The 72,089-nt window shown below is 42.5% G+C and overlaps 3 protein-coding genes, 1 long non-coding RNA gene and 1 pseudogene across 7 annotated transcripts; 1 reads left to right on the plus strand and 4 right to left on the minus strand.

The window, feature by feature from the left end:
• Window positions 1-2,306: 2,306 nt before the first annotated feature.
• On the minus strand, window positions 2,307-5,367 carry LOC308483180 (desmoglein-2-like; the record flags this gene model as incomplete). The annotated part of the gene is made up of 1 exon (XM_081016766.1): window positions 2,307-5,367. The coding sequence occupies exon 1, from the start codon at window positions 5,220-5,222 to the stop codon at window positions 2,307-2,309; it is 2,916 nt and encodes a 971-aa protein (XP_080872892.1). The 5' UTR covers window positions 5,223-5,367.
• Window positions 5,368-8,415: 3,048 nt separating this feature from the next.
• Window positions 8,416-11,757, minus strand: LOC308482953 (gap junction beta-4 protein-like; the record flags this gene model as incomplete). Its single annotated transcript, XM_081016478.1, has 2 exons — window positions 11,607-11,757; window positions 8,416-9,174 (listed from the first exon to the last, which is right to left on the minus strand). The coding sequence occupies exon 2, from the start codon at window positions 9,142-9,144 to the stop codon at window positions 8,416-8,418; it is 729 nt and encodes a 242-aa protein (XP_080872604.1). The 5' UTR covers window positions 9,145-9,174; window positions 11,607-11,757.
• Window positions 11,758-19,229: 7,472 nt separating this feature from the next.
• On the plus strand, window positions 19,230-20,904 carry LOC308483944. The gene is made up of 2 exons (XR_013989840.1): window positions 19,230-19,543; window positions 19,575-20,904. It is a non-coding gene; the product is annotated as an uncharacterized lncRNA (long non-coding RNA).
• Window positions 20,402-35,530, minus strand: LOC308483939 (gap junction beta-5 protein-like). Of its 2 annotated transcripts, XM_081018319.1 has the most exons (3): window positions 35,378-35,520; window positions 25,060-25,130; window positions 20,402-22,046 (listed from the first exon to the last, which is right to left on the minus strand). In XM_081018319.1, the coding sequence occupies exon 3, from the start codon at window positions 22,019-22,021 to the stop codon at window positions 21,185-21,187; it is 837 nt and encodes a 278-aa protein (XP_080874445.1). In that variant the 5' UTR covers window positions 22,022-22,046; window positions 25,060-25,130; window positions 35,378-35,520; the 3' UTR covers window positions 20,402-21,184. The 2 variants fall into 2 exon arrangements, with proteins under 2 accessions (XP_080874445.1, XP_080874444.1); XM_081018318.1 differs by lacking the exon at window positions 25,060-25,130 and having other exon boundaries at window positions 35,378-35,530.
• A 3,065-nt stretch (window positions 35,531-38,595) lies between these two features.
• LOC308483625 (gap junction beta-5 protein pseudogene) lies at window positions 38,596-47,619 on the minus strand (annotated as a pseudogene). Of its 2 annotated transcripts, none has more exons than XR_013991458.1 (2): window positions 47,484-47,619; window positions 38,596-41,163 (listed from the first exon to the last, which is right to left on the minus strand). The product of XR_013991458.1 is annotated as a gap junction beta-5 protein pseudogene (transcript). The 2 variants fall into 2 exon arrangements; XR_013991459.1 differs by lacking the exon at window positions 47,484-47,619 and adding an exon at window positions 44,318-44,461.
• Between the last annotated feature and the right edge of the window lie 24,470 nt (window positions 47,620-72,089).

The following is a 72,089-nucleotide window of genomic DNA, read 5'->3' on the forward strand; positions in this document are numbered from 1 at the left end:
CAGTGGTTTGACCCCTTTCCGTTTTAACAGTACAAATTCTACAAATACCTTCCGTATCTCCTCAAAATCGTTTCTGCTGCATATCCCCCATCTTACCTTAATGGCATATGTTAATTTATCATTAATAGCTATACTCCCACACCTCTTTATACCATTCTTCCATTTTATATTCATCTTGCCCCTTCCACTTCCTAGCTATAATAACTCGTGCAGCTGTCAATGAATTTGTGAGCGAGTCCTACATAGCCTGCAAACCTTCCACCCCATCGTAAATTGATAATAATGCTACCTCTGGACATTTTAGCTGTGACTCCTGCACTGCAGGGGACTGGGGTAGATGATCCTAGCGGTCCCTTCCAACTCTACAACTCTATGATTCTGACAACAGGGCCTCTGGCCTGTTCCGGAAGGGCTCTTGTTATGCTTTTTTGTTTCTACACTGTATCCTAGTTGCATTGCTGAAGCTTCCTGGTATCAGAATCTACTGTGGGTAGTTTTTGTTTTTCTGCTGTCTTTAAAGAAGATCCTCAAAATAATCCCTGAGTGCATTCCACCCCCCCTTCTTTTACATGCATGCGATTCTGCCAGAGATGTTTTTCCAGGTGGTTGCCAGCCACTTACTCATGATGAATGGATTAGGCATGTACCCCACCCCTGTTGTAAAGTTGTAACCTGGCACACGCATCGCATCCCTTGGTCTGCTCTAGGCTGACGTACGTGCATTTTGATCCTTTCCCTCCCTTCTGAAGGCGAAATGCTGAACATATTTTTCCCATCGCAAGGAAATGCATTTGGCAGGTTTTGTAATGTAATCATTTTGGGGGGCTGGGGGAAGAGAACGTCTCTAATAACCCTTCTTCCAATTTTCTGCATTGCAGTCTCTCAAAGGTGGGAATTGGCTGAAACTCTGCATTTAATCCCCAGAACAGGTTTGTCCAGGGCAGCTGGGAAAGAGCAAATGCAGCCAATTAGCTCTTTATGTAACCTGAGCACGTTTCAGTAATTCAGCCTGTCTTAACACGACTTAAATACACCAAAGCAATGAGCAGGCATTTCATTAAGAATACACTGGGCCATGGTGGTTTTCATAAGCCCCATCCATCTCGCTCTTGTCACGTCCAATCGGTTCATTAACTAAGAGATGAAATACAGGCAGGGAGAGGACAGCCACCAACACTTTAAAGAGCTGCCATCCCGATCCATAAAGTATTGGATTTCTGTTTGGCCAGGGGTGGCCTGGTCAATTCTTTGGACAAGGTGGACGTGGGTCTAATAGAGCAGGCTTGTACCATTCACTACCAACCTTACTGGCCCAGCCTTTCAGTGGATAAGGGAGAGCAGGGTGGGCTCCCTCTCTTTCAGGCACAGGAAGGAGGGCTGCAAATTCTAATGAGCGCCCACTTTGCAAAGAATGCACTGCAACTGCATGATGTGAAAGAAGGGCAAATTTGAGCTACTGCTGTCCCTGCTGCAAGGCCTTTTTCTACCTGGCCTAGGGGGTGGAGTCTAGACTCACCTTGAACATCTAAAGGATCCTTCTGAGAGGCTGGAGGGATATTGCTGGAACAACTCTTGGGTTGCAGCAACTGGCTAAAATGTTTTTAAATGTTTTAAACAGTTCTAATTTTGGTTCCTCTGTTTTGTTTTTGCCGGGTTGGTGTTGGTTAAATGTTTAGTTGGGACTGGCAGTTATTTTAATTTGGGTATAATTGGGTTTAATTTGGATATAATTTGGGTATAATCTTCTTCTTCTTCTTCTTCTTCTTCTTCTTCTTCTTCTTCTTCTTCTTCTTCTTCGTTTCTATTGATTCATTGATTTATTTGTTGTCTGTGTTTGGAAACTTATGTAGAGAAGTTTGCATTAGGCAAGAGAGGTTTGACCCATTGCTGTAAACCCGAGTGATCTCTCACAGCGGGTTGATGAAACCTAAGAACTCAGCATTTCAGTCAGTCAATACCACCACCACCACAACCAGCAGTGGCTCAGCTCAGCACTGCTGAACAAGCAAGTTGCTTAGGATCTCTCTCTGGGACCAGCGACAAGAAAGTTTATTGAACTGTACAGTGGTACCTTGGGTTACATACGCTTCAGGTTACATATGCTTCAGGTTACAGACTCTGCTAACCCAGAAATAGTGCTTCAGGTTAAGAACTTTGCTTCAGGATGAGAACAGAAATCGTGCTCCGGCGGCACAGCAGCAGCAGGAGGCCCCATTAGCTAAAGTGGTGCTTCAGGTTAAGAACAGTTTCAGGTTAAGAACGGACCTCCGGAACGAATTAAGTACTTAACCTGAGGTACCACTGTATTAAGGACTAGAACCTGGAGCAAGCACTCTCTCTGTCACTACCACATTCTCTTTAAACTGGGGGTCAAAGATTACTGGAGGGGGTATTGCCCCATAAGATGTTTCTGTCACGACAACATTGCTGCTGCTAACCAGAGGGCTGGGTATACGTCTAACTTGCTGCAAGCCAGGTGTAGATTCAAAGGTAGTCTCAGTTACTGTCTCGGCCACCATTTCTGAACCAAAGCCTTTTGTGGTGTCAGGTATTTGGTTGTCAGAGCCTGAAGTATAGGTGTGCTCTGCATTCTGCTGATGCAAGTATTGCACATCAGATTCACTTGCTGCAAGAGTAGGAGTTGGGTCTTTCAGGCCTTGAGAGGTGTGTAGTCCAGCTTCCATGCCAATGCGTTTGCCCATGCAGATCTCAGCCAGAGTCTTAAATTTATCTCCCAAGTCATCCAGGTAATGCTCATCAAAGTCGCCCTCAATGAAACTGCAGCAGCCAACAGAACCATGGGGAGAATCTCTTTCTTCCTCCTGAGAGTAAACGAGTAGGCAGTCTTTTGCGAGGTGCCCTTCATCCTCGTCAGCAAAAGCATCAGCTTTTTCAGTGAAGTAGCTCCTTAAGAATTCTTCATTCACGGCTCCAGCATGTTCCATGTATCTGCTATCCATTGTCAGGATTTTCTGTGCTGCCATGTCTCCCCCTCCTACTCCTCTTGCTCCTGCTATGGTTGAGCCCCCTCCAAAATCCATGCCTTCATGATGTGCATGAGACGTACGGGCCTCCTCCCAGCGCCTTTCGATGGTTGTGGTGTTACGCGGTCCAAATGCAGAAGAGCCAGAAACCACAGCGCCTCCTGCCACGCCTAAGCTTGACGATGCATTTCCATTTCCCATCCCTGAGGCCGAGTTGTTCACAGAAGTCATGTGGCTTAGGCTGACAGCAGCCTTGTCTTCAGGGGCTGCCCCTTCGTTGTTCCATATTCGCAACATTTCTTCGCTGTTATCGGGTATTGCCACAAAGCCTTTTGAGGCACCTGATCCACCAAAGCCACAGGCCAGCAGTAAGAGAGGCACCAACAGCAGCAGCAACAACGCCAGAATGATCAGAGCAATTGCTGCAGGTCCTAGAAAAACCGATGAGCCGACGATTGCTGCTCGGCAACCACCACCTTCTGCACATTCACAAACATCCAGTCTTAGAGTTTGATACTCGGGACAGCTAAGACCTTGGTTATCTTTCACCAGGAGTGGAACTTCATATGATCCAGGCTTCAGATTCTCTGGTATAAGCTGTACTCTAGATCCATCCACTCTGATTATCCTCCACTTGTCTGACACTCTTTCAGGCTCATCAACAATAGTGAAAGTGAAAGGGCCACGGTTTAGATAACCTCCTCGATTAGTAACAGAAACGTTAACAAACTTTGCATGAGTACAGACAGTTTGACGTGGAGTCACAATGGTCGGGCAGTAAAGAGTAGTATTCTGTACCTGAATAACAATGGTACCTGTAGCCGTTTTTGGAGGCTGGTCCTTACTTATAGCCAAAATTGTTGCAGTGTAAGTACCGTTGACAAGAAAAGATGAGTCATAGTCAATCACTCGGTTAAGTTTGATTTCAGCAGTCCTAGAGTCTACTGTAAACCAGTTCGCAACGTCCTGACCTTTAACATACCTAATGTTTTGTGCTATCTTTCCGGTATCTTCATCATAAGCTTCAAAGCGCCCAATAACCTGGTTCACTTTCATTGTTCTATTTGCTTGAATTGTAACTCTGTTGGGCTTAAATACAGGGCCTTCTATCACATTTTCCACCTTAATTTTAACTGGAATTGGTTTTGCTTGGAAGCCCTTAGCAATAATTGATTTGTGATACGCTGCTTTGTTAGAAACAACAATATTCAAGTCAATGTTCTGCAGTTCTTCATAATTAATTTCCTTAACCAGAATCAAAACTCCTTCATTGGTATGTGAATCTGTTTCTATACGGAAATAACCTCCTTCATTGCCAGACACAATGGTGAAGTTTGCCAGCCAGTTATCAGTGTACTGCTCATCGTCGTCAAAGGCCCTCAGTCGCATAATCTCCACATTAGCTGTATTTTCCAGGACGCTTCCATCATACATGCTTTTTTCAAGATAAGGGATATTGTCATTGACATCCAAAACCTTGATCTGTACCGTTGTCCGTTCACCAAGCCCTATTGCATCTCCATCTCGGTCTCTTGCTTCTACAATTAAGGAGTAGCTACTTTGCACCTCCCTGTCGAGTTGAAAATGTGAAGTCCGGACTTCGCCTGTCGATCTGATAACTTCAAATGCAGGCGGATTGCTAGGTTCTTGAGAAATAATCTTGAAAGCAATTTTGGAGTTGAGGTTGCCTGGCTCATCTGCATCGGTTGCTTCTATCTTTATCACAAGAACACCTACTTCAGATAATTCTTCAACAGAGCCCATAAAAACTGACTTTGAAAACTTTGGGTAGTTGTCATTTATGTCTTTAACTTTAATTCTCAAGTCTAATGGTTTTTCCATGTGATTACCGTACTGATCCATTGCATAACCTTTCAGATGGAACATTGGCGTTTGCTCCCGATCAACTATTCTTGTTATGTTCAGGTCTCCAGTTTTTCCATTAATCACAAACAAATTATATGGTGGTTCGGTGACTCCTGTGCCTGAAATAGTGTAAGTAATAACTATCCCGGGTTCACCTTCATGATCAGATCGTATTTTAGCAATTGGGTTCTTATTTTCACTCTCTTCGTTGAGGAGGGCAGGTGGGACAATCCATTCCCGCTTCTGTCTAATGTGACCATCCGAATGAAGGAGCTGCTTGTTTCTACCTCCAGGAATCTCTATGTGAAGTCCATTCCCAAATATGGCACAGCTCACGAGCAGCAAAATCCCAGGTCCGAGATGGCAAGCCATGGCGAGAGCCCTTTGCTGCTCCCCTCCGTCTCCGAATCCCAAAGCAGCAGAAGCAGCGGTCCGCCCGGAGAGGAAGAAGTCTCGGTGCCTTCTTCGCTGCGGGCGTCCAGCTATCCCTGCTCCTTCCCCCGGTGCTGGTGATAAGAAAATGTATTAAGGACTAAAGACAAGACTGGATTGCATTGCTTGTTGTTAAAGAACAATGTGCTACTTTGTATTTTCTAATGTTTATTTGTAAACTGTTTTAAGGCTGTTCTGCCGTTAAGCTGTGCAACTCTTTTTTTTTTTTTTTTTTTTTTTTGTAGTGGGGAGTGTTCATTTCTTCTCTGCACAAGGTCCAGATCAGGGATTCTTCTTGCAGCAACTCTTAACAGAAAGAGGTATAGCTTTTCCTTTCTTTACACCCCCTTCCTGTCCCCTCCCCCCACCAAATGGGGCAAAATATACTTCAGAAGCACAATTTGCCTCTCCTCTCTCATCACAGTTATTGGGGTTGCTCCCAACTCTTCAGACCTGCTTTCCAAGGGATTTTCCCCATATTTGCTTGTAATCAACTTTCCACATATCAACTCAGGCAATGTCCTCCACTGCTGGAGGCAGAAATGCTCCTGAGTACCAGTTGCTGGAAATCGCAGGAGGGGAGGTTGTCTTGTTCTTGGGTTTTCCACAGGCATCTGGTTGGCCAGTGTGGGAACAGGCTATAGGACCAGCAGAGCCACTGGTTGCTTCTTACACCAAGGAACCTGTAGTCTACCACCCAGTTCTGTCTAAACATGGGGATCTGCAAGGAAACCATCCAGACCAGCAAGGAATATTCTCAAGTGAAATGGCCTAGAGCAGATAAGGTGATAGTCTCTGACCCCCAGTCCACTTAAACTCACATACAAAGCTGTCTCTCACCTGACTTGAGTCTAACACCTTCAAGCACTAAACATCAACATCATCGTTTAGGATTCCCCGAATCCTTCGACTCCCCTCCACCCTTCCATGGTTACCATTATTAAGCTTCCCCCCCTCCAACTGCTTCACTTATTTTCTCCATTTTTTAAATTGTCCATTTACCATAGTTTTTTGAACATTACAAACATTACTCAAATTCTGCCAAAGTTTTTAGTTGTTCACGGTGTTCTCTTAAATACATTATAAATTTTCCCCATTCCTTCTTGAAATTCTTCTCTTCCTGGTTTCTGATTTTCCTGGTCAATTTTGCTATTTGGGTGTTGTTATGTACTGAGTTGAATAGGATCCAAACTGCAGCAGTCTGATTGGTCCTAGAACAATAGGATCCAAATTGCAGCAGTCTGATTGGTCCTAGAACAATAGGATTCAGAATGCAGCAGTCTGATTGGTCCTAGAACAATGCAGCAGTATGATTGGTTGGCAGGAACCACCCAATCATGCTCCAGATATAAGTGAATCCACAACCTGATTGGCTTACAGTAGAATTCCAGAATTAGCCAATCATGTGCAGCCCATTGTGTAAATAATGTATATAAAGCAGATACTTTGAGGGGACTTTCATTCATTCCTCCTCACCACTATGAGCTGAATAAAGAGCATGAAATCACTTTGTGACTCTGAGTATATTTCAGGTGTAGTCCATCATTTTCATCAGCCATTTGTCTCTGGTCGGGATTTTATCTTCTTTCTATCTCTGAGCCAGTAGTATCTGTGCTGCTGTCGTCGCATACATAAATAGTCATTTCTGCTCCTTCGGAATGCAAGCCAGTATTTTATGCTTGCCTTCTTTACCAGTTCATCTGAGCTTGGAGCTTTGTCTTTATAAATTTAAATCAGGGGTTGGGGAACCCTATTCAACCTGGTCACGTTACCTTCCAAGGACCACGTGACAATGGTGGGCAGAGCCAGAAGCAAAAAGAGGTGGAGTGGTGAATGAAAAGTTTGCTTTTGTACATAAAGCCAGCTTCTACCTAGGGTTGCCATATTTCAAGCAGTGGAAATCTGGACAGAAAAGTTGTTGGGCTTTTTTTGGCTTCACTACACACTCTTCCTCCCCATGTTTCTGTTCTCTTTTAATTACTTATCCCCATCTAAACCAGGGGTGTCATACTATGTGCTGTACACTTTCTTAGTTGTCTGATGGCAGCAATTTGTTTCCTCAACAGTCCAGTTACTTTATACATTTTTTCTCTGCTTCAACACGCTGATGGGTAGCCTGTAAAAATATTTGGGCAATGATCATGTTTCGAAATATCTTCCCAATACTTGCTGGGAGGCACATGCAGAGGCACATGCAAGAACTAATGTTTGTATTCATGATGACCATGTGAAATTTTACCACACTCTCACCGCACAAGCCAAGCTCTCCAAGGAAAAAAGATGGTTATGAAAATATGTGCAGACATCTGTCAATCATTAGCGACCACTTACACACTTTGAAGAATGATTTCAAAAGATTTGAAAACATCAAAATGTATCTTGCCTGATGTCGACTACAAAGAAGCCCACAAGGGAACCAGGAAAGAAATAAGCAGTTGATGGCAGCACACCAAGAGACAGATTTCACTATTTGCTTACTCTACTATAATTGATACACTTGTGGCTAATATGAAGAGGAGAGGTGAAGTACACTAAAAAGCATAAGCCTGATTTTCTTTTCTACATGATATCTGATGAGAAAAATCCCAAGGTTCCCAAAAGCTAGTTGACTCATACATACCCTGTTGACTTGAACAGGAATCTCTGTGGAGAACAAAGGCAGTTCCACTGTTCTACGTGTGCAAAGTTTAATGAAACAAGAAAAATGAAATTCAGTCACACTGAGCTTCATGAAAGGTGGAGTACAATGTGTATTTCCAAATGTAGATATCACCCGATGCATTTTTCTAACTTTGATTATTGCCAGCTGCTTGGCAAAATGCTCTTTTTCTGAGCTGAGAAGAATAAAAAACATCTGAGACAACAACATATGTATCAGGACGGACATGATTCATTTTCCCTGCTGTGTACAGAAGTGGACATACTTTGTGGAGTCAGCGTCTGTAAAATTTTCCAGAATTTTTGCAGTTAGAAAAATCTAGAAAGAAGCTGTCTTAGTTTTGAAAAATAAGACTTTATTTTGAAGTACGAGGGGGAGACCCCCGCACACCATAATATTTTCAGTGCTTAGAGCCTCTAAATGACTTAATCCAGCCGTGAGGATTCCCCACTCTTGATACAGATCCAATTAGTCTCATTGACTTGTTAATGGGAGTGGTTTTCCTGTGTTATTGAAATGTAATGTGAGCTTCTGTCTCAGGTTTGCTGATGCTGCAGGCTTCTTGCAACTCTTGCTTACAAGGTAGGCCATCTCACAGAGGTTGAGAATGACACATAGCATGGCAGTGGCTACCATGAAATAAGTGAAGAGCTTCTTCTCTGTAGGCCGAGCAATGAAACAGTCAACCACGTTGGGACAGGGAACCACAGCACACTTCACCACCCTTGGAAGATCAAAGTTGGGATATAGGCAGTGGAAGATGTAGAGGAAGGTGAGATCCACAGTTGCCTTGGCGAGGAGGCTGAGTAGGTAGGTCCACCACAGGCCTCCACACTTCTTCCCAGGGTTGGGGTACTGTGGATGGAAGCGTTCTCTTGCCCCTTCCAGGCACTTCTGCTCCTTGGTTTCCTGATAGGCCACATGCATGAGAACGAAAAGAGAAGGGCATGTCACCAGGATAAGCTGGAAGGCCCAGAAACGTATGTGAGAGATGGGAAAGGACTGGTTATAGCAGACATTGGTGCAGCCAGGCTGACGTGTGTTGCACATGAAGTCCTGCTGGTCATCGGACCAGACATGCTCAGCTGCCACTGAGTAGACAAGGAAACGGAAGATGAAGACCACCGTGAGCCACACACGCCCCAGACCTGTGGAATACTTGTTCACACCACTCACAAGTTCTTGGAATGAAGCCCAGTTCATTTTCTCAACTTGAGGCTAGGGCGACAAGAGCTGGAAAAGGAAATAAATGAAACAGGAATGAGCGGGATGGCCTTGATTGAAGCCCTGCAAGCTCGCACCATGTATGTGTTGGAAGTGCAACAGCAGAGATCACCCTGTTTGTAACTTAAGGGTTAATTCTGTAACCAGTAAGCCAGCCAACCAAGATGGGGTAATCTGAGCTAGAAGTGGTACCAGTAATGCTTGCATCGCTGTCTCCAGAAGGTGGTGCTTGTGGTGGTGAGGATGCTACTCTTCCCCCTCCAATGTGAGGTGCCACAGGGGTCAGTTTTATTCCCATGCTGCTTAACATCTACATGCTGAGCGGGGTCATCTGGGGATTTGGAATTCATTGTCATCAATATGCAGATGGCATGCAACCCCATTTCTTCTTTACACTGGCAGGTGTGGCAGTGGATGTGATAGACAGGTGACTGGCCTTGGGGATGGACTGGATGAGGGCTACTTTGGGGGACACTGTTATAATAGTGGAGACCAATGGTTCTGACTTATATTAAGGCAGCTTCTGCATATAATAGTGGACGGCTCAATCCCTGGCATCTCCAGGTGAGAGTGGGAAAAAGGCTTGCCTGGAACCCTGGAGAGCTTCTGCCAGACAGTGCAGAAAATACTGAGCTAGATAAACCAATGGTTCTGACTTATATCGAGGCAGTTTCCTAAGTTAATATGCTCATGCCAGAGTGATGGGGCACCTGGGTGCTGCTGCTGCCCCTGGGCTTTCATCTAGGTTAGGGGTGGTAACTGGGTGGTCCTTATCTTCCACACACCAGCCAATCACCTGATTGCAACACAGAATCAGGCAACCTGTTTGAAATCAACCTGTGTGGCCAAAGGCATCATGCTTTGCCAGCCCCAGTGATCTTGCAAAGCCCCATGCACCCATGCTTTGCAGGCCTTGTGCAGCTGTTCCTCAGGAACTGCAGGTGCAAGACCGCTTTGGGTTCAGCCACATCTTCATGTGTCCCCCTCTTGATGCCATATCTTTGAAAGCTGCTAGCTGCCCCATATATCTTGCATCAGGCATAAGGCAGGTGGGTGTGCCTGAGCCAAAATGGTCTGGTGGGTCAAATGGGGTCCATGGGTTGGAGGTTCACTGCTACTAGGTCCAAATACTTTCTAGGTCTAAATACCTGGTGGACCAGAGGTATCCTTTGGCAATTTGGCCTTTGCAAAACAAGTAGTGGTCACTAAAGCAAATACTGTTCTTATCCATCTTTAAAAGGGTCAGTTCCTCCTAAGTGAGCTGCTGCTTGTCCCATTTTGTTTAGCACACTTAGCCCCTCCAGGTCTTTGCACAACCTGTAAATCCATGTGTTTAACAAATTGGGTGTATCTTCCTGGGAAAATAAGAACATGACTCACCTGGAGTGTTGCCTCCAGGCGCAGTAGAAAGATGCACCCAGGCAACTTGATCTAGCATGACAGTCACAGTTTGGGTGCGAAAAAGAATCTCATGAGGAAAACAGAAGGAAACACCTTCCTTTCCCCTTTGTACATAGACAGGTGGATAGCAGGGTTGATTATACTGACCTACCAGCTGCATTACCCTGGGGGGTTGGAACAAGGCAACTGGAACAAAGTGGGGTCGGAAGTTACTGTTTTGCCCTAATCCCATCTGCTGGGGAAAACTGAGAGCAACTGGACCTCTGATCTGCTGGGAGAATGAGGCACACCCTCTTCGGTATCAATAAAATGATCTTTATGTGCAACAGGGAACTACAAAACAAGAAGGAGGAACTTCCAGGGCTGAGAAGAGTCTGTCTGTTAGATTATTATTATTTAGTGTGTTTCTATCCCGCCTTTCTCCTAAGCTGGGATTCAAGATGCCTTACAACATTTAAAAACAACATTATTAAATGCCAAGTGATAAAAACAATCAGTTAAAAACAAGAATTAAAATACATCAAAAGATGTTTAGAACCAACAATTAAAACAGAGTTTTCCCAAAGGGATCCCATCTAGTTCTGCATTCTGTTCTCACGGTGGCCAGATAGATGCCCCAATAAAAGCCCACAAGGGAGGAGGTGGGAGCAGGCTCAGGGAACGCCTAAATTTAAAAAGGGGAGAAAAACACATTCTTGATGGGGAGGTGGGACCAAAACAGCAAAATGAGGACTGGGCATGCTCAGTGACCATGTAATGCTGATTGACAATTGTGTGGTGCGTGTGTGGGGGGGGGGGCAGCAATATGGAGAACTGAGTGGGAGGAGAATGAGATGGAGCTGCTGCAATTTGGAGCAGGGAGCACTCCCCACTCCAACAGGATATACTTATTTATTGCCAAAATCCCCGTTTTAAAATGCATGTTCCCGCTGATCTGCAAAATTAAGCGCTCCATAGGCATTCTTAGGTTACCCTGCAGCAAAATTCAAAAAGTGCTTAGCACAGAGAAGGAAGAGCCCTAGAAGAAACCCGACTCTTACCTGAAGGCAGAACATTTTGCTGACTCCGGATCACTTTCCCTACGAACGTGACTGTCCCCAAGTCTCCTCTGACTTTGATGACGGGGCGGCAGGGCGTCTTGACATTGGGTGTGCCTCTGGCTCCTGCCAGTGGGCTCAATGACCCATTGTAATGCTCATGGTTCACAAACCAGAGAAAACAAATTAAACTGACAAGTTATTTCTTTTGGGGGATGGCCCAGGTTCAAGCTTTAGTGAGGAAATGCTGGTCCCCATCTTTTCTTTTTTTTAATGTATTTTTATTAAAGATTTTCTTGATTTACAAAAGTATGCGGAATGTCTCTCTCTTGTTTTTCCCTCCATGTAACATTTTTACAAATCAGTTTCATTTGTTGAGACATTAGGAAGAAAAGGGTGAAAGAGGTGGGGGTGGGGAAGGATGGGGTGGAGTAGGGTCAGGTGATGATGTTTCTCTTTTACTTAATATATGTAGGATTTGGTGTCAGCGTTGCTTGTGCAGGTTCTTTGCTGTTCACCTGTGTTCCTTTGGTGGTGAGAGAGGTTGGGGTTGGCCTAGGGTGTGGTTGTTCATTTGTGGTTGGTTGTGGTGGTCTTGTTTTCATGTGTGAGTGGGGTGGGTGGGCGTTTTGGATCGGGTTAGCCACTGGTCCCCATCTTTGATTGCTGGCTTTGGAGAAAGAAGGATGGTGGCCTTGAACCAGAGACTTACTTTCAGCACACAAGGGGACGATGCATGATGCAGTTGTCTTGCCGCATTAAAGCCCACCTGGGTCTTGCCCGTACCTGCAGGAGAGACTACCTGGGGACCCCACCTGTGAGCTCCATCACAGAACGAAGGTGTGATTGAAATGCAATGCATCCATAAAATATCCCGTGGGACTTGTTATTTGCATTTTATTGAACATTTTCTTTCATTCTGTGTTTATAAACCTTCCCCCACTTTGACTCCCTTGTGCTCTAGCTTATGCTACCTTGTTGTGTGATCAGCATTCAGAAACCACAGGTGTACTGCAGCATGGATGGGGAACCTCAGACTTGTGGGTCAAATGCGGCCCTCCATGCCTCACAAAACTCCCCAAACCCCACCCCTCTGTGACTTTGCTTCACACCTCGGGTGTTTTTTGCCTGGTTGGAATATGTCCTTGAACTCTTCTTAATGCCTCTTTCATGTCTGGATGGAGGACAGAGATTGGTATGTGAGCCTGTACATAGAAACTAGCCTACTGTACAATGGTAACATTTCTTTACATTTAGAACACCATTGTATATTTATAGTATTCTATATTATTAAAAAAAAACTTTGAATATTTCTATCTTTTTAAAAAAAAATATGTTTCTCGGTTCCTGCCCACTTTTGTCTCTGGCCCCACCCACCATTGGGATGTGGCCCTCGAAAAGTGACCAAGATGGGAATGTGGCCCCCAGACTGGAAAAGGTTCTCCACCCTTTTATTACAAAGTACAGCATCAGGAGATAAGATGCGACATGGGGGACATGCAGGGAGAAACCAGCATTTCACTCCCAACCAGCATTTATAGAAATAACGTAATAACGGAAGGGCAAATCAGTGTGAAGCAAATAATAATAATAATAATAATAATAATAATAATAATAATAATAAATAAGGAAAGATAGGAAAGAAGGCAATGACTTAAAATTAAACTGATTTTATTTTGAATTCTCACTCACATTTGGATATGGATACCTGTGTCTAAAAATCCAAAATTTTGAACACCAGCATTTATTTATTTTTAAGATTAGAGTTATTTTTTCCAGTTTGGAATATATACTTGCTTTTCATCTGTTCTCCTTCTCTCACACTAATGACGCATTTTCCAGGTTCCAAAGCCATTTGTCCCATTTGTGTTTAAATTGTCAAGGACTGATATTAATCAAGAAGGGCTTGGACTCAATAATCTTTTGAAGCGCTCACAGACATTTCACAGATTTGATAGTAGATAATTTTAATAACTTGCTTATAGCACAGAATATTATAACTTGTGTTTATAAAATATAATTAGCCGTGTAGATTGAAATTTGGAATTTTCAATCTTCCTTTCTTTTGCTCCTCACATGTAACGCTTATTTGATTCTTGGATTTCTGCTGCTCCGTATGAATCTTGAATCAAGTTCCTGCCACTTAATAATTTGCTGAGCTGATAATTTTAATTGCATCTCTTGGATTAAAAACTTAAGTGGCTTGCCCAGTGCAGGAAGGCGGGGGATTGAAATGCCGGCATCTCAGCAGTCTTATCAGAGCGAGAGGGGAAGATTCATAGCTTCTCTCTGACCAGAGACCTGAGCATGGTACACGTACACCACTTGCTGATTCACCCTTCTCCAGTTAAGAAGCAGTAAACCTGCTTCAGGGAAACTTGTGCTTGACTCTACTGGGTGAACCACTTCTAATTTATGTTTGCGAACTTATTTTCCCTTACATCATTTTTTTTTTTTTTAAATTCACAGTTGGGTTTAAGATTTCTTTTTTGATCTGATGTTCTTTCTCAAAGTGCCCCTTTTCTAGAGAGAAGCACATTATTTTCGCTTACGTTTACTCCTGTGGACTTGAAGGTACATTGAAGGCACATTTTCCTAGCAATAGCACCATTAATTAATTAATTTTATAATGAATGATTTTAGAGTGTTGTTTGTGCTGTACTTTTGTACTGTTTTATGGTTGTTAGCCGCCCTGAGCCCGGCTTCAGCTGGGGAGGGCGGGATATAAATAAAAATTATTATTATTATTATTATTATTATTATTATTATTATTATTATTATTTCTGGAATCCTTCCTCCAAGGAACTCAGGGCAGCATACACAGCCACCCCCTACATTTCATCAGCTCAACAACCCAGTGAGGTAGGTTAGGCTGTGTGTGTGTGTGTGTGTGTGTGAGAGAGAGAGAGAGAGAGAGAGAGAGAGAGAGAGAGCAACAGAAGGTTCCAAGGCTCCTCAATAAGCTTAACAGTCATGGAATAAGATGACAGGTACATTTATGGATCAGTAACTGATTGTCATGCCTAATCCAGACTCAAGTCAGGATTACTCCTCTTTACCTGTTGTTGTTGTTTAGTCATTTAGTCATGTCCGACTCTTCGTGACCCCATGGACCAGAGCATGCCAGGCACTCCTGTCTTCCACTGTTTACCTAAATACCCCCAAATCCCGACTCCAGTGCTACCCCAGACACCTCCAGCATCTCAGAAGGAGCCATGCCAGGCCCATACACAGCAGAAGATGTGAAGGACACGTGGACAAGGTTCCCGCTGAACTTGGGGCAGCCAACTCACCTGTGGAATAACGGGTGTGTGTGTGTGTCAAATTACCTCCAAGTTCCAGGGAATGCAGTTGGACAACCATTCTTAGAGGGAACATATACCTCATGGCACAGAAGAGCCAGGGTTTTCTGGTAGGGGTCACATGGTTGGAAGCGGGAGAACAAAGAATTTGGTAGCTGTTCATGCCAAGTGAGGCGGATGTGATCTAACTAAGCTTGGCAGGGCAGCTTACTTTATGGTTGTAACCCCTTCATGCATTAATTAAACCTGTTGGTTATATGAGGCTGGGTATATCCCTCCAAATACTGTGCACAGTTCAGGTTGCTGCATCTCAGCCAAGATGCTGTAGAGCTGGAGAAGGTTCGGAAAATGATCAAGAGGCTGGAGCAACTCCCCCATGAGGAATGGTTACAATTTCTTACTCTAGAAAAAGAAGGTAAGTGGGGACATGATAGGGGCATATAAAATTCTGCAGTGTGGAGAAAGTGGATAGTGATCTCTTGTAATACTGGCTCCTGGAGTGAACAAAAGGACATAGTCCATAGCTGAATGATGGAATTTGCTCCCACAAGGGATAGTATTGTCTTTAAAAGCTTAGACAAATCAATAGAGGAGGAAAGGGCTATCAAAGTCTATTAGACATGATGGTTAAGTTCTACTGCCACTATTGGAGGCAATATGCCTCTGAATACTACTTGGCCGGGATGCACAAGTGGGGAAGAGTACTACAGCACACAGTTCCTGCTTGTGGGCTTCTCACAGGAATCAGGCTGAGCACTGTGAGAGCAGGATCCTGTGAGAGCAAGATGTTGGACTTGGTGGGACTTTGGCCTGATCCAGCAGTGCTCTTCCTATGTTCCTAAGGTTACACAATGAACTTTGTGGCTCAGCTGAGATTTCCCTTTCCAGGGAAATCACAGGACTACAAAACTTTGGGCGATATCCAACTAAATCATACTCTGTGTTAAACCCATTAAAATCAACAGACTTAAGTCCATTGATTTTAACAGGTCTCATCAGAGTATGACAGATGGACCTGTTGAGGTAAGGGTGTTTTAGTGGGTTTGGAATTTATGTGGTTAGAAAGCGAGGGAAATCCTATTTTATGAGTTTTGATTTATCTGTTTTCTTGTCAAATCGCTTCGGGATGTTTCATGGGTAATAATCTACAAATGAAATAACTAAGCAAATTAGAGAAAGGGTCATAGCTCAGTAACAGAACATCTGCTTTACATGCAGAAGGCCCCAGGTTCAATCCGCAGCACCTCTAGGTATGGGGGGAAGCACCCCCTGCCCAAAACCATGGAGAGCTGCCAGTCAGTGTAGACAATTCTGAACTAGATAGACCAATTGTCTGACTCACTATAATATACCATTTTCAAAATATACCATTTTTTAATTGTTTTATGTATTATTTAGTATTTGTTTTCCTTTGGGATTGTTCATGATGGAAAGTGGTACATAAATGCTTTGAAGAAAGACAGGGAAACTTCCTGCCTAGCAAGTGGGTTAAGGCTCACAGTGTAATCCTTGTGATTATGATACAACGCTGTGTAGTGCACTTTGGCACACAGAAGATCCCAGGTTCCGTTCCCAGCATCTCCCTGCATGGCTGGAATTGAATGACTCCTTTCTGAGGGTATGGAAAACCACTGCCATTCACTTTGGACAGTTCTGGGCTACATGGCCCAGCAGACCATTATCAGACAACTTCTTGTAACATAGGAAGCTCCTTTATACCAAGTCAGACCCTTGGCCTATTTAGCACAGGGTTGTCCATAGCAGAAGGCTCTCCAGGGTTTCAGACTTGGGGACATTCCCAACTCTAGAGATACCATGGCTTGAACTTGGGATGTATTTCATGCTATGCATGTGCAGAACCACTGAGCTATGGCCCCTTTCATAGGAATATAGGAATATAGCCTTATACTGAGTCAAACCCACTGGTCCATCTAGCTCAGTAATGTCTGTGCTGACTGGCAGCAGCTTTCCAGGGTTTCAGTCCCATATTTTTTTGCAGCATGCCAGGGATAGAACTTGGGACCTTCTGCATGCAAAGCAGATGCTCTGCCACTGAGCTGTGGCCCTTCTGCTATTTTTTAAAAAATATTTTTTTATTGATTTTTACAAATAATTTCCAAAAATCATATAACATACTTTCTTATCTTATACAATGTTTTGGACATCTATCAACCGCATCTGAAGATTTTTCAATCTTTATCACTTAATCTACATTTCTTAATTTCTCTATTACTTTTTAATTATCCTTAACTAATAACTCTCTTCATAATCTTCTCTGCAATACTTCACATAATCCATGGCCCTTCTGTATTAACCTATTATGATGCGGTGACATGCACTTTGAGTGGAAATACAGGATGGCATGTGAATACAAACAAACAAACAAACAAACAAACAAACAAGGCAGCCTTGGCACAGTAGATAGGCATCCATTTCCAATTTGGGAAAGCTTCTTTCACAGGTAGCAACCGAGAAAGGGAGAACTGAGGTCAGTTTCTCAAGATGCCAAATATGCCACAGGTTCACAAAAAGCAGGTGACAGGGGATCTATGCCACCTCCTTAATGGCAATTGCCCCATCAATAGCAGTTAATTAGCCACTGGAGAAGGTTGCAAAGGGAGTGGTGGATTTTGCCACTGCTTGCAGAGTTCCAATCAAATTTGGAAGAAGGACTAAGTTGTGGCTCAACAAGAAGAACAAGACTCAAATGAGAAATGGTCAGGTGGAACTTAAGCATAAATGTTGTGCAAGAACTTGGCTGAGCCTTATGATGCCTCTTGCCCTGTTGCAAACTTGGTTCTTCTCCTGAACCAAGAGGGAAGCAAGGGCTGTATCCAGTGCTAGTTCTCTGCAGAGGAGAAATTGAAATGAATGAGCATGATTAAGCTAGGTCCATTCATTTCAATGAGATTGATAGCTTAGTTGGTAGAGAATCTAAGGGTTGTGGGCTTGAAGCCCACGTTGTGTGAAACAGTCCTGCATTGCAGGGGGTTGGACTAGGTGATCCTCATGGTCCCTTCCAACTCTACAATTCTATGGTTCTACTTTGAGTAAAACTTAGTCAGATGAAACCCCAAGAAGGCAAGGCAAGTGATAGAGTGCATGCTTCATGTGCAGAAGGTCCCAGATTTAGCATCTCCAGGTAGGGCGGGTAAAGATTCCTTCCTGCAACCCCAGGAAAGTGCCACCTATCAATGTGGACAAAACTGAGTAAGACGGAACAAACATCTGACTTAGTCTGAGGCCACTTTCTATGTTCCTACATTTGGTTTTCCAGAACTCAAACATCCATTGCTCTTGTGTGTAATGAGGCCTGGGCAGCTTGCAAGTGCACCCCACCAAATGGAACACATCCTGCCAGTTGTGTATCACTGACCACCACAAGTCTGATGACCCCTTCTGAGGTTTTGGGTTGCCATTCTGCTCACTACCCCCACAACTGAAATGTGCATATTATTCTGGAACTGCTGGAAATATTGGTTTATAGTGATTTCAGCCATTAATTATTTTATTGTAGATAATCAGACAGTACCACAACAAATTGGGGTGTTAGAGGAGCGGGTACTACCTCTGGTGGGGGACAACTTGTGTTCCTTCTGGGATAGTTCATCCACCATTTGCCCCCACCCTGCACTCAGCTATCACCTGTGGCTCCTAGTAGCTGCCAGCATGCGACAGTGGCCACATCCTGGGAAATGACTTTGACTAGCTAGCTAAACCAGGTGAGGGTAGCCAGTGGGTCTCAAACCCTCAGTGAGTTAGGGACATCCCCTGCATGCAAAGACAGGCTCTGGAGGATTGAGGGGATGAGACCAATAGTGGGTCTAATGGTTAAGAAGGCAGTTTCTGCATGTGCTGCAGAGGGGAAGTGCAGAGCAGATGGGGCTCGTCAACCTGGGAAGGGAGCCCACCTTGGAGAAGGGAAACACTGATCCTAAACCTCCACTGCCTTCAAGGATATTTGCAGAAGAAGAAAAAGCTAAGGAGTAAACACAAATCCAGAGTGGAGTCCCTAATACGGTTGGATGGCACCTTGTACACTTCCTTCTGGCAACTCCAGCAGCGAAGCTGGTGTCAAACATATGGCTTTCCTTTCCCTTGGACCATATCAGTGAGGCTGAGAGTGGGTCTTGTTCTCTGGGCAGCCCAGGACCTTCATACACACTGCCCAGGCTTGCACCCCAGGGAGGTCACTTTGCTGCTGCTAACGCAGTGGTTTGACTTCACGTCCAGAGGTGCACTCCATTGTCTCTCGTGACAGACAGATACCAACAACCACAACAGATTCAGAGGTTTTCTATATGTCAACTTAGCAAGAATTTTTTATTCAATTGAAAGTGTAGACAACAGATGTACCTTTCCCTCTTCATCTGTTTGTTTTGTAACACACACAAAAACTTTAATAAAAACCATTTTTTAAAAGAAGCTGGGAAGGTAAATCACAAACCCAGGAAGGAAGATGTACAGTACAATGTTGTCTGTGTCTACTCAGAAATAATCTGTATTGGATTCAATGAGGTAAGTGAGGTTAGGGTTGCAGCATTAGTTGGGAATTTTGAGTACAGCTGGGGATCATTAAACTGGCAATAATGCTAAGAGTTTGTGACATGAAATAGTTGGAATCTTGTAGTGGAATATGTGAAAACAGAGTTGGAAATAACTGGAGCAGAGACTGATTCAGTTCTCTCTCTCCCACACCCATATCCACCCACATATATGATCTTTAAAAAAATATATTCTACATTTTATGTTCAGCAGTTAGATTTAGTAGGCAACATTCAGTGATGTCTGCCTGCTTGTGTAATGGAAAGCTCCTTGTGCAAGGGGACTGCTGTGGAGAGTCTACCCAACAATTTGGAATTGGGGTCACACGGTGACCTATAGTGGGGAGGAGAGGAAGGAGAAACCCCGCTTTGTGCACAGAGCTGTCTGCTTGTGCTACATTGGCTCTCACCCAGAGTTTTGTATACATTCATATGTATATATACATTTATTGTGTAAAGGTAAAGGTAAAGGACCCCTGGACAGTTAAGTCCAGTCAAAGGCGACTATGGGGTTGTGGTGCTCATCTCGCTTTCAGACTGAGGGAGCTGGTGTTTGTCATTCTGGCTCATGTGGCCAGCATGACTAAACAGCTTCTGGTGCAATGCAACACTGTGATGGAAACCAGAGCGCACGGAAACACTGTTTGCCTTCCTGCCATAGCAGTACCTATTTACCTACTTGCACTGGTGTGCTTTCGAAATGCTAGGTCGGCAGGAGCTGGGACAGAGCAACGGGAGCTCACCCCGTCGTGGGGATTCAAACCGCCGACCTTCTGATCGGCAAGGCCAAGAGGTTCAGTGATTTATACCACAGTGCCACCCGCATCCCATTTATTGTGTATGTTATACAGTATATGACTCTCTCTCTCGATAAATAATATCAATAAAAAAAGAAAAAGAAAATGTGTATATTTTTCAGAATAAGAACTGCAACAGGACTAGACCAACACCATTTCTTCTCCATTAGCGATCTTTATTTCAATATTGCTTTTCACTCCTGAGATCTCAGTACCAAGTATGGCAGCCACCTTTCGCTGGTGGTGGGGAGGTCTTTAAAAATTTGACTGGATGAGTTATGGGACAGTACACAATGTAAGTAGTTTAGATGGAATGAGCTGAGGGAACCAGTGAATTTGGAAATGACTATTTAATACACTATTCTTGGATCAAATATGGACATCAGAAAATCGAACAGCCTGATTGGGTTGGGGCCTGATATAGACCATTCCTTTCACCATCTCCACCTTGCATAAAGGGATGCAAAAAAGCACTATTTTCTGTTCCATCACATATTTTCCAGATGCAGCTCTGTTTCCCTCCTGCTGCACTTCGGCTTCTGACAGAAAACGACATTGTTCCTCTCACTGTGTCACAATCTTATGTAATTAATAATGTCATTCTTCCCTATTCATTTCAATTAAAAGGAAACATAATACTTTTTTGGGGGGTGGGGGGGAGAAAACACCATCAGTTACATATCATCGCATATCATTTGTGGACTGAAAACGACGACGACAAATTTGCTGCAGTGATTTCCTTTCCAGACATGGGATGAATAAGTGCGCACCAGCAATGTCTACTGTTTTTATTGGAATACTCTGACATGCCTTCTGGCACATCATGCAAATGTCCTGCCTAGCAGCAGGCACTGTTCATTCTGAGAATGAAGTCATATTGTTTTTTTCATAAGGTTTCCATTACCAAATTTCCCAGGATTTAATTTTGACCGGGTAGTTTATGTGCTTAGAGTTCTCTGGGAAGGTGGAGCAGTCTTGATGATGGAGGTAGATGGTTTGTAATCTGCACCATGGAACACCTGCACACCCACTTCATTTGGGTCATGTTTGCTGTTGGGCAGAGAGCAAGTGTCCTCTCTTCTCATCCATTCACTGCCCTGCCTCCTGTGGCTTTCATTTTTGGGCTCAAGACACTCTGTACATCGTTTCCCAACAAGGTAGAAGGCTTCAACAAGGCCGAGGAGGATGCAAACACAGGTAGTGATGACCATGAAAAGGGTGAAGATGTTCTTCTCTGTGGGCCTGGCTATGAAGCAGTCTACAACATTGGGACAAGGTTCGAGGGAGCATTTCACCACACTGGGGAGTGTGTAGTTTGGGTACACGTGGTAGAAGATGAAGAGGAATATAATGTCCACAGCAGACTTGAAGATGAGGCTGAAGAAATAGGTCCACCACAAGCCTCCACGCTTCTTGCCAGGAGGATAGCGCAGTGCATAGTCAGCTCCAACCTTCTTCCTATATTTCTCCAGTTTGGCTTCTCGGTAGGCAACATGCATGATTACCAGCAGGGAAGGACAGGTAACCAAAATAAGCTGTAGGGCCCAGAGGCGGATGTGGGAGATTGGGAAGTAATGGTCATAACAGACGTTTGGGCAGCCTGGTTGCTCAGTATTGCAGTCAAAGTCCTTCTGGTCATCTCCCCAAACCTTCTCTGCTGCCACTATGTAGACTAGAAGCCGGAAGATGAAGACCACTGAGAGCCAAATACGTCCAAAGGCTGTGGAATATTTGTTTGCCCCGCTTAGGAGCCCTTGAAAGACTCCCCAGTTCATGGCCTCTGGTTTCTACTTAAAATACCTGAAAAGAAATAAGATGGTGGAGTTAGAAATGCTATATATGTCTATGTATGTCTAGCAAAGCAGCCTCTAATTCAGGTGTGTGGAACCTGTGTTGCTGAAGTACAACTCCCATAATTCCTGGCCGTTGGCCATGGTTGCTGGGGCTGATGGGAGCTGTAGCAACAGCTGAAGGGTCAAAGGTTCCCCACACCTTTTTGAAGTTGTCAACAACACCTTGCTGCTAGTCCTGAATCACATCAAAGAGATGGAAAGAACCAAAAAGAACTGACGCTTCCCTTAACTTTCAGTCTTGCCATTTCATGTACAAGCTCCATTGTCTTTCTGTATCCATTCTGCCCTGCCTACCCGATTTTATCTCCCCTCCTGAAGGTTCATATCAGGTCACCGTAAAAGTCATAATTCCATCTATATCTATATCTATATCTATATCTATATCTATATCTATATCTATATCTATATCTATATCTATATCTATATCTATATCTATATCTACATATCATCTATATCTATATCTATATATCAACTATAATGGTGTGAATTTGCAATCAGGGACTTTGGACGTGCTGAATTATGATCATCTCTTAAGTGGCGTACAGACCTTACAGCAACAGAATGAAGAGGAACATCAGTTTAAATTATAAAATCAGACTTCAGTTAAATGCCTGCTATGATAAAAAGCAGGATTATTGTCTCTCTTGTATCTGCCACCAGTTACCCTTGCTTGAAAAGTGTGTGTCCATGAGCTTCACCTAGTTGTTTCCCCCCCCCAAGTTTCTCAAAAACAAACAAACAAATAAGACTGCATTGTGAATATTTTCCAGAAAAGTTCAGAAGAAATGAATGACTTGTAAGGCAAGCTGAGGGAACTTGGCCCACCACTAATCATAGCATGTAGAACTTTCTTGGTTCAGCTGTGCCCCTCTCCTCACCACAAAGCACAATTGATTTAAGATAACACCTATAGCAATTTATGGACCTAATAGTTTTCTCTGGTCCATGGGGTCACGAAGAATCAGACACAACTAAATGACTAAACAACAACAATAGTTTTCAAAATCCATTCATTCTACTACTCCCACACCATGTGCCTCCCACCCAGAGGGTTGCATGTTTCAACCAATCTTGCTACATGTTCTTACAGGCCAGGAAATAACCCATATACAACCCACCCTGCCCTCATCTCCCTAAGAAGGAAGAAGTGCTACTGGAAGGAAAGAGTCTCCAGGTTTTCTGCAATGTGTAACAGGTGTATGTGTGTGATGAAGGTGCCTAACATTGATCATTGATGAGAATAATGGTTTTGCAAGTTCTCAAGAGTGTCTCCATTTCGTTCTGCTGTGAAACATTGAGTACTTGGCATCTCACAGGGCACTGATTTACATAGATGGTTTGCAACATATGGCGATTTACATAGTTTGATGCAAATATAGGAAGAAGTACAATTAAGCAGAAGTACAATATATTTTGCCATATATTATGGTGCTGGAGGAGACTCTTGAGAGTCCCATGGACTGCAAGAAGATCAAACCTATCCATTCTGAAGGAAATCAGCCCTGAGTGCTCACTGGAAGGACAGATCCTGAAGTTGAGGCTCCAATACTTTGGCCACCTCATGAGAAGAGAAGACTCCCTGGAAAAGACCCTGATGTTGGGAAAGATGGAGGGCACTAGAAGAAGGGGACGAAAGAGGACGAGATGGTTGGACAGTGTTCTCGAAGCTACCAAGTTTGACCAAACTGCAGGAGGCAGTGGAAGACAGGAGTGCCTGGCATGCTCTGGTGCATGGGGTCACGAAGAGTCAGACACGACTAAACGACTAATCAACAACAACAACAACCAAGGAAGGCTGTGACTAAGTGACCTATATGTCTGCTCAGTTGACTGTCTGCCTCTTCATTATTGATGGGCAACTTGAAGACCTTTGTTTTCCCTTCTTAGGGTTTCGTTACTTGGACTTGGACTAGGTAGCCCTTCAAAGTGGGGATGTCCTCTTAACAGAAGTGTTCTGGTACAGGGCAGTTATCTGGAAGAGAAGCTGGGGGCAGAGTCCATTGATTTTTGGTGAATCTGAGGTGTAACCCAACAGATTTTGGCAGAACGCCCAGGGAAGAGTTGCATCTGAGTCTTCTCTCTGAAATGTTAAGTCAACATGAATGTATGTAGTGGAGAAGTACCACCATATGAGGTCTCCCATCAACTGATACAAACAAAAAATAAGTTTGCCACCAGGGGTGTGTTTCAGCTCTGTGTATATCTCAATTAACAAGGCAGAGTTGGGGAATTATTTCACATTTCAATGTTGGACAAAATGAGGGACTCCCCACCCGCTGGAGTATCTCTCTTGCTTCAGGTTCCCCCTTTATTTTCTGAGAAACAAAGCCAAGCTGAACAATGAGAGCTTGAGAGGGCAGGACTGGAGAGGTGCGGGGAATCTTTCACTTTGACAGAAAACTCTAGCTTTTAATCACACTGAATTATTTTCCTGGTGAACTCCAATCACAATAATTGGATGTGTGTTAAGTGAACATGAATTTTAGCTGTTAAAGTAGGGAAAATGCTGTGCAGGTAAACTACGTGGGTGGCCTGGTAGTTACTGAGCCATTTCTCTCTCTCTAACAATTAAAATAACAGAACTCTATTTTATTCACAGTGAGAAAATGTTGACTTTTCCATTTTTAAAAAAATAATGAAGGTAAAATCACCCAGCGCAATAACTCTGAGCTAGGATAGCTTAGTTGGTGCAGAATGAGACTCTTAATCTCAAAGTCATGGGTTTGAACCCCATGGTGGGTGAAGGATTCCTGTATTGGACTAGATGACCCTCGTGGTCCCTTCCAATTCTACAGTTCTGTGATTGCCCCTGGAACTATTTGTCAGAGTTTTGGTGGGTATCTAATGCAGGGGCACCTCCCACATGTCCCTCAAACTAAGTGCCCCTCCCCCCAAAACTAGGGCTGTGTGTGATTTCTGTTCCTTCCTCCAATGCCTGTCCTGACAGGAGAACCACTCACCTATCTTTCTGAAATTTGGCAAGCTTCATCCCTTCAGAAGGGGAGACCATGTCTGCTATCTGCATCCAATTCTGGCAGAAAATAAACAATGTAGAGACTTAAAAAACCAACAAAAAACCAACAACAACCAAAGTTTCCCTGCACAAAAACTCCTGACTAGATCTGCATGACAATTGGCAGGCTTAATCCACTCTGGAGGGGCTCCTTTGATTGTAAATTTCACCCACATATGTGAAAAGATTCACTTGTTTGTTTGTTTTTAGTTTCCCCATTTTTTGTTTCCAGATTCTCTGTAAAAGTCAATGGAGGCAAAACAAAGTTTCAGATTTAACATAAAGGATTTGGAGCCAAATAACAAATCGTATTGGAAGAGCACAGAATAGATCTGAAAAAGATTGGGCTGCTTACGAATGCTACAGATTTAGATACAAGGTGAATGTTGTGGTTACTACACAACTCTACTTACCACCTCAGTAAATGAGAAGATAAAATTAAAACCGATCTATCCCTCTCCTTTAAGAATCCCTTATAGAAAATCACAGGGTGAGAGACCGGGAAGTGGAAACAAAATATGTCTTTACAAAATGATTCATCTTTAATCCATAAAATCAGCCAAGGTTTACTAATTCATCACAGACCTAGCACAAAGACCACAGCATAAGAATTTCCATGCTAGAGCAAACAGAATTTCCATTTCAAGAACTTGTTTCCAACCACAGCCAAGCTTAGGCCTCCGGATGCTCAAAAGAGGGTGTGATGGTGGTTTTCTGCCCTCATGTTACGAGGGACAAATCTGTTGATTTTGGCTTCTCTCGGATTGCCCCATTTCTGCATCAGTTGATAATATTGTTATGAGTTTGGAGTGCCAGACTCCTCTAATCCCCAGATCCAGCAAGTGTTAAAATCTAATTAAGCCAGGCTAGCTTCCTCATGAGGTGATAGCCTGGGTGATGAGCCATTAAGGGGGATTAAGAGGCTCTGTGGGAGATGGCAAATGGGTGGGGCCCCTCGCTCAATTTACAAAGGATGAGAAGGACAAAAGCCAGGGATGAGGCTTCATGTGTGCAGGGATTTGAACTTAATCAGCAAGCTGGAAAGCAAGAGAGGCAGATCTATGCTTGATTTCTGTTTGAATCCAACGCCGCAGCTATGAGAGAAACAAAACCTTTTTGGTTGATGCTGTGAGCCTCTGCATTGTAGGTTCAGGTTGCATACAGTATATGTTTAAATAAACCATATATCATAAAGGCACCAGACTCTCTGCTATGCCTCATTCCCAAAAGGAAACACAGTCTCTGGGTAAGTGCCTAGAACCCCTGGAATCTTGCGCCGCTTGGAGATTGGGGTGGTGTGTAACAATCTATATATCCACATAAACATTTGTAGTTTTAGGTTCACTTCTCTTAATATACTGATTTTTAAATGTGATTTTCCCACTGCACAATTTATTACAAACAAGTTTCTCTAATATAATACATTTTTGTACATTTTTGCGTGGGTGGGTGCAAGAGCTACATCACAAAATTCAGAAAGAATATCTATGTTTGCCTTCACATATTGGTTCTGGAAGTGCAAATTGGGTAGGTGCTGAATGACCTTCTCCTGCATCTCTACTAGGGCTGGGTGAGTTATCGATATATTGCCCAGGACCGGTATGAAGGGCAGAGCGTGATGGCGGTTTCACTCAGCGGTATATCGCTGGCAAAACCACCACCGCTCTTGAGACCCCCAGCACTCAGTGTGCCGAGGGGGGCTGGGGACACTGTTAAGCTGCTCCCACTCCCCAGCTGAGGAAGCCCCAATCCTCCTTCTGCTTGCATGAGAGCAGCAGGAGGATCTGGGCTCACTCAGTTGGGGGCAGGGCACTTTCTGCTCCCCTGCTGAGCAGCCCCAATCCTTCTCCTGCTAGCATACAAGCGGGGAAAAGATTTGGGCTCCCACAGTGGGGAAGGGGAGGGGCGGCAGTGAGCAAGAGGCCTCTTTCTCCAAGGAGGAGGTTGCTTGCCACCCCCCTTCCCCTTGGCCAGCGAAGGGGAAGGGAGTCCTGCTGACAGAGCCTACCAGGCTCCATTGCAGGACTCCCTCCATCTTGGTCCAGCTTCAATGGCCCCAACTTAAAAAGGCACTGGGGTGAAAGAGCCTCAGCTCACATAGTGAGAGCTGCAGCAGTTTCACCCAGCACCATAAGGGCTGGGGCCAATGCAGCTTTTTTCAACATTGTGGCATATCACCAAACTGCGATGTTTGGCTGGTGAGCTACTGCAATGTTGAAAACCTAATATCGCCCAGCCCTAATCTCTACCTGATGTGCTTCACTATTCAGAGTTATTACTCCAGATAGCGGTTCCCTGGAACTACCATGTGTGTTACGCATCAATAGACCTCTCTTCTGTGATTCTGTCTAATCTGCTTTATATCAAATGTGTTATATTGTAAAATTCAGTGGAAAAGCATATGCTTTGATGTCAGACATCTCTGGTGTCCCAAAACAGGGCTGGGCAGATTCGTGGCTTAAAGCTTAAGATAACTGCTGCTACTCAGGGTAGACAATACATTGGTAGACAATACTGGTTACGAACTTAATTTGTTCTGGAGGTCTGTTCTTAAGCTGAAACCATTCTTATCCTGAGGTGCGCTTTCTCTGATGGGGCCTCCTGCTGTGCACGCGCCTCTGGCGTGCGATTTCTGTTCGCACCCTGGGGCAAAGTTCGTAACCAGCTTCAGACTCTCATGCTTTGCAAATGAACGAATGAATGAATGAATGAATGAATGAATGAATGATACAATACAGGGCAATTGGTTACATCAAGGCTGGGGAGCATGTGGCCTTTCAGATATTGCTGAACCACAACTTCCGTCAGCCCCAGCATGGCCAATGGTCAAGAATGGTCAGTCTAGCAACACCCAGAGGACACTACTTTCCCCACTCCTGTGGGAGATGATTAAGGAGAAAAATAATGGACATGGAAGAATCAGAAGAAGACCTGGGAGGACTTTGGCGGAGAGAGAAGGGTGTGTGTGTGGTCATTGCTTGGAATTGCTGTTGTGTGATCTCTGTGTGATCACTTTGTTCACTCTCATCTTTGGACACCAGGCAAAAAAACATTCCTCCATTCCCAGGCCTTTGGCTAATTAGACATGGCCTTTTAAACTGCGTGGGGTGTGTGTGTGTGTGTGTGTGTGTGTGTGTATGTGTTATTGTTTTTGCTTGTTATTGCAGTATGCATTTTTGTGTTTTTCTATTGTAAACCACCCTGTGATCTTTGGATGAAGGGTGGCATAGAAATTTAATAAAATAATCATAATCATAATAATTATACAACATTTATAAGGCACCTACGTTTGGTGATGAATTTAAATGTAATCACTAAGAACATAATGAATATTCCAGTGCGGTAGCACCTACTCCCTGCAACTCCCTGCCTCTTAATATTAGGCAGGCATCTTCAGCTGTAGTGGTTTCAATGCATGATAAACACTTTTCTTGTTTGGGCAAGCTTACCCTGACACATAATGTTATTAGGTACATTTCTTTTTTTTAAAACCGATTTTATCTATATTTTAATAAAATCTTATTTTACTTGCTTTGTAAAGTTTGCTTTTATCAGTATTTTCCCATTAATTTTTTATTTTGTTTTATGTAAACCGTTCTGAGGTTTCTGTTGATTAATTAGTTGATAAATCTTGTTAAATAACATAAGAAGAATCCTGCTGGATCACACCCAAATGGCCAAATGGCCAATTTATTTATGAAACACCTAAGTTGTCCATTCTGCTTTACTTTGTTAAAGCCGTTTTATTGAAGATCCCACCCTCTCTCGCCTCCCTATTTGCTTTACACACTTTTTTAAAGCTTAAGAGACTTGACTGCCATCTTCATCGCTCTCCAGCCCTATCAGGCTTTTCTTTGTGTGTTTGCATCCCAGTCCAACTCTACAACTTCTTCTGTGCTATTACATGACGCTATGCATCTCTTATCCAAGAACACAAGATTGCTTGCATGAAGGGATGGTAGAAAAAACTGTTCACATGTTAATGCACATCTGAAATAATATGCAAACTGGAATACAGTTCTCCCCTTCAAAAATTGCACTTCTCCTTATATTGATTCAGAACTCCAAACAAACAATGCATTAAAAATGTGCATATTATCACAAAAGAAGACTAAAGAGTCCAGTAATGAAAACAACATACAAAAATAGAGGAAATTTAAAGAAAATTACTTGTGAAAATGCACATACTAGGCAAAATTGTGTGCATCTCTTCTTTTGCCCCTTCACAAATACTTTAGATGCCAAAATTGACTGTTAACTGGTTAGATCAGGTGTGGGGAATCTCTAGCCCTCCTGATGTTGGTGGACTACAACTCCCATTATCCATGACCCCTGGACATGCTTGCTGGGGCTGATGGGAACTGGAGTCAAACATCAACTGGATGGCCATTTTTGCACACTCAGTCCTGAAGGATGTGACTTGAGAGATTGTGCTGAGGACATAAGACATGCAGTTTCATGACTATGCTCCTATCGAAATCTATTTCCTTCTTTTGCAAATAGTTTCATCAGACAAAGGCAAGTAGTTGCCAGGTACAGCCTAACAACCACAATTAATGGAACGAGGTGGAAGTGGGAATGAGTCATGCACTCTGTCTGCATCATCTGGGTCAGCATCCCCTCCTACTCTTCCCACAGTAGGTGAATCAGATGAACCAACAGGCTCTTCAGGTCAGGATCCCTCCATGTCCCTCTCTGGGCCAAGAAACAAAATATTAGTGATAAACCATAACAACCAAAAGTGCTGTAGTTAGACGGATGGACCAAGCTTCCCATTTCTATGTCTCAGTTTCCCAAGTTCTCCACATTTCCTCATCAGTTTGCAATATATTATTATTTTTAAATAAAAAAATCCTCATGACTCTGGGGTTGCGGCGTTCATCTCGCTTTACTGACTGAGGGAGCTGACATTTGTCCGCAGACAGTTTTTCCAGGTCATGTGGCCAGCATGACTGAGCCACTTCTGGCGAACCAGAGCAGCGCACGGAAACACCGTTTACCTTCCCACCGGAGTGGTACCTATTTATCTACTTGCACTTTGACGTGCTTTCGAACTGCTAGGTTGGCAGGAGCAGGGACCGAGCAATGGGAGCTCACCCCGTCACGGGGATTCGAACCGCTGACCTTCCGATCGGCAAGCCCTAGGCTCAGTGGTTTACACCACAGCGCCACCCGCATATATATATATATATATATATATATATATATATATATATATCCATCCACTAATATGTAGATTTCTATGCACACTTTACTTTAGCACATGCATTACATGGTGCTGCAAAATCTGCAGAAGTGTGAATTTCAAAGGATGGCTGCATTCCAGTTTGCATATTGTTTCAGAAAGTGCAAACGAGTTTGCCTTTAAATGATAACTGAATCAAATTTCTCCCCAAATGTTCACATTTGGGAAAAGGCAGAAGTCTGAGCAATAGCCACCATTTAGTGGCCTCTGCCCTCCTGTACTGCCAGCACAGGACAATTGAGCCCTGAGGAGAATGAGCCCTTAGGGGAATGAGAAGAAGCACTAACAGCTTCTTCTAAACAACTTGTCTTTTGTGTTCTATTGTAACTTTAAAAACAAAACAAAAAAGGATGCTTATTGTTGTAATAATCTTATATAAATTGCTTTATGAGGCCTGCCCGAAAAGCAGTATATAATTACTGTCAATCAATCAAACAAACAGTCGTCTGCAATGAGCATTCTTTGCAAGAATCAACAAACAGAAGCAAAGCAGCAGGATGTCTTATAAAAGTAGCTGAGATCACATCCTGGAATGGGGTGAAGGGAAAGCATCGTAAGTCCTGGGCACAGTCTTCCAAGCAAACTGGGTGCTCCCATTTCGCAGTAACATCCAGTTAAGCAGTGCCTAGTTATAGAAGGAAGAGGAGGGAGTGGTTGGCTAATTCAGAGTCACTTCCAACTCGAGATACAAACATTGTGTTAAGTGTACTTGAGTGTAGTGGTGAACTGGTAGATCATAGAATCAACGAATTGTAGAGTTGGAAGGGACCTTGTGACTACACAAAGCTTCTGTGGTCCTTCAGCAAACAGGGTTGTAGTGAGAGATGGAGGAGAGATTTATTCAAGTCCCCTTTCTTCAGCAGATAAGAGTTGACTTGAGACTCCTGCAGCTGTGTGTGGGTCACAACACACTTGCCTATAATTTTGAAGTGTAACTTCAGTGTGCTTAAAATGACCCCTAAATTTCTCATTTTTACATTGGAAAAAGTGTACAAAATGTGTGTTTCATGGGAAATACCATGAAAAGCATGGTGCATCTTACATTAAAAGTGAGAACAAAATGCATACAGTTTGAATGTGGACTCTTCAGGCAGCCTTCAAAAAAGAAATCCTCACAAAATGGCACACGACAGGCTCATAATTGAACACCAGCAAAACTGAAGGGGCAGAAAATTATTTGGCCGGAGAACTGCATTGTAAAATAATGTGCAATTTTTGAAGAATGCTTGTGTTTTCCACATCAACCTGCAACTTTTTCAATAAAGTGCATGAAAATTCACTTTACTTTTGTATATTCAGGGAGATGGGCCAGTATAGTGTAGTAGTTAGAGTGTCATACTTGGGAGACCAGAGTTCAAATCCCCACCCAGCTATGAAGCTCACTGGGTGACTTTGGGTCAGCTACTGTATCTCTTAGCCTAACACAGGGCTGTTGTAAATATTAAATGGGCAGGGGAAAACCATTTATGTCATCTTGAGCTTCTTGGTGTAAAGCTGGGATGTAAATAAGGAATCTGTACACATTTTACAGTAAAATACACATTTTAACCTAAAACATGAAATTTTGTATGCATTTTGCTACTTTTCTTAAGCCAAAAACTGGGTCCCAAAACTTTGAGAAGTGTGAAAACCTAAGGATTTCTGATTTCTGACCCATATATTAACCTGGACAGTGTAAATTAGGTTGTTTTGCTTAAAATGCATATAGTGAAATATTTGAGCACCCCAAATTCCAGTCACCTTTTTGTACAATATGTAGGTGGAATGCAATTAAGCCAAGGAAGAAGTTTCCTGCATGGCTGATTCAGCTTTTCAATCCAGGAGGCCATTCCCTGAAGGATGGGAAGTGACATATTCTGGGAGGCAAAAGAGGTGACACGAGATTTTAAGTACCCATCTCATGTCTGGACAGTTCCAGCACCCGTCTTCTTGTCATTTCCTCAAGGTGCCCTGTGGGCAAAATGGTGCTGTCATGTGTTTGAGGAGGAACAGGTGTGCTTTGTGGAAAACAGCACATAGGCCTTACCCTGCATTACCTATCACATTATTTGAGGGGAAATAGATATGGGGTTGATGGAAATAGTGGAATCTGAGCGCTCCAGACCCTACCATGTGGCACACAGCAGTAGAAAGAACATTCAGATGGAGCTGGTACTTGCAAGAAACATTGGAGAATGGAAAGGTGTATTGCCACGGCAGAACCTACATGCTGGCCATTATTCAGACCCTCCTGTTACAGTAGAAGAGATAGTGTGGTGCAGTGGTTAGAGGACTGTGATCTTGGACACTTGGGTTCAAAACCCCACTCGGCTATGGTGGTTACAGATTGGCAGCCAGTGTAGATCTTTGAGAAGAGGTGTAGCATGTTTGTAGGATCTCACTACTCTCTGCAATCACATTGCTGCATTTTGCACTGACTGCAGATTCTGGGACAAGCACAAGGGAAGCTCCATATACATTGTGCATGCTAAGTTTTGGAAGGAAATAAGGACAGGAGTGGTGCACCATTATAGCTGATAGAAACAAAGGTGAGATACCATCCAACACTTCACATATGACAATAGGGAGCTGCATGTGAGTCACACCCCTAATCTCATACCAAGGCCAGGATCTTGCCTGGCACTCGCCTCAGTTCCTCTTTTGTACATTGCTGAAGCATTTGTACACTTTATTTCTTAACTCCGCCATAGCCTGTTCTGCATCAAATTATGTATAGGGAGAGCAGTTGCTCTTCCCCTTAAAATTTTATTCAAAGACATTTATTTGTCTTCTATCTGTTACAAAAAGTTAAAAATACACCTTAGTGCAGGGATGGGGAACCTGTTATCCCCCCAAATGTTGTTGGACTCCAACTCCCCACAGCCTCAGCTAGCATGGCCAATGGCCAGGGAAGAAGGAATTTTAGTTAACAGCATCTGGGGGCCAAAGAAGCCTGGCCTAGTGACTGCATGTAGGATACAGCTGTTTGTGCATAGCACATTGACTTGATGTTCATGTGCATGCATTTATATACATGTGCAACAGCGATTCATTCACCTCTAGTTCAGCTGAACAAAGTTCACAGTTCAAAAATCTCTGGACTACACCTGAAGGTAATTCATCAGTGAACTAAAAGTCAATTACATTCATTTTGGGGCAGAATTTTTGAATGATTTCTACTTCATCTTCATGTTCATGCTCTTCCCCCAGCAGCAGGAGGTCTGGGCTCTTATTTTTCATTTTAAAAACAGTAAGTAAATCAGATATTGATAAAGTTAGAAAGCAAAACATTGAGGCAATGTTTTAGGGCTTATTAGGCAGATATACAGGTGCTGCTGTTGTTAAGGATGTTTAGTCATTTAATCACTGTTGCTAAACAATCAGAAGGAAGGAATGTAAGGCACTTCCTGTATCTTCCCTGCTGGAGAGATCCACTCTCTTCCAACAGGAGCAGCTTGCACAGAAAAATACAGGTACAGGAACAAAGAGAATGATGCCATGTGCCTTTAACAGCGGTGTGGCTGGCACAAATTAAACAGGGGAAGCCTTGTCTTTTATGGAAATACAATAATAAAGAACACTTCATCTGTTGACATTCCGTCTGTCAGACATCTTGTGGCCCCTGACTTACTTTTGGACCCTGTACTTCAACACAGCACCTTGTAATATTCCAAATGTTGAGGATGAAGTTTTTAAGAACTAGAAAGTTCATTGGAATACAGCTGAACTGAATAGCCTGCTTTGTAAAAAAAAAGGAACCAGTTCCTTTTAAGTATGAACTTTCCAAGCACTAGCACAACTCTATCAATTCTCACTTGCAAGATCTGAATAAGGCACCCCTTAAAACCAACAGTGATTTCTCAGGCATAAGTAACAGAAAACTGGGACCGTCCCTTGTAAATAAGGAGAGTTGGAACATGTAGGATGACGCTGAAGGTGAGGAGAGAGTGAGAGGTAGGGTTTTGGGTGAGCCAGCTAGTGAGGCATGATGGGTCTGTGGCAGTTCAGACCTTCCTTCATTCTTTCCTTTCCATTGTTGAATATTTCTGGCGTGACGTAACTCTCTTTGGCTTGCATGGCGTTTTCCCTTTTAATTTTTTCTTAAGAATACTTTTCTTATTACTGTGGAGAAGCATTTTTTAAAAAATAAAAGGCGGAACAGCCCACCTCACCATTCACACTGCACACCTACTCATCTTGCGGATCTGGAGGTGGGAAAGGGTGGGGTGTGCGAAATTTGCCGTTTTCCCTACTTTCCAACTCAAGTTGCCAAGGAGACTACAAGTCCCATGCTTCCCAGCATGAAAGGAGGATGCTATTTGAACAGTTACGAGCGACCCTATGGTTCTGAATGTTGTGCTAATGAACAAGATCTACACTTCCCCACAAGGTCCTCACAGCATCCGCAAGCACTGCAAACATGGAAGACATTCCACCACACCCACCCGGCTTACAGAAGAGAATATTACTCATGCATGTTTGTTTGCAAAAATCCAGATGAGACTCTTTGCCGTTTGCATGTTGATACCTTTACAGCCAGTGTAAATTAAAGCATGAGGGGACTAGAGTTTGCAAAGTCCAGTTTCCCTCTCCTGAGATATGTGGGGCTTCTCAGGCTCTCCAAAGAGGAGAAAGTTTTCAGGGCAGCCTCAGTGGCAGCCTGGTCCCACATTGCAAATCTGAGCTCCAGCCCTGAAGCCCTGAAGTCATTCCATAGGAACATAGGAAACCACTTCATACTGAGTCAGCCTATTGGTCCAACTTGCATTGTTCATACACTGACTGGCAGCAGGTCTCAGGGATTTCAGAGGGGTGTGTGTGTGTGTGTGTGTGTTGGGGGTCTCTTTTCCAGCTGTAACTTGAGTTGCTGAGGGTGAAACTTGAGACATCCTGCAAGCAAAATATACGCTTTAAGCTTACACTACAACCTTTCTCTGTTCTGCTTTTCCTGCCCCCCTCCCAGCAGCTCAAACTTTTCTCAACAGGCTAGTTTACATTTCACCCTACAGTGGTGACGGGGGAAAACCACAAACACGCTTACCTGGTAAGAGTCCTGGCTTCCTCAGGGGCCTTTTCCCAGTCTGCTGCTTCCTTCCGAAGCATCAAAAAAATATTTTTGCCAGTTAAGAGCCATCAAAGCTCAGAGGCTCCTCCCGGCACTCTGGGAGTGAGGACAAGGCAGAGGAGGAGGACTCTCCAAAAGAAACATTCCATGGGTGGAGCTTTCTAGCACTCTCTTGGTTGCTAGCTGTCAAGGCTGGGGAAAGCAGAGAGCTATACCAGGTAAACAACAAGGGCCCCCATCAGAACAGCAGTACAGAATCTATCTGAGTGATCTGAGCAGCCAGTCCTACAATCGCAGGAGGTAGGGATTTGATGGTTAGTCCGTTCAGTCCCCTAAAAGAGACCCAAGATTTCACTACTTTTGCAAACGTTTCCCTAACTCGTACAATCCCCCCCCCCTCCAAATGCACATTTTATCATGCATTTCCCTCCAAACACATTTTTGGGGTAAGCATTGCAAAATTCAGAAAAGCACACTATCCAATTTAAGTGACTTCAAAATGGGTATATTTCGAAGAATACCAAACTTGGTCTGTTTACTTTAAAATATGGACCAAATGGAATCCTCCACTCCTGGGGTGCAAGTTCAGTGTTCAAATATTGTGATGAAGTTCCTGGACAAACTTGGGACTGGCTATTGTTTAATACAATTGGGAGCTGCCACAAAATGTTACAATGCATTCTTCTCACCTAACAGGACAACTCCTGTTCCATCCATGCTTACCTCCAGCATACTATAAATCTTGAAGGGGTTCAAGAAGACCATTTAACTCACCGCCCTGTTTCCCAGTTTTCTTTTCTAACTAACACTCCACAGGCCCTGGGTTCTAGAGACCACTGAGCATGCTCAATCCTCATTGGGTTTATTTCAAGGGGGTGTCGTCGTTTTGTATCTCTGTGAACCTTGGAGTTCCCCTGAGATGCAGATATCTCTCTCTTGCTTCTCTGTGGCCTGTTTTGGTCCAGGTTGGCACAGGTGCCTTCTTTTCAGTATTGGGAGGACTGGGGTTTATATCCTGCTTTTCCATTAGCATTGACCCCGCCACCCCAGCAGCCTATAGCAAATAGTTACAAGAACAGCAACAGCAACCAAGCAAACATGCAATTCAAGTTGCTGGCTTGTTTGATATATAAAGCTCTAAATGGCCAGGGGTCAAGGTTTCCAAGGGATCACCTGTTCACATATGAAACAGCCCCTGCATTAAGATCTTTGGCTGAGGCCAAGCTGCAGGTTCTCTCACATTAGGAATGGCAGGTGGAGTCAGGGCCTTTTCTACACTGACACCAAAGTTGTGGAGCCCTCTCCCTTCCCCAGCCTCATTTGTTAGGCGGCTGTGTTGCTGTCTTTTAAATGAAAAAATTATCATTGAGAGAACAAGCGGTACAGACATTTTGTTAAATAAACAAGCACACTAGAGCTTTAAAGGTTAAGACCCGCACTTTGACTTGCTTATGGTAAGGAAATACAGTGGTACCTCAGGTTACAGACTCCGCTAACACAGAAATAGTACCTCAGGTTAAGAACTTTGCTTCAGGATGAGAACAGAAATCGTGCTGAGGTGGCAGCGGGAGGCCCCATTAGCTAAAGTGGTACCTCAGATTAAGAACAGTTTCAGGTTAAGAACGGACCTCCAGAATGAATTAAGTTCTTGACCTGAGGTACCACTGTAGTAGCTTAGTCAAGAACTTCGCAACTGTATGTCAATGTATCTCCACACAACTGCTTCCCATATCAATTTTGAGATTATCTGGGATGAGCCACCAGCACCCTTTTCTCCCACACTGCACATCCTCACTTCAACAACACTGTTGGGGAATGTTCTGGGGTGTAGCTACTTCCGGGGATGCACAAACACCTCTGTGTTCCCCTCCAAAAGTGGGAGGTGCTTCCCATGCATTCCAAAGGAATGAGTGCAAAGCTCCCTACCCTTCCCCACTGGGGCCCTTGTCAGCAGTTGTAGCCATGGGCGGCACTGCTGTTTTCGGCCTTTCAGAAGCAGCTTTGTCCCACTGCTAAAATGCTTGCCCAGGACCCAGCAGTGAGGACTGTGAATGGTGTTGCTACCACCACCACAAACAGCACCCCACTCACCCGGTGCAACTGCATTAGGGGAGGGGTCAGCAAAAGAAGTTTAAAGACTCTCTCAAGCAAATCTAAAAAAATGTGGTATAAACACCGGCAATTGAGAAACACTGGCCTGCGAGCGCTCCTATTGGCGAACAGCCTTTACCAAAGGTGTCATGGACTTTGAAGACACTCAAACTCAGGGCAAAAGGGAGAAACGAGCTAAGAGGAAGGCACGCTTGGCAAACCCTCACCATGATCAGCTCCCACCTGGAAACCTAAGTCCCCACTGTGGAAGGATGTGTGGATCCAGAATTGGCCTCCACAGTCACTTACAGACACATCGCTAAGACTGTGTTCATGGAAGACAACCTTACTCGACTATGAGTGATCGCCAAAGAAGAAGATGTGTGCTGGAGAGTGTGGGTCCTTCTGTGATACCATGTCAAGGGCCCCTGATGCCCAACATGGATCCTAATGACATCTAACCCTGATGTAAAATTATGTATCTGTAATTTCTATTCCCCCACCCCACCCCGCCATTTACAAATGCAAATAAAGGACATACACGTATTACCTGACACACTTGCTAGGGATAACTACCTGAAAAACATTAATTACAACTTTTATACTACCAAGTTTGCCTAATACTAGGTCTTCAACTGGCCTAGGAACTCACACAAAGGAAAAAGCAGCTGGCTGAGGCCAGATGCCCATCTGCACCTGCATCCTGTTCTCACAGTAGCCAACCAGAAGCCTATGGGAAGCCCACATTCAGAACCTGAGTGCAGCAGCTCTCTGTTCACCTGTGATTCCATGCTGCTGATATTCAGAGGCATGCTGCCTCCAACACTAGAGGTAGGAGATAGCCACCAGGGCTAATAGCTATCAATTGCCTCATCCACCATGAATGTCTAATCTTTTAGTCACCCAAGTTGGTGGCCTCTTGTAAGAGTGGATTCCATAGTTCAGCTAAGAGCTGCATAACGAAGTGCTTTCATTAATACTAATCAATTTATGAAATGGGAAATTTCATGCCCCACACCACTTCTGGGAGACCCACGCATACTACCTTGAGTTCTGCTGAGGTATAAATGCAACACATTGATAAATAAAATGCCCAACGGGAATTTTTAAAATTATTATTCACATTTTATTGAACATCTCAATAAAACACATACACCTTTTCCCCCACCTCTTTGTTCTGCTTGCATTTTAACTGATAAGGCACTTGTCTGTCTACATTCAAAAGTCACAGCTGTATTGTGCGGTACAGAATCTGGAAATAAGATGTGACATGGAAGATAGGCAGGAAAAGAAAAAGCTATTACCCCTTTCACCTCCCCAACCAGCATTTACAACAATAGTGCAATAACAAAACGGCAAATCATGAATGGCTCAGATGGTGGGGTGGTGCCATGGAGCCACTGTTCCAACATCAGGGTCGCTCTGCTTACCGGGATGAGGCATGGTGGCAGCAAGGTTGGGACAGCTCAGGTGCATTGATGGTGCCAATCTGGCGCTTCTGCCCACACAACCCCAGTCTCACTGCCACCCTGGTCCATTGCAGGTAAGTGGCAGCAATGCCACTGTTGGTAGGTTGGTCCTTGGGCACCACCCTATCATGTTAGCCATTCCTGGACACAGATGGGCATATCCAAATATGAATGAGAATCTCCCAAGACTCAAATCAGGTGGCATTGAACCCAGTCTTTCTCAGAGTAGACCACTGAAATTAATAAACATGACGTTCCTTAGGTCCATTAATTTCAGTAGGTCTATTTTGCATAACACTTTCTTGAATACCACCTATTGATTTCAAATCAATGCTCGATGAAACAAAGGGAAACAAGGAAAAAACCCCGACCTAATCCAATTTTATTCTGAGTCGTGGTAATTCTCACTAATCTTTGGACATGGGCACCTGTGCTTCAAATATCAGCATTTTCATTTTATAGGCTTGAGTTCTGTAATCATCCTGTAGTCACCTTTCCCCTTATCGTTCTCTCTCTCCCTCCCCCTGCTTTGGGGGACATGATTTGTGTTCAGTTTTATCTCACCTTTCCTCTAAGGTGCTCAGGGAAGCAAGTCTCACATTTTATCTCCTCAACAATGCAGCAAGGTAGTTTGGACTGAGAGAGAGTGACAGGAAGAATCAAGGTTACACAGCAAACTTCATAGCTGAGAAGGGATTTCACTTTCCAGGGAGTTCACCAGGCTATGAAACTTCGTCATTCCAGGAAACTGGTCAAATGCACTTATTCTGTCAGGCATTTGGGGATAGTTTTGACTGACAGCTTTACACTCAGTACATCTTGTTACTTTGGCATGATGGCTGGAAGAAACTCATCCCTGTCTTTGAACTGACTTGGTTCTCTCTCTCTCTCTCTCTCTCTCTCTCTCTCTCTCTCTCTCTCTCTCTGTGTGTGTATATCTCAGCAGTCAAGACCAAGTGTGCCAGCCACCTTCAGTTGTGGTGGTGGGTAGGTTTTTGAAAACTGGACTGGACAGAAATAGTGCAATCTGCAATGTGTAAGTAGTACACGTCCACAATATGCAAACAGTAAGTGGTTTAGATCGAATTAGTTGCAAGAACCAGGGCATTTGGATATGACCATTTAATATAGACTTCTTTGATCAGTACGTATATCAGAAAACTGAACAGTCTGAATTAGGTGAGTGTCGGACAAAGGCCATCCCTCTCTCCCTCTCATACACCGTATCCATGTCCTGCCTAAAAGAAAGTGCTGATATGCAAAGTAGGTAATATTAGTTCTGTATAAGGTTTCCATTACCCAGTTCCCCAGGATTTAAGGGTTGCTTATGATGGTGCTGTTTTAGAGGTCAGAGCTGTCTGAGGTGGGCAGGATGTGAAGTTGAAGGGAGAAGGCTTATAGTCGGTACTATTGAATGCCTCCAGACCTATTTCATTTGGGTTATGTTTACCGGGGGGCAAGGAGGAAGGGTCTTTCTTCATAATGAATACTTCACTGTCCTGCCTCCTGTGGCTTTCACTTCTGGCTTGGAGGTGCTCCTTACATCGTTTCCCAACGAGGTAGAAGGCTTCAAGGAGGCTGAGGAGGATGCAAACGCAGGCTGTGCTGATCATGAAAAGGGTGAAGATGTTCTTCTCTGTGGGCTTAGCTATGTAGCAGTCTACAATGTTGGGACAAGGATCAAGGGAGCATTTCACCACATTGGGGAGTGTGTAGTTTGGGAACACATGGTAGAAGATGTAGAGGAATATAATGTCCACAGCAGACTTGAAAATGAGGCTCAAGAAATAGGTCCACCACAAGCCTCCACGCTTCTTGCCAGGAGGATAGCGCAGTGCATAGTCTGCCCCAACCTTCTTCTTATGTTTTTCTAGTTTGGCTTCCAGGTAGGCAACATGCATGATTACCAGCAGGGAAGGACAGGTAACCAGAATGAGCTGTAGGGCCCAGAGGCGGATGTGGGAGATTGGGAAGTAATGGTCGTAGCAGACGTTTGGGCAGCCTGGCTGCTTAGTGTTGCAGTCAAAATCCTTCTGGTCATCTCCCCAAACCTTCTCAGCTGCCACTATGTAGACTAGAAGCCGGAAGATGAAGACCACTGAGAGCCAAATACGTCCAAAGGCTGTGGAATATTTATTCACTCCGGTCAGGAGCCCTTGAAAGCTTCCCCAGTTCATGGCCTCTGGTTTCTACTTCCAGTTCCTGAAAAGACATGAGAAGATGGAATTAGAAATATTGTAACACCCTGATGTTGCCTGTATGAGTATAAAGAAACACTGTATAGATAGGTTGTCAACAACACCTCATCCCTAGACCTGATTCGCTGCATGGAACCAAAATAACCTAAGCCCCTCCCCTCCCCTCCCCCTTCAGGATTACTCTCAAACCATTTCATCTGCAGGCTATCTTTCTAGACCCATTCTGCAATGCCTGCCAGGTTTGATCATCTACCATGAAGGTTCATAGCTGTTTGAGATAAAAGCTTTACTTCCAAATTCAGCAACATGTTACAACTAACAATAGGGTAAGTGTGGAATTGGGGGACTTTGATGGCCTGTCACAAACTGCTCCAATTTCTCCCATATCTTTTGGGACTAGTATTTACTGCTGCTTCTTGTCCACACTGACCTGTTGCCAGCCATACCCCTCAACCTTGAGAAGAAGAATTGGTAGCTGGTGACAGAGAGTGCTTGATAGAGGCTGCAGAGAGTATCACTCTAGTGCTTGCTGATGAGCTTCATCACCTGCTGGGGATCATAGGATTGGGGTTTCCTCTGCCTCCCAAACTGAATTGGGAGGCAGAGTAAGTGCTACCCCTAAGACCCCCACCATAAAGTTGATGATCATGTTTAGGACCACTATTTCTAGTTAAGGATGATGTTTGCTTAAATCCCCTATAAGAACAGCCCACTGGATCAGTGAACCAGTGACCCATCTAGTCCAGCATCCTGTTCTCGCAGTGGCCAACCAGATGCTTGTGTGAAACTGGCAAGAGAAATATGAGCACAAGAGAACTCTCCCCTCCTGTAGTTTCCAGCAGCTGGTATCCAGAAGCATTACAGCATCCAGCTGTGGAGGTAGAGCATAGCCATCATGGCTAGTAGCCCTTTCCTCCATGAATCTGTCTAATCCTCTTTTAAAGCCATCCCAGTTGTTGGACTTCACTGCCTTCTGGAGGAGCGAATGCCGTAGTTTAACTATGCACTGTGTGAAGAGGGACTTTCTTTTATCTGTCCTAAATCTTCCAACATCCAGCTTTGCTGGATGTCCATGAGTTCTGGTGTTATGAGAGAGGAATAAAAACTTTTGTCTATCCACTTTCTCCATGCCATGCATGGTTTTTCTAAACTTCTATCATACCACTTCTTACTTGCTTTTTTCTCTAAACTAAGAAGTTCAAGACCAGTGCTGGATCTATGTATAAGCTAAACAAGCTATAGTTTAGGGCCCCACTCTCTTGGCCCCCCCAAAAAAAATTAAAGGGAAAAAAAATACAATTACTTTGATAAAATACATATTTTGTTATGTGCAAATGGCTTTAGATACCTATATGGTCAATAAATTACCATATAGCATATATCCAACACAAAAACCAGCCACAATTAGTTGTTGACATATAAAGGGCTCTATTACTTTCAGTAGCTTAGGGCCTCATCAAACCTAAATCTGGCCCTGTTCAAGACACTGCAACATTTCTTCACAGGGAAGTCACTCCCTCCCCTTGATCATTGTGGTGGTACTTTTCTGAGCCTTTTCCAACTCTTCAATGACTTCATCAAAAAAGCAACAAGATTCTCCCACCCTGCTGAAGAATCTTGGATGAAGTTTCTGAGGAAATGAATGGATGATCGAGGAAACTGAGGAGATTTGGCCCAGCTACTTACAACACTTAGAATATAATTTGCTCTAGTCCTTTAAAACTGTAAACTGCCTTGGGTGCCTTGGCAAAAAGCTCGTATATAATGAAATGGATATGCAAATAAAATAAACTTTCTGGGTTCAGCTGTGCCACTCCCCTCACCACAGATTACAAATGGTTAAAGAGCCAAGGCTAGAAAACATGCATAGCAATTTAAACACCCAATACTTTTCCCCACCCCCACACCATGTGCCTCTCCCCCATATGGATGTCATATGTTTTGCCTAAGCTAGCAACATGTCCGTACAGGCTAGAAAGAAACTACAATCTATCCACCCTGCCCTCATCTCCCAAAGGGGCAAGAACTGCTAACTGCTGCAGTAAATAAGGTGTGTGTGTGTGTGTGTGTGTGTGTGTGCAAGGAAGATGCCCGGTGGTGAACTCTAGTATGAGACTGGGGTGCTGTGAGTTCTCAAGACCGTCTCCATTTGCTTTTGAAACGATGGAGACCTGCCATCTCCTATGATGGCAACTTACGCAATGCCAAAAAAGAGGAAACACAACATCAGATGGGAAAGCACCAGTTTACATAGAGTTAGCATATGCAAATAATTAATCAGGAATACAATACATTGCACCATAATGTGGAAGACTTGGGACTAGGAAACTTATGTGGCTGCTGAACAAATATTGTAGATGGGCAAATTCAAGGTGCTTTGAGTTTCTTCATCTGTAAACCAGACTTTGATTAGACAGCTTTGTAGAGAAGATATGGCCACACTACTAACACATGAACTTAGGGTTGAACATAGGGATCGAGGAGAAATTTGGTTCTATTTGCATTTAAAGGTATACCTAATTAAATCACACTTTCTGAAATTATATGAGAAGCTAAACACAACCATCTTCCCAAATTCACATTTCTTCATATTTTTGGAAGCAGTTCTCCAGCCAAGCCATGTGTACAAAACATGCATATACTGGGGTAAGTGTACATAAAATACATATATGAATGAGCGTAACATACAAAAATGCACTATGGTAGGGAAAATTGCTTTGCAAATATGTGCATTTTAGGGGGAATTGCATATAAAAACATGTATATTAGGAGAAAGTCATATTAAGATCCTGACAAATTTTCATGAGGACTTTCTAAAATAAAATTTAAAAACTAGTGTGGGAATGTGAAGAACTGGACTTTAGTTTGGAAAAATGAGAAACCACAACTGACAGATTTCCCCACCCCTAGCTGACCACTCTTGGGTCTGTAGGCAGAATCTTTTTCCACAGTGGTGGAACCAGGAGGTAATCTGAAGCTGGACCCAGGGGGTAGACTCTATTGATTTTTTGTAAATTTGAGGTGGACCCTAACAGTTTTTGCCAAAAATTGCTGGAAGTATCCCGGGGAAGGGTTCTGTCTGAGTCTTTCCCATCAAGTGCTAGTTTTGCATGTATGTGCTAAAACAGAGGAGGAGTGCCCATCATATGAGGTCTCACCTACAGTCCGAAGTGATGCAGTTCAGGACTGAAAGCTGACATCACTGGGCAAAGTCCATTTCAAAACAGGTGCCCCAGTGACAACCCCCAAGCTCTGTGCTTCATCTCCTTGCTGCTGCCACTGCCTGATCACTTGCTCTCTAGAAACACCTGAGCAACAACAGACAATAGGAGAAGATGGAGCTGCAACCATGGTGCACCTGGGTGGTGGTGTGGACAGAGTCAGAGGAGCAGGGCATGCAAATGGACAGCAGAACCTAAAAATGAAGTAGAAGCCCCTCCTCTTCACTTCTACTTCATTTTTGAGTTCTGAGCATGTTGCCCCAAGGCCCCCCAAACCTGGAGCCAATACTGCCTGCATCTTTCCCCTTCCTTGCAGCATGACAGTGCCGGATTCTTACAAAGGAACCCATAGGTTTTTAATGTACACATGCCTAGGCACTGGGGAAGAGAAGACACACAGGCAGCCTTAATTGCTTCCTATGGCTAGTGCTGAATTTCTGGAGAGAAGGATCTTTCCCGAAGGAGCTGCACGTGAACTGAAAGCCTGTACTGAAGAAAGTAAGGCATTTAGAGCAGCCTAGAGGGAATGGGTCCAGGTGCCTTTGGAGTGGATTCAAGGTGGAGGAGTGGGGAGGGAGGCTGATTAAAGTTTATAAGAGCATTAACATGCTGTCTGATGCTCCCCTTTCTCAAGCATCTCTTCTAGAAAGCCAAATGGAGACTGAGAAACTGGAACAAAAAAATGTCTTTGCAGGAACACTGACACAAAGATGATTCATCTTTAATCAGTACGATTGGCCAAGGTTTACTAATTCATCACAGACCTAGCACTAAAAGCACAGCACAAGAGTTGCCATGCTAGATCAGACAAACTTTCCATTTTTATAATTTTGTTTCTAACCACAGCCAAGATTAGGCCCCTGGATGCTTAGGGCGTGATGCTGTTAATCTGCCCTTATGCTAGGATGGGCAAATCTGTCCATTTTGGTTTTTCCTAGTTCCTCATTTTTATAGTTGTAGTATGGCTAATTTCTGCAGCAGTGTGTGTGTGTGTGTGTGTGTGTGTGTGTGCGCGAGAGGGAGAGAGAGAGAGAGAGAGAGAGAGAGAGAGAAATCCCTGTATAATTTCATCCACATTTCTCTAAATGTCCTCATTTTTGTACGCAATTTTCTCTAATGTCTACATTTTTGCAAACCATTCCCCCAAATATAATGCATGTTTGTAAGCTGTTTTCACTAACATGGAATTTTGTGTGTACCTTGTGCATGATGTTTTTGGCTGTTAAACTATACTGTAAAATTCAGAGAAGTGCAAATTTCAGGAGACAGCTGCATTTCCCTTTGCTTATTGGTTCAGGAAGTGCAGATTAGGTAGGTTCACGTTAACAAGGGAGCTGAATTAATTTCTCCCCCATCTCCACCTGATTATGTTGGAATAGAGTTTCCGTGTAACTATCATGCATCTCTTCTTTGTATCTGCTTCATGGGTTGTTTTTTTTTTTTTTTTACAATCCTTGTAAAGAAATTTTGTAGTAGCAGCAGCAGTGAATCCCTTCCCTTCCTTTCTTTCATTGTCAGTTTGCCCCCCCCCCGCAACTTCTCTTGGCTTGCTTTTTTGTTTTGTTTTGTTTCATTTTCTTTCAAAATACTTGCAGTATTTGTAGAAAACACTGAAAAACAACTGATTTGGCACTTCATCCCATACCCATTCCAAGTAACAAAAACTTATTGGAAAGGGGTGTCTGAGACAGGAAAGGCTGGGGAGTATGGACTTTCTAAATTTCCCTGATCCCACAGTCCAGTTCAAAGGACATAGGAACCTGCAAATCCCATGCTCCCCTGCATGAAATGATGCTCTTCAGCATGCCCAAGAACCTCAATTTTTTCTTCCTTGATGCTAGAAGCTCCCCCCCCCCGTGATTATCCTTCTCTCTCTTACCAGTGAGGTGTTACTTGTTTGAAAATAGGATGAAACTTGCAGTTAAGGTTAGCTAGTGGGGTGGGGGAAGCTCATTACAGGTATATTTACACACAGATTTGAAGGGATTTGGACTCTTCCTGAAATCTTGGAGAATTTTCTGCATGCAACAGATGCTGTGCCACTGAGCTACAGCACTCCCCCAGATTGCTGTGCCTGGTTAAGCCATGATGAACTTTGTCGCATTGATTTCAATAGAACCTAAGTCCAACTATCCTATTCTGGATCCAGCCATATGTTCTGCACAAACTTTGTTTTTTAAATATACCTTCCATACGGAAGCATAGATAGTGATCACTTGATCTTCAAACTATTGTGATCAACATTTCTGCTCTCAATGAATTCTGTCTCTGCAGCATTTTATTTTCCCTGATTAGTCTTCTTTTTTTAAAAAAAAGCTGTAAAACCAACTCTTGACATTTCCTGTAATGTTAAAATGATACATTAGCAAAGCACTGGCTCCTCCTCCCAGCTCTCAAAGATCATTTGAAAAAATACCGGGGACCATAAGATTCCGAGTGTTATCACTTAAGAATTTCACGGGGATCTGCTGCACACGAATTAAAAAGATGAATTAACACTTCCCCACAAGGTGAGCATAACATTCACAAGACCCCGAGATCTTCATAGACACCACAGATGAGAAAAACAACAACAACATTCTCTCACCCCGCCTATTATATATATGAAACTATTAAGCCTGCATATTTTGTTACGAAATTCCAGATGCAACCTGAGACTCTTTGATTTTACAGGAGGTGCTTAATTTCAAGCACACGGGGTGCCTGTGCTTGAGTTTGCCTCGGAGTCGCATCTTTTGGTTTGCGAACTCCTGTATTCCTCTCCCGAGATACAGGGGCTTCTGTGGTTCTTCGGTGAGGGGAAGGCTTTCAGGGTAGTGTCAGTGGCTGCCTTTTCAAATGTTACAAATCCGATCTCGACCACTGAAGCCCTGATTTACCTTGGCTAATAGTAAGCCTGACTTTTGTGGCACATGCCCCACAGGAACACAGGGAGGCATGTCAGGAGGCATAGGTCCACCTAGTATTGTCTGCCTAGCAGTGACATCTTCCCACCAGGTTGTGGTCCCCACCTTACAGTGAACACCTTTAAAACCTTTTGCAAAAGGCATTCTTGTTGCAGTTCAGCCCACAATGGTGAGGAAAAACAAATGAACACACTTACCTGGTAGGAGTTCCAGCTTCCTTGCAGGCCTTTTCCTGATCCGCTCTCGCCTTCTGGAGCATTGAGACAGCCTTTTTCCCAATTAAAGGGCATCAAAGCTCTGAGGCTCCTCCCAGCACTCTGGGAGTGAGGAGGAGGAGGAGGACGAGGCAGAGGAGGAGGAATCTCCAAAAGGCACATTCCGGGGTGGAGCTTTCCAGCACACCTTCGGTTGCTGCTACCTGTCAAGACTGCTGGAAGCAGAGAGCTGTACTCATGCAAATGTCAAGGGCCTCCATCATACAAGCAGCAGAGAACCAATGTGATTTGGGCATCTAGTCCTATGGCTGGAGGAGAGACGGATGAACAGAGCAGGTCTTTTTTTTTTTGCTGTGTCTCAGTTTTGTACGCACCATATTTTTCCGTCTATAAGACACCCCCATGTATAAGATGGCTCCTATTTTGGGGGACTCAGATTTAAGAAAATGGGGGGGGGGGGAGAGAGATGGTCCCATGTATAAGACACCCCCTAATTTTTGACATTATTTTTAAGGGGGAAAACCTAGCCTTATATGCAGAAAAATACGGTACTTAGTGTTCATTCTGCCCCAAAGAGTGCACACAAAACCTGCATTTAAATTGTATGCAGCTTTGTACATACTTTCCCCCAAATCTATGTTTTATATACCCTTTTTTTTTTGTCTAAAAGATATATTCAGTTTCCCTGTAAGGGTCATATTTTTGTAGACACTGCAAAATTCAGAGAAGTGTAGAATATGGCAGCTGCAGCTCAAGTCCACATATCTGGAGCAAGACCAAATAAGATCCTTCTCCACTCCCTGGGGCTCAAGCCCAGTGTTTAACAGGCATAATGACACAACAGACTTGGGATTTGCTATTATATTATACATGCAAGAGCCGCTATAATGTTGCAGGGTGTTCCGCTCACCCCCTAACAGGAGCACTCCTGTTCTATGCTCCATCCATTCAAGTTCACCTCAGGATACTATAAAATGTGAAGGAGTTCAAGAAGACCATCCAACTCCCTGTCCTGTTTTCCAGTTCTCTTTTCCAAGTAAGGGCTCATCCAAACTTTCACTAGAGCCATACTTTGATTGCATTGTGTACTGATTAATTCCCCCAGGTCTGAGACAGCTTTTGCTGTTGTTCTATAGCTGTGCCTTGCAAAACTCTGATCCTTCTCACTGAATCAGATCTTCTCAGATGTGTGGGAAATCCGAAGAGACATTTTGCTTAAACCGAGGTTCAGTTCAATGGGTGAGATTGGATTTTCTCAAGGCATAATCACAGAACCACAAGAAAAGCTGTCAGACCTGGGGGAATTAATCGGTACACAATATGATCGGCACACAGAATATGAATCAAGCAAAAGTATGGATGAACCCTAACACTCCACATTCCATGAGTTCTAGAGGTACTGTACATGCTTAATCCTAATTGAGTTTATTTGAAGTGGGAGGGTGTTGCAGACCATGCCAATATCTCCCTCTTTTTGCTCAGTGTCCCATTTTGGTTCCAGCAATGTTGCCATAGTTGCCTTCCTTACAGTATTAGAAGGAATGGTATTTATATCCTGCCTTCCCATCAGTTATGCCTCCAGTCTCCAGCCAGCTACTCCCATACAAAATCCCCCCTGCATTAAGATCCTCAGCTGAGACCATGCTCCAGCTGTTGATGGTGGATGGAGTCAGGGCCTTTTCTATTCTAGCACCCTAACTGTGGAACACCCCCCCAAGCCCACCTGCTGCAATCTTTTAAACACACTTTGGAAACGTTTGCATTTGTCCTTCAGGTACTGTGGGTCTGAGCCAATCAGAACTTTATAGGTCAAGGCAATGACTTGCATGTGGAAACAAAATGGTAGCCAGGGCAGACCTGCAGCCACAGGCCTGACAGGTCCCAGTTACTCATCTGGCAACCAGTTAATCCTCTGGCAACTGCATCGTGAGTTACCTCAGCACGACTGCTTCCCACACCAATCGGATTAAGGATCTTTGGGAAGAGATGCTGGCATGCCTGTTGCCACACTTCACCTCAGGGCTGTTCAGCAGTCTTCTTGCATGTAGCTACCTCTAGAGATGAATAAACAGCCTGGTGTTCTTGCCAAAGTGGGACGGGGGCTTTCCACTTTCTCCAAATCTCTGTGTGCAAATTCCTCAAAGGCATCAATGGTAGGGGTTGCTAACTTTTTCTCAGCCCGAAAAAGTGCATTGCAGGTTGGCCAGTCCTCTGAGAGCTGTTTCTAAGTCTTTTTTTTAAAAGATTTGCATCATACAGTCTGCAGTTTTTCATGCCAAAAAGGAGTGCTAAACATTACTGCAAAGGGGAAGTGTTTCTCAACAATGCCAAAAATATTCACTAATAAAAAATAAATAAATGGTGTAGTTTAACTTAGCCTAAGAATATTACCGGCTGTCAGACCACATTCAAGAATGGTAAGAAGTTAATTAAAAGCTAAAGTGAGCAGAAAGTACCCCTTGAATAATTAAGGGTCCTTGACTCACTACCAGCAGAAAGTACCCCTTGAATAATTCAGGGCTCTTGACTCACCTCTGCAGTGGGATCGTTTTAGATTCCAGTGGTGTAACAAGAAGATTTAGTAAGGTCCAAAAGCCCACTCTTCAATACATTCAAGGATAAACAGTGGGGGGGAGCCATCTATTTCCAAAGCCCTTTATTGCTACTTTATCATTCATATTAACCACAGCAATGCCTTAACAGACGCAGAATTCTTGGCTTCAGTTTCTTTAAACACCCTTGCCACAAAAGCCTTGAACTGAGGCTATGCAATTTACTATAACTATAGAAATACTTCCATCTTTTAAAAACCATGTTCAATGCGACTTCTCTGGACAATCTCTTATCCTGCTTGAATTGTAATATCAGTATCTCACCAAACAGCTAAACAGCATGTAGTCGGAATATGAGGAGGGGGCACTGCTCACCAACCCTTTCCCTTTATAGCTTTTTTGGATTATATAATATATACAGGCAGTACCTTTTCCCTCCCTAGAAAAATGGTGCTGGTACTCACCATGAAGTTGTTACAGTAAGTGCCCCCCCAACCCACCAGATTTAAGAGACCCATCTAAAAAGTCATGGCACACAAGGAAAAAGGAACGGGAAGGAGAAGGGGAGAGCAAGCTCTAACTCTTAAAGCTGCAGTTCCCAAATCAATAATATAAATGCAAAATAAGTTAAAGATTAATAAATCTAATACAGTGTAGGTGTTTCTTTGGAGTCCTCAAAAAAACAAAACATAAAAAACCCTCCTGCAAGCAAACATATTTTCATAAACATATTTTCAGAGCTTGGGTCTGTAATGTTTCCATTCAATCTGATTTAAGTGCCACTGCAAGTAATACAACAGCCACTTTGCATATGGTGATTAAATGTAAATCTAAATTAGAGTGCTACCTGAAACTTATTGCTTAGCCTACTGTAGAGAAAGTATGATGATGATGATTAATTTTAGTTACAAATTGCTTCCTATGAAGCATCTTAAAATAATTCTACAAGACAATGAAACCATATACAGTGGTACCTCAGGTTAAGTACTTAATTCGTTCTAGAGGTCCGTTCTTAACCTGAAACTGTTCTTAACCTGAAGCACCACTTTAGCTAATGGGGCCTCCTGGTGCTGCTGTGCCGCCGGGGCATGATTTCTGTTCTTATCCTGAAGCAAAGTTCTTAACCTGAAGCACTATTTCTGGGTTAGCAGAGTCTGTAACCTGAAGTGTATGTAACCCGAGGTACCACTGTATAAAACAATTCCATAAATAAAAACAGTTAAATAATTGCATATATGAACTAATCAAAACATATTAAAACAATATTATTAAATTTGTCAGTCACTTTATCTTGCCTGGGGCAACCCAAAATGACTTAAAATATTACATATATAGAAATAGTTAAAATAAACACATATAAAGAAATGCTGTCATTACATATATCTGTTTTAGGCTTTGGAAAAGATTTCTCTGTGTGATAATTACATACATAATAGTAATAAGTAGCTCAATTTGTGGACTGTAGTCCATTAAACCATATGCCATAACCAATTTATTAGTCTTTAAGGGACCACAAGACTCTTTAAGACACTGGTCTGCAGGAAAACTACATTCATCTTCTTTCTATATTTGTCCCTCATTTTTAAAAGCAATTGCAGAATTACCAAAAGCTAGCAAAGCTCTCACTTAATGACTGATCAACCCACGGGAACTCACCTATGGAGAGAGAAAGATTGTCCTAATTTAGAGTCACCAACATGCCACCTGCAATTCTGGAACCATGTTCAGATTAGCAGCCCATGTCATGGGTTAAGGCCTTCCACAGGATATTCCACAAGCGACTCTCCCAACTGCAGGGTCCTAGTGGCTGAGACACATGCCATCCTGGCCAAATTTTAAAGGCTATCTGCAAATGATCCATGCCACACCTCCCTAAGGAAATTTATTCTACCCATCTCTAGGTATGACCACTTTCCTATAAGGGGATTTATTGTGCATCAATTTCACCTTGAGCAAACCCAGTACTGAGCATCCCTGGAATAACCATGGGACTTGTATTCTTAGGGATGTGTGTCTGGTGACTGGCCTAGCATTGTTAACCCAAACCTTTCTGATGAACATGGCAATTGTTCTCTGAACTGAAGTGGGTTTGCTGTAGAAGTGGCACAGGTTGTCATAGGCTCCCAAATCTTTCTCTGAGCTGCAGTGCTGGATCTAAGACAACAAAGTCATATGACGTATAGTTTATGCATCGTGCAGCAACCATGTTCCATCCTATTGCCTCTGCATCAGAAGGCCAGTTCTCAGCAAGTGCTTGGTGGTCTTGTAAGGGATGTGGGTGGCACTGTGGTCTAAACCACTGAGCCTCTTGGGGGTCTTGTGCAGCAGCCTCTACAGGTTGCAAGGGTCCCCCACTAGGATAGTGCCTCCGGGGTGTCATTAGAGGGCCTCTGCAAGATGCTGCAAGGTGTCCTTTGCTGCTTTCAAAAGTAGAGGGCAAAACACATTCCTCAGCTAGCAACTAACAGCATTCAGGCACCCATTTCTTTGTTAATTGCTGCTCCATTGGTCCCAGGAGGAATGTGGTGCAAATAATGATGTTGAAATGGCCTCTCAAAAGCCCTGGGATCTGGGAGTTGGCAGTTTGACTTAAGGAAGTCCTTCCCTCTGCCACATCCTCATATTCCGTATGCACAAGCATCACAGGGAGGTGTTTGATGGGTTGCTTTTCAACTTCACAATGTTCCTGGTGCTTGATAAGATCCTGCTAACATTTGAATGATGCCATTCTGATCTTCATTGCTTCTTATGAAAAACAAACAAAAAGTGCTTCTTGTTTTCCTATAGATTAGTGGTGCTTGCTTTTCCCATGTTCTCTCATGGATGGCCAAAGTCCTCTGGGGAAAGTTTGCTCCCCTTCATCCCTAAGCTGATCATAAGTTAGTCACCTGCCCCCACAAGTGGGTTGATTACCCCATCCTGGTATGTTAAGAAGGGAGAGCTTGAATTGCTTTCAGACTTTGAGATGCTAAGCTCATATAATGGTATCAGACACAGAGGTCCTGCTGCAGCTCAGCTGCTTTGTCTACTGACCATTAGCTGGTCTATCAGAGGGAGAACTGGTATGCAAGGACTCATGCGGTGGAAGACAGAGTTGTAGTGGGCTGCCAGTGAAGCATTCAGGGATGCCTGATCTTCCTGCAATGTGTGATGCCTGAGCAGAACTGAGAAGTTCAGGAACTCCCTTGTGGTGAGACTCCAATGCTTCAATGGATAAATTTTGGGGCATTATCATCTGCAAATATAAATGGAGATCCTGGAAAATCTTTCCAGGTCTTAGAAGTCCTCCACTATTACTCAGTTGTTGATGCTGCCATCAGTCCAACCAAATGGCTACAGCATGGCCAGAGGTTTATATGTACAATTTCACCTGTTATTTCTTAAATAAATAACACCAGGGTTTTACAGGAAACATTTCTGGGAAGCTACAAAGAAAGACCACTAAAAGTAGCATGAAATCCATCACAGGTCACAAGTTGCAAAAAACATACAGCCAAAGAAAATAGGAACCAAGAATTGGAGACCAGGGGCATATTTTCTTGGCAGTTATGCATATTGATCAAGCAGTGTGTACAATTTTGCTGATGTGTGGGCATTTTCTGAGGTGCCTTGGAGATTATGTATATTACCCAGAAAACGTACAAGACCCTGTCAGGGTAGCACATTCCTTAAGGCCTGTTGGAGATTATGCACATTGCTTAAAAAATGTACAAAATGCACTTGAAATGTTGAAATGTTCTCATTCCCCAATGCAACTTGAAGATTATGCATAATGCCTGGAGAATGTACAAAACACTGCATATATATATATATGCAGGGTTGTACACCCCGCAAGGCTAGCGGGAGATTATGCATATTGACTGGGAAATGCAACCCATTATTCCTCTTTTATGGACAGACTAGATTATGCATATGTTCTCCATGAGGTATGGCTAAAGCTCACCATGAATAGTTGTTATACGCAGTGCTTTTTTTCTTCTTCTGAAAAAATGTTTATGTGTACTCTGATTTTCCTACTCATTGAAATACTGTCCCTCAATGAGGCCAAACTTAGATTCACAAAATGTTTAGGGGTATGTGTACCCCTGCGTACCCCCAGAAAAAAAAGCACTGGTTATATGCATTAGGGTATTATCCCAACAGTGATATGAGTCAGAAAAAAGGCATCTGCCAATCTCCATTGATAGTTAATGACTTTGGAGAAATTTGTTGTTTGCTACCCTTGCATCCTGCTTTTCTCCAGGAAGCCAGGCTTGCTTTGTTTCAGTACTAAAATTGTTGCAAGATCTTTCAATGGTCTATTTCCCTTCTTTTTTTTAAAAAAAAGAAGATGTCCCTTTCTTCCAGTGCCATGGCAAAGCCGTCTCTTAGTACTTGTCCATTTCTTGCCTCTGTGGACATACATATTTACACTGCAGACTTCAACTGGCTTAGCAGTTGTTCCTTCTTTCCAGGATATGCTAGGAACTGAAGTTCTGCAAGGGCTTAAATGTGTGCTTTCTAGCAGAGAACACTCAGCACCCTCACCAAAGTAGAATCCCTAAGGATGCGTGTCTATGGGTACAGTATGCTGCCTTAGCAGAAAAACCCTGTTTCTGGTGCAGATATGCCTGTTGTATTTTTACCTTTCATCATGGAACATATAGAACCACCTCTCAAAAGGAGCACATCATTGGAGAAGATAGTGTTCCCTTTCTGGCCACAGGGTGCCACCATAGCACCATCAAATATCTGCAATGTTCTCTTTCATAAGTCAATTTGAAAAACCATATTTTAAAAGGATGCCATACTTCCTTCCCGTCATTCTGACTCGTCAATAGGTGTGGCTCTTTTAGGGAGAAGCAAGGGTGAAGCCTTTGGCACAACACTCTGATTAAGGGGTGCCTAAACCAGGGCCCTCCAAATGCTGCTGCGCAACACTCCCATCATCCTTTTCCCCTCCCATGCCTTTTCTGGCTGGGGCTGCCAGAGTACCACGACATCTGGAGGGTCACAGTTTAGGCACTCCAGTCCCTTCCCCAGCCTGCTGCTCTCCAGATGCTATTGGACTGCAACTCCCACAAGCACCAGCTCAATTGCCTTGAGCTCAGCAACACCTGGGGGGCAAAAGGTTGAGGAAGACTGCCCTGGTCCCTACTGCAACTAAGCCTGTAGCCATGGCTAAGCAAGCCCCACTGAAACAACCTTATGCTGATTCCTTGTTTACACCTGCCTCCCTTCCACTTCCTGTTTCTGGTGATGGGAGGGGGAATTTGGTTAGGTCTGAATTCTGGTGATCACTGTCTAATTCGTATTTCACAGAACCATACATGAACTGAAATGTGGAACTGACTACAGCTACCCACCCATTTCACAATGCATGGCAGTATGAACTCAAGAACTCAAGAGCCCAGATGGATCAGACCAAATACTCATCTGGTCCATCACCCTGTCCTCACAGTGACCCACCAGATGCTTACAGAAAACCTACAAGGAGGCCCCGAGTGTAACAGCAGACTTGCTACTTGGGATTCGCAGCAACTGTCATCCAGAGACATACTGCCTCCAACAGGGGAGGAAGAACATAGCCATTGTGGTTAGTAGTCATTGGTAGCCTATCTTCCCTGAATTTCTCTAATCTTTCAAAGCCATCCATGTTGATGCCCATCACAAGGAATGGAAGGATCTGGCCATTTTTGTTCTCTCGGTGTCTCAATTTTCCAATCTTAAATTTCAGTTCTCTACATTTCTGCAGCAATTTGCAGGGTTTTTAATTTTTATTTTTTAAAAAACACAATTCTCATGAAAACTCATCAGCATTTTAGTGTGAATTTCTCCTGTTGTACACTTTATATGTGCAATTTTGCCCAAAATACACATTTTTGCAAAGCATTTCCCCCTCATTTCATGTTATTTTCACGAATACATGCATTTTTATATGCACTTTACCCTAGTATGTGCATTTTTGTGCACATTACTTGGCTGGAGAACTGCTTTGAAAAAATCGGAGAAATGCGAATTTGAAAGGATGGTTGTGTTTCGCTTCACATATTGTTTTGAAAAGTTTTGCAACATGACTGTTGCCATGTTCTGCCCAGAAAAAATTAGTGAAAAAGTATCTCTGAAGACTTCAGGTAATGGTGGCTCTTGTTTAACATTATCAGTGTGGAAGTATGATGAAAATTACATGAAAAAGAGGAAGAAATGTCTTAGAATATAAGTCTTCTGAGAAATTTCAGCTCAGCTTGAAATTTCTCAGAGTGGGCATTCACAACTCCTTGCAGTTGATGTCTTAGGCCAATGCATTTTACCACTAAAGCCCAAGCTCTCATGTAAGCAGATGGAATGGCAGTATTATCATAACATTGCAGCTAAGAGCGACCAACTTAGCAGCCACACTCTGGCCTGTCAATGCTTGTGACTTCCTTAAGTATGAAGGCAAGCAGGGAGCAGGACTGGGGGAAAGAATTGCCTGTTTGTACAAATGCAACACAGTACCTGCATTCTTATGTTCTGATTAGGGAATGACATTTTTCTTTTCTTGGCTCTACTCCTCTGTCTTTTAACACCTGACTGGTATACTGAAATCTACAAGATGAAATTTTCCTGTAAAGGTTGTCAGGTCCACTTAGAATTTTTTTTTTTTTTTACCTCTTAGGTTACAGTGGGAGATATGGGGAAATAGTGAAAGTTACAATAAAAAACCCACCCTAACCTTCACCCCATTTCCACTAAAACCTTTTTAGCCCTGTCCCTCCCTGCTGTCTCCATGGAACTCTCTTTCTCCTCTCCTCTCTCAATTTCCTGGTTACCTCATTCTCTTGGAGTGAATTACAAGTAGAGCTAAAACAAATTGATCCCCCTCAACTTCAGTGCAAAGGCATTCTCTTCATACTGCAATATCAAATATGTCAAAATTGTGTATTGTGTTGCCAAGGAAATTAAAAAAATATCTTCATGTACGCCACAAATGTGGCAAGAGTCTTAATAGCACAAGGATGGAAGAATGAGGAAATCCCGACTAAAGAACTGTGGCAAGAGAAACTGATGGATTACACGGAATTGGTGAAATTGACACACAAACTACGTGATAAGCACAACTGTGACTTTAAAGAAGAATGGGAACCTTTTACAAAGTATTTAAATAAACAACAAAATGAACTGTACTCCTCGGCAGGTTTTGAATAAGCATTCACAAACTTTTTATTGGTATTATACAGATAGATAAATTAAGGATCTTTTTTTAAAATTTTTATAAAGATATTTATTAGAGTTTAAGAATTACAGAGAAGAAAGAAATACAAACAGTAAACATCAACAATACATCAAAACATTAAAAAAGAAAAAAGAAAAACAAAAAACCAAAGAACAGGAACATTTAAAAAAACACCACACAAACCTTTTAAAAAATAAAAAGGAGAAAAGAAAAAAACTCAAAAAAGACCCCGTATTTTCATATCCTTATCTTTCATTTGCTTATTTCCTCGACTTCCTCACACCTCCTTTTTTGTATTCTAGTTCAATTAATTGTTCCAGCAAATCCTTTCCCTCTTTCTCAAATTTAATTCCATAATTTATCTTAACGCAAATTAACCTCAAGTTTTGCACCTTTACCCTTTATCAATCTATTCATACTTAATTCTTTATAACATTTCGGCTAAAGTCATATAACTTCTTTCCAGCATCCTTCTAACATTCATTAATTTTACAATATTTCTGTAAATATACTTTAAATTTTTTCCAATCTTCTTCCACCGACTCTTCTCCCTGGTCTCGGATTCTGCCAGTCATTTCCGCCAGTTCCATGTAATCCATCAGCTTCATCTGCCATTCTTCCTTGGTAGGTAGAGCTTGTGTCTTCCAGGACGTTGCGATAAGTATTCTTGCTGCTGTTGTGACGTACATGAAAAAAGTTCTGTCCTTCTTTGGCACCAATTGGCCTATCATGCTCAGGAGAAAGGCCTCTGGTTTCTTCAGAAAGGTGTATTTAAATACCTTTTTCATTTCATTATAAATCATCTCCCAGAATGCCTTAATCCTTGGGCATGTCCACCAAAGGTGAAAGAATGTACCTTCAGTTTCATTACATTTCCAACATTTATTATTGGGCAAATGATAAATTTTTGCAAGCTTGACTGGTGTTATGTACCACCTGTAAATCATTTTCATTAAATTCTCTTTTAAGGCATTACATGCCGTAAACTTCATACCAGTGGTCCATAACTGTTCCCAGTCAGCCATCATAATATTATGTCCAACATCTTGTGCCCATTTAATCATAGCAGATTTCACCATTTCATCTTGAGTATTCCATTTCAACAGCAAGTTATACATTCTTGACAAATTCTTAACTTTAGGGTCTAGCAATTCTGTTTCCAGCTTTCATTTTTCCACCTGAAAACCTAGTTTTTTATCCAAATTATATGCCTCCATTATTTGATAATAATGGAGCCAATCTCGTACTCTGTTTTTTAATTTTTCAAAGCTCTGTAACTTTAATCTGTCACCTTCTTGTTCCAAAATTTCCCAATACTTCGGCCATTTGGCCTCCATATTGAGTTTTTTCTGAGCCTTTGCTTCCATTGGTGACAGCCATCTTGGGGTTTTATTTTCTAACAAATCCTTATATCTTATCCAGACATTAAACAGTGCTTTTCTTACAATATGATTTTTAAACGCTTTGTGTGCTTTGACCTTATCATACCACAAATATGCATGCCAACCAAATACATTATTGAAACCTTCCAAATCCAAAACATCCGTGTTTTCAAGAAGCATCCATTCTCTCAGCCAACAAAAAGTGGCTGATTCATAATAAAGTTTTAAGTCTGGCAGGGTAAATCCACCTCTTTCTTTAGCATCAGTTAATATCTTAAATTTTATACGAGGCTTCTTGCCCTGCCAGACAAATCTGGAGATATCTCTCTGCCACTTCTTGAAACAGTCCATTTTGTCCAAAATTTGCAGTGTTTGAAACAAAAACAACATTCTTGGCAATACATTCATTTTTATCACAGCAATTCGGCCTAGCAACGATAGCTTCAAATTTGACCATATTTCTAAGTCTTTTTTCACTTCAGTCCAACATTTTTCATAATTATCCTTAAATAAATTCACATTCTTAGCAGTCATATTAACCCCTAAATATTTCACTTTCTTAACCAATGTCAGACCTGTCTCCTTCTGGAACTTCTCTCTCTCAATCTCATTTAGATTTTTCTCCAAGACTTTAGTTTTCGTCTTATTCAACTTAAAGCCTGCTACCTGACCAAATTCTTGAATCAATTCTAATACTCTTTTCGTACTTGATTCTGGCTCCTGTAAAGTCAATACTAAATCATCTGCAAATGCTTTCAGTTTGTACTGTTTAGCTCCCATTTGTATACCTTTAACCAATTGGTCCCTTCTAATCATATTTAACAGCACCTCCAGGACCGAAATAAAAAGCAATGGAGAGATTGGGCAACCTTGTCGTGTTCCTTTCTCAATCTTAAATTCTTCCGTCACTACATTATTCACAATTAATTTAGCCTTTTGTTCTGAGTAAATTGCACCTATACCATTTCGAAAACCTTTACCAACCCCCATCCCCGATAAATTCTTCTTCATAAAACTCCAAGAAATATTGTCAAAGGCTTTCTCCGCGTCCACAAAAATCAGAACTGCTTTAGTATTAATCTTCACATGTAGCTTTTCTAAAATATTAATTATATTCCTCGTATTATCAGACAAATACCTGCCCGGGAGAAAGCCCGCTTGGTCTTTATGAATTTCTTCTGCTAGAACCTTTTTTAATCTTTTAGCCAAAATGTCTGCAAAAATTTTATAATCCACATTAAGCAGTGATATGGGGCGGTAGTTTTTAAGTTGCATCTTTTCAGACTCTGATTTTGGTATAAGTGTAATGTATGCTTCTTTCCACGACTCAAGTGCCCTTTTCCCTTCCAATATTCCATTACAGACTTCCTTTAATGGTTGTATTAACCATTCTTTCAAAGTTCTGTAGTATCTAGAAGTCAGTCCATCCGGTCCTGGAGATTTACCTAATTGCATATTCTGAATGGCCCCTTCTACTTCCTGATCCATTATTTTATAATCAAGCATTAATTTATTTTCTTGGGAAATTTTTTGTAATCCATTTATTTCCAGAAATTTATCAATGTCCATTTCATTCTGCTTTTCTTGTGTATATAATTGTTTGAAGTACCTCTGGAAGCACCTTCTAATTTCAGCTGGATTCTGTATATTCTTTCCTTCCACTTCCAGATTCGTAATAGTATTTAATTTTTGTCTTTTTTTCAATTGCCAAGCCAGCAGTTTCCCACACTTATTTGCCGATTCAAATGTCTTTTGTCTCATCTGTTTAATCTTCCATTCTATTTCCTGATTCATCATTTTCATGTATTGTACTTGATAAAGCTTTATTTCTTTTAAAATTTCCTGGGACTTTGGATTCGCCCTCAGTTTCTTCTCTCCTTCCTTTATTTTTTCCAAAATTTTATCTTTTTTCTCATTTTGCATTCTCTTCTTAATTACATTCTGTTGTATCAAAAAACCTCTCATTACGGTTTTACTTGCGTCCCAGATTACTCTTTTTTCCACTGTAGTATTCATATTTATCTCAAAATAATCTTTCGAAGTTTTTTGGGCCTTTTTAATAAATCCATCATTCCTAAACAAAGAGTCATTCATCCTCCATCTGAAGGAACCAGTTGGCATTAATTTCATTTCCATCTTCACAGCATTGTGATCAGAGCTGGTCTTTGGGCAAATTTCAACCTTACTGATCTTTGGAGCCAGTCCTCTAGTTACCCAGATTTGGTCAATTCTTGTCCATGTCATTTTTGCCTCCGAGAAGAAAGTTCCCTCTCTTCCCAGAGGGTTCTTCATTCTCCAAATGTCAATTAAATCCAAATTTTCAGTCATGTCAAAAAATGTTTTTGGTAGTCTTCCATCCTTGGTGATTGTTTGTCTTTGCGCCTTATCCATATTTGTAGATACAACACCATTCATGTCTCCCATCAAAATCATATTATAATCCAAATAGTCCATTAAGATTTCATGTAGCTTTTTAAAGAATTCCGATTTCCCTTCGTTTGGTGCATAGATACCTAGATAGATAAATTAAGGATCTTTACAACTTTATAATATGTAGAGAATAAAATGTGCTAAAAAACCAGAGAGAGGAGCTGAGGGAAGTCTGGGGGTGGGGTGGGAGGGTGGGTTTTTCTTTTTCTGGGGAGGAGGGAGGGAAAAAAGGGGGTGGGAAGAAGAGATGATGATGTATTTTTGATAAATTGTTATGTTGAAATTCCTAATTAAAAAAATTTCCAAAAAAATGTGTATTGTGTTGTAATATTAATGTTGTGTTTTAATTGTAGTGACTTGCTTGCCATGAGAACTTAGGGCGAAATTGTAATAATGATAACAGCAAAATGCTAAATGATTACATGTTGTGCTGATGTCTTAATGTGTTTAGTTTCTACCCTGGAAACATGGGGTGGGACTCTGGCAATGATGATGGTTTGCTATTGGGTAGGAGTTCAAAAGAGCCGATTGGCTGGTTTGAGATGGTGAGGAGAAACAAGTTGGCGGATTCGATTTTCACTCATTGTAACTGGAAAGCATTTAAGTAACGTAAACTGGAGAGTGGGCACTCTTATTGACCAGCCTCTTCTGCCAAAATATTCAGTGTTCATATTTGAAATGTAACGTGATTTGATTCTAATATTCAGTTTGCTTTATGGTATTTGATTGTAGTATCTGATGTCTGCCGCCATTATTTGATAGCTGATATTTGACAATCTGTGATATGGGACGGTATGCAGTGGCCTTTAGCATCTGAGAACTATTGCTGACATTCTGTAGTGTGAGTTGACATCGTATGCCTTTTGATGTTTGGCTCTTGACGTTTGCCATCTTGCATTAACTGATAGGTGACTCTTACTTTATTTTCAATAGTCAGTTGAATGTACACAAATATAAGCTATTCTACAAATGATATTTAATCCACCATTATTCAGTCGCTGCTGATCTGTATTTTAAACTCATTATTGCACAGCCAATATGCAATATCAGACATTAGTGAACACCAGTTGCAATGGAAACCACTGGTTTAATAAACTCAGAAAAACCTAACCCTATTGCAAATATTTGTTTGTATGGCTGGTTTCTGCCCTCTGATGTAGAATATTTAGATTTTATCAGATTTTAGTCCCCTCTGCAAAACATTTCTGGCTGTGGGCCTCCGCTTTAAATGCAAGTAAATGGCAATGAATTTCAAAATTAGAGAAGTTTGGAAACGAATTTAACCAGTTCAGAATTATTAGGCTCATTACTAATAGAAACACACACACTTCATTCCCAGCTTATAAATCATGCAATCTCAACGCCAGCAAAACTAGATCAGAAGTAATGTAAGCTAGAGACTGGTGGGGGGATGAATTATTTGTTTTATTTATTTTTTTGCACCTTTTAAATTAAAAGGTAATTTGTATAATAAATACACTCAGACACAAAGGAAGAAGAAAGAACACTTAAAGCATTGTAAGGCTATGCACTTCCATGGAATTTGTCATTGCAAAACATACAGAATATTGACCATTTCCCCATAAATATGTTAGGGCAGGTTGATCTGTGCTCTCCTGTAATCAGTAAATTCAACCACTGTCATGATTGGTGATATTTTCTCAAGTCAAGCCATTCGGAATAGAGAAGAAGAGCCCACTAATCCTTACTGAAAAGTCATTTGGTATTTGTAGAAAACCTTTACTCTGGATGCACTGATTTTCAGTTTGCAGGGAGTGCCTCCTGCCTCAGAAAACAATGACACAGGAGAGAATTCAAAAGTGGCACACCCTGGCCTATACTTCTAGGTGGTCCATTTCAATATTCAACCAGCTTATTCACAAATAATATTTTTTCCATGTTTCCATTATTATTTTTTGTCCCCCAACTGAATTTGAAGCTCTCATTAAGAAATCTTTAACTTTGATTTAAGAGCTTGGGAATGCTCATGTGAACTTTGACTTCATTAAGTTAAATTAGTTTGGGGAATTTTAATATATTTTTTTGGTAACAAAATTAACGTTTGAGCAATGAAGCCGACGCAGTGTTTAATTAGCTCATTAAGCAATCAAGCTAATCAAATGAGCATTTTTGACTTCATTAACTCGTTGGGTCAAAGGCTCCATGTGACACTGCCAACCAATGACAAGTGATGTAATAAAGGAACCAGCTAAAAATGAATATGCACTAATGAGTTAAGTGATATCAGATCATCTGGGATCAATTTAATGGGCTGAGCTGCATGGTTTATTCACAAATTGTGCCATCCACATCCCTCTGAATAATAAAGAAAGAAACCTACCATGGATTTTAATGAGCCTGGATTGTACCCAAAGTTTATAAACTCACATGGCTAGAAGAAATCCAGTGGACCATCTCATCCAATATTCTCTTGAGAGGGGATATGCTATACCTTAAAGCTTCCCTGGCAGATGCTTGCCCAATCTGCTTTTTAAAACCTCAAAGGAACTTAATTTCACACTCGCCCTTGGGAGCTTATTCAGCCGGCGATGTGCTCTTAAAGCTAAAATACACATCCGGAAATGGAGAGCTCTTCCTCTGTGTGCATCAGATTGTTGGTAGAAGGGACATGCTACTTCAGGCGAAAGATGGGGGTTTACACCTATCCCGTTTTAAAACACACACAAACAACTTCTCTTAGAAATTAATGCACCAGGGGACATGGTTCTAACCCAGACTTGTGTTGCTTTTCTGTCTGCATAGTTTTCTACATGGGGAGCTTTCCCAAAAGCGCCCCTCGCCCCTCATCTACAGTATGAAGTGGAGCAGTCCATTCTAGCTCCTCATTCTGATGCATGTGGAAATCGTGGATTGTACTGTAGCACTTCAGATGGGGGTGGGGTGGGGGTCATCAGTTTTCATCTTCCCCCATATTACACCTAATAAGATGCCTAATTTATAGAAAGCAAGCCTGTCAGGCTCTTAGCTGAAGCAGACTCCCTGAAATTCTAGTTTTCTATGTGTAGGATTTTTTAAAAATATGATTTACACTTGCAGTCTGAAGTGGTACTGTCCCAGGAAGCAGACAGTACCATATATAAAATGACCAAACAAAGGAAAAAATAACTTGCCCTTAATAACCATGTAGTAAAGGGCATTTTGATAAGAAAGCTTTGAGCTGGGAGATCCAGTTGTTTTCAGTGGGTTTGAGCTGAAAAATATATACAGTCTGGAATGGATGGGGGTGAATACGTCAATTTAAGTTTCATAATTTCCTCATTTCAGTTACCCACGTTTCCATATTAGTTTGTTATTAATTTTTTTAAGTCCTCATGAACATTCAACAAAATTTGGTGCAATTTTCTCTCAACATACACATTTTTGCCTAATGGATACATTTGGGGGGATTATCCCTAATATAATGTACTTTTGTATGTTATATATGCTAATATGCACATTTTTTATGCACATGCATTTTTGTACATATTTGCTGGCTGGGGAATTTGCAAATTTGGAGATGGGTGTTTCAGTTTGCATATTGTTTTGGAAACTGGATTAGGTAGGCTTGCCTGCAGAGAATTTCTCCCACATCCCTACAATCAGGGCCGGCCCAGGATGCTTTCCCACTTCAGGCAAAACAGAAAGTGCTGCCCCACACCTCCTCCACCCCATCTACTCCTTCAGCTACCTCCTCCACTCCCGGCCATCTCCTCTGCCGCTGCCCCCTGCCCCTTCCTTGCCAGGAGCCTGCAGCAGCCAGTGGTCATAGAAGAGGCAGGTGGAGGGGAGGTGGGTGGTCTTGGAGGAAATGGCCATGGTGGCAGCAAAGGGGGCAGGCAGGTGCAGAGGAGGCCAGATCTGCAGCCTGGGGTCACTGCCTCACCTTGCCTCAGGGTCGGCCGTGCCCTGCCTAGAAGCTGGTGTTACTCTCATTAAGTGGCAAGCTGTAGTTGAAATCATTGCATGAAATGTAAGTGTTGCTGGAAGAGTATCATAATCAACAGCCGTAAAAGCAAGGCAGGGAGAGGCATAGCGGAATGATACAGCTAAGCAATGATAGCAATAATGACTAATTAAACAGCCCGATCGCTCTAATAATAAGGTGCAGCGCTTGGGGAAGAAAGAAAGAAAAAACGAGCCAGACGCTCTTCGAAGCGATTCTGTTTGTTCATTTGCAATTCCAAAGGGTTTTCAGTTGGGAGGGGGCAGTGGAGGAGGAGGAGAAGCACTCCTAAACAGCTGCAATTTAAATTACTACTGTTTGAGGAATGGCTCAAGGGATGAACAATCAGGTGAGTTTCCTTCCCTCCCCCTCAAATTATTATTTGTTAACATTACCCACAGCAACTGTGGGGAAAGAGAATTGCATATTGATCTTAGTTTTGATTTTTTGCATGTGAGACAGGGGGGAAAAAGCCTTGGGCGGGTGCTCCTTTAGGGCACTGCACATGACGAGGCCCAGAACATGTAGTAAATGCACTGAAAGATGTCAGAGATTTCATCTTGGGGCAAGACATGCTCCTTGCTTTGTCTGGACTATTTTCCCCTGGCCTGGGAGGTCAGAAGCCCTGGCTGACTGCTCAAAAACCTACCTATGCTATTTAGGATGCCTAGAGACCACCAGGATGGGATATTGTTTAGGGGTTGTTTCCTGGGGCTGAGATTTAGCTGCGGAGATGCATTATGTTTCACTGTTAATCTGGATTATGTTCATTGTTAGAAAGGGTCATCTAATCCAAGCCCCTGCAAATATTAAATATCTATCTATCTATCTATCTATCTATCTATCTATCTATCTATCTAGATATCTTAGATATCTATCTATCTATCATCTATCTATCTATCTATCTATCTATCTATCTATCTATCTATCTATATCTATCTATCTATCTATCTATCATCTATCTATCATCTATCTATCTATCTATCTATCTATCTATCTATCTATCTATCTATCATCTATCTATCTATCATCTATCTATCTATCTATCATCTATCTATCTATCTAGATATCTATCTATCTAGATATATATCTCACACATAGACACATACATACAGTTGTTTAATTTTATTGTATATTTGTCAACTCGTTAGTTAATTGCTTGCGATTATTTAATTTCTTTTGTAACGGTGACTTATGTAAAACTTTTTTTTTAATGTTGTGAGGCTTCCTTCAGCATGGTTTGCCATGGAAAGGTAGCATGTCATTGTAGGTACCGATATCCCAAAGGACCAGAAAAGACTTTTTATGTATGCTACAACAGTCGCGCGGATGCTACTAGCCCAGAGATGGAAAGAAGACAAAGCCCCGACCAGAGAGGAATGGCATATCAAGCTGATGGACGACGCCAAAATGGCAAAACTGACCAGAAAGCTCAGGAACCAAGAAGACAAAAACTTTTAAGAAAGAGGGGGGGGGGGATTTATAATTTATGTAGGCAGATGACAACATTAGCAGGATTTTAATAACACTTGTAATGTAACAAGTACTATGGACAATATGGACAGATTTAAAATATGGAATATGAAATAATATGCAGTTGAAAATGTTGACACTGAGACCCAAGGAGGGGATGTGGGGGGAGGGAGTCTAGAGATTCAGAGAAATCTCTAAATGTGATATCTATTTGGTATTGTTGTAACTCCACATTTGTAAAACCCAATAAAAATAATTTTCAAAAAAGGAGAGAGGAAAGGTAGCATATAAATAAAGGAGGAGCAGGATGTGGCCTGGAATGTTTAATGAGAGTGGCGCTGCTGGATCAGGCCTGAGGTGAAGTAACCTAACAGTGATGCTATGAGGGGAAAGAGGGCCTAAACTTGTATATCTCAATCATTGTGTTGAGATATTGTGTATCGCTGTTCAAAGTTGACTAAGGACCTTGAGCACATAAAAAGAGCCCTGTTAAATCAGGTAAAAAAAGATCCTTCTAGTCCACCATCCTGAACTTTCAGATGCCTGTGGAAAATCTGAGTGTAGGACCTGAATGCAACAACTCTTCCTCCCCTCTTGTGACTTTGTAAGGTTTTATGGATATGTTACATTCATCACCCAGATACTTTGTTTACTGTGTGGTATATAAAGCCCATAAATAAATAAATAAATAAATAAATAAATAAATAAATAAATAAATAAGCTTACAGCTCCTCTCTCCTCTCCAGCATGAGACTTCTGAGCAAAAGCAGGTTGCTTTTTGAGATCTGAGGCAAGGATTTCAAATTGATTAATGCAGCTGCTCCGGGGTGTGTGATGGGAGGAGTGCAGTCTTTTCAATAGTCCCTCAAAGGCTCCCCCTTACTGGCTTCCCAGAAGTAGTGTGGCAGAGTTCATCATCTTTGTTAAGGAAATTAAACCGAGGAGCTAAGTCCCTGGGTGAATTTGCTATTAATACTCAAAATAATCTGTGGATTGTTATCTATTCCTTTTTTTAGATTTGTAATTGGCTTTTCAAATTCTACTGTTCTAGTTGTGCTTTTGGCTTTGTAATTTTTGGGATGAGAAAAGAGAGAAAGAAAGAAATTTCATGCTGGATTTTCTGTCTCAGAAATGGTTCTGTAAGAGACAAGTAGGAGAGGTTCCCAGAGCTGGCCCGTGACATTTGCTGTCTGAGGTGAAAGTCAAGATGGCGTCAGTTCCCAATTCCACATACAGTTGTTGACTGGATCGGCAGTTGAATCTTATGTCGACACTAGTGGTGGGACCAGCGTCCTCCACTACACCTGAGATCAGTAGGCTACCTTAGGAGGCACAGGGTGTTTGCGGGGCACACACAGATCTGTTCTCTGATAGTAGGAAATGGTGTGTATGTGTTATGAGGAACAGCCAGGAGGAGGTTGCCACTGCACGACCACCTTCTGCAGCATCTGCTGCCTGAGGCAGTCACCTCACTTTGCCTTATGGTAGGTCCACTTCTGGAGGCACTTACCCAGTAAGCAACAAGACACAAAAACTGAACAAATCAAAGAAGGGCCCTAGAATATCTTGGAGAGGACCAGCCAGCACGTCCTCATGTGCTCTTTGTTGATGGCTTTAGTTCAAGTGGGATTTGGGCAAATGGCCCCTCTTCATGTAAAACATCTGAGAAATTCTGAGGGATCCCATGAAATTTTTCTCAGAGGAGGGTGGGATTCCATGTAACCCCAAAATGGCATCAGATAGTGTGTGAAATTTGAAGTGGATTTGGTTTTTTGTCCTCAGGCAAGTAAATAAGACAGGCATGTCCAAAGTCTGTTTTGGGGGCTTAAACCGGCCCACCGGTTGGTCTAATCTGGCCCCTGTGGCAGTTAACTTTGGTTGGCCCCTAGGTTGGACCTCACACACACACTCACTTCATCAAATCTGGCCCTCTTTGAAAAAATTTGGACACCCCTGATCTAAGGACAGGGTGGCAAACCACTGGCCTGCAGGCCTGATCTGGCTCACTGAACCTTTCCCAACCACCATCAGTCCCCAACCCCAACCAAAATCAGTGGCATTTGTGGCACCATTACCAGACAAAGGCAACTTCCCTCTTTGCCATGCACTGTGGAAACAGGAAGGATCGCCGCAATATGCTCTGAATGCTCAGCTATGGCTGGCAGCACTCAGGAACAGATCAGAGTGCTCCTTCCTGTTTCCTGAGTGTTCTGCTCTGCACTGGTGTTTCCCACATGCTGATGGTGGCTAAGCACTAAGCAAAAAAAGGAGGATAATTGACCATGGCTGGCAATAATGAGAGCCCAGTCTAGCTATGCCCTCTTCACAAATGCATTCCGAAGGACATTTTTATGACTAGGAACATTTCTCAAAAGGGATTTCAACACATCCCTAATCAGCAATATATCTCTCTATATCTCTTTATATATGCAGGAGCATGGTGCCTATATTCACCAAGTTTCCTGCTTGAGATAATATAACTGTGATCTTTCATTCCCCATTTCCCCCATGCCCACCTCTCATGGCCTGTGCCTTGGCATTGCTTGACAGCTGGGCCTGTGGAAGCGAGTGGAGCTGTCAGTGGTGATGGACATTTTTTATCAGTGCATGACTCCAGGTGGAATACACCCCACTCCCGCCCTTGGCGGATGCATCTGACAGCCAGGTGTGCAGTGTCTTCAGTGAGCCAAGATAGTGTGTGTGTGTGTTTATGTGTGCAATGGACAAAGTCTGCAGAGAGCTTCTAGGCACAGCCGCTTTCTTTGTCATTCGCACATGCATACATTGGTGCTAAACAACCAGTGCTTTATTCACACACAACACACTTAAGTGTGTTGAATGTGCATGGATATCCTTTCCTGTCACATGCAAATACAATCACTCTACTTCCACGCATATTGGAAGACTTCTGGATTCTGTGCATAATGAATTGTCCCATGAGCTGGGCTTTGCTTTATTAAACCTCACCACAAGTCCCCCAAAGCTATGCTGGAAGGCAAATTAGATGTGGGGGCTTTTTTTGCAAGGCGATTGAGAGATGCAAAATTTAACATCCTTCTTTAAAAAATGGCCTCCAGACCTTTGCACTAATTCCGTGAAGACCTGAAAAACAGTTGACACACCTGGGTGAAAAACAGCTGACACATGTTCAGGTGAACATCTGAACATAGCTGCAATGAACTTGACATTAGTTCTAAAAGGTTTGCTGTAACATAGGGCTTTATAGGGTATTAGATATTGCATGATGCTTTGCCTTTACATATTAGCTTTTCTTCATTTAGGAAAAGGGCTACAGCTCGGTGGTAGAACAGCTGCTTTGCATGCAGAAGGCCCCAGGTTCAATCCCTGGCATCTCCAGGTAGGGTTGGGAGTCTGAATTCCTGGAGATCTGCTGCCAGTCAGTGTAGACAATACTAAGCTAGATGGATCAATGGTCTGATAATTAATGCCTAAGAATTTGCTGTCCTTTCAAGCCAGCCAAAATCAGCAGCCAGAGCTGACTGACTCTAATGGCAGGGCACTGACTCTAATGGCAGGGCACGACCGCATAGCGATGTCACATTGTTCATTTGTGTTCCAAATCAACAATTAGCACTTAGGAATGGAATTCTGAAAATCTCAATGTTGATGTTAGCTGCATGGATTTCCACCCCTAATTCCTGCTTTGTTCCTTAATCTCAGTGAGAAGCAAGGCATTTTTATACCAGTTCTGTTTAATATTATATGTATATTATAAATGTATACATTCCAGCTTTTCTAAAGAAACCAGCACTTAAACAGATACATATAATGATGCATATAAATGTACAAAAATACATACAAAATTATGCTGTAGAAATATAATACATAATGTATAGTATGTTCCTATGATCCTTGTGAGTGAAGCCGTCGGGAGTCTTGTACTCTCAGCAGGATCACCCAAGATGGCAAGGTCAAGGGGGAGGAGCTAGACAAAGAATGATCCAAGAAGTCCTCAGCAGCAGAACAGGCAGAAGATAACAAGCGGTATGTCACAACGACTGTGAAGGCAGATGAAGGCTGCAACAGATAATAATCTACTGGTTGTTGTGATACTCATGCCATCAGAATAGAGCCTTACTGCAAAGACTGTGCGTTGGTCAGTGGGCACTGATCTCCACATACAAAACAAATTCACTCAAAGGCATCTTCCAAAAACTCATCCTCCAAAAAAGCCAAAGTGCTGCACCAACAAGCACAAAACAACCCCTCTGCGCCACAAATCAAACTTAATGGTGTAACGCTGGAAAATGTTGATCGCTTTCCCCACCTGGGCAGTTATCTTTCCACAAGGGCTGTCATTGATGCCAAAATCCAGCATCGCCTGAGCTCTGTGAGCGCAGCTTTCTCCCAACTGAAGTGCAGAGTACTTGAGGACTGGGACATTCGCAGGGAAACCAAAATGCTTGTTTACAAATCTATTGTACTACCAACCTTACTGTACACTTGTGAAACATGGACCACTTATAAATGGCATCTCCAGCTCCTCAAAATATTCTATCAATTGTGTCTCTGAAAATTTTTTACATATCACTTGGGAAGGCAGGCGAACTAATGTCAGTGTACTGAAAGAAGCAAAGATCACCAGTGTCAAAGCAATGTTTCTTCAACATCGACTTGGTTGGACTGGTCATGTTCAGATTCCTGATTATCGTCTTCCAAAGCAATTACTCTATTCCGAGCTTAAAAATGAAAAGTGTAATGCTGGTGGTCAGCAAAAGAGGTTTAAAGGCTCTCTCAAGGCAAATCTAAAAAAAATGTAAAACACACACACATATAATTGGGAAACACTGGTCTGTGAAAGAGAGAAACAAGCTAAGTGGAAGGCACGTGTGGCAAACCTTCACCGTGATCAACTCCTGCCTGGAAACCTATGTCCCCACTGTGGAAGGCCATGTGGATCCAGAACTGGCATCCACAGTCACCTATGGACACACCGTGAAGACCATGTTAATGGAAGACAATCTTATTTGGCGATGAGTGATCGCCAAAGAAGAAAAAGAATTTTGCATATAATTACTTGGTTTCTTAAAAAATGAAATAAAATCCAACAATGTACAAGTGGCTCAGATATAGGTGGGCAGTTGGTACAAAAGGCAGTTGAATGCAAGTAAAGCTCAGTTGGGTCAGAACCACCAAATTCCATGCGTAAATCTGTTTAAAACTAATTACTCCTCCATCCATAGTGCAACTGGTAGAGAGAGTAGACTGATATCCTTGCCTCTTTTTTGGCACAATAACAATACTCTCTTCTTTTTATGTGTTATCTAGTTAACTGACAGTTCACTTGGCTTATTCCCAAATTCAATGTAATTTTATTTCATATAATTCAGTAATGCTCATATCACATTTTTATATTACATTGTTTTAATTTCATTAAGTTTTATACACTCTATTTAGCAACTTTTTGTTTTATGCTGTTGTGTCAATTCAGTTATTTTCTCTAATAATCTAGCCAATTCCCTCTCTCCTTGTTAATTCAAATAAAATGATAATTCTTAAAAAAATAAAAAATAAAAATGAGCCCGTTGTGACTTTTTAGATTATCTTTATGCCGTTTTCGCCTTCATAATCACCTCATGAAAGAGGCCGCTA

This window comes from Podarcis pityusensis (genome assembly GCF_964106645.2).
Source record: "Podarcis pityusensis genome assembly, chromosome: 8".
Taxonomy (NCBI): domain Eukaryota; kingdom Metazoa; phylum Chordata; class Lepidosauria; order Squamata; family Lacertidae; genus Podarcis; species Podarcis pityusensis.

Bases quoted from the DNA above. Each gene is read 5' to 3' on its own strand.
- LOC308483939 (XM_081018318.1), bottom strand. From the start codon at position 22,021: ATGAACTGGGGAGTCTTTCAAGGGCTCCTAAGCGGGGCAAACAAATAT.